The sequence below is a fragment of the Trachypithecus francoisi genome, unplaced genomic scaffold (genome assembly GCF_009764315.1).
Source record: "Trachypithecus francoisi isolate TF-2019V2 unplaced genomic scaffold, Tfra_2.0 Lachesis_group4, whole genome shotgun sequence".
Taxonomy (NCBI): domain Eukaryota; kingdom Metazoa; phylum Chordata; class Mammalia; order Primates; family Cercopithecidae; genus Trachypithecus; species Trachypithecus francoisi.
The window spans coordinates 105,354,972-105,427,060 of record NW_022681469.1 but is presented as its reverse complement, the minus strand read 5'-3'; the positions used below and the strand labels follow the sequence as shown (position 1 = coordinate 105,427,060).

The 72,089-nt window shown below is 40.9% G+C and overlaps 1 protein-coding gene and 1 pseudogene across 1 annotated transcript; one reads left to right on the top strand and one right to left on the bottom strand.

Annotated features, from left to right (window-relative positions):
- Positions 1–6,936: 6,936 nt before the first annotated feature.
- LOC117072051 (beta-defensin 108B-like) lies at positions 6,937–11,177 on the bottom strand. Its single transcript, XM_033191915.1, has 2 exons — positions 11,120–11,177; positions 6,937–7,100 (listed from the first exon to the last, which is right to left on the bottom strand). The coding sequence occupies exons 1-2, from the start codon at positions 11,175–11,177 to the stop codon at positions 6,937–6,939; spliced, it is 222 nt and encodes a 73-aa protein (XP_033047806.1).
- An 11,667-nt stretch (positions 11,178–22,844) lies between these two features.
- LOC117072620 lies at positions 22,845–27,801 on the top strand (annotated as a pseudogene).
- Positions 27,802–72,089: the final 44,288 nt, after the last annotated feature.

Here is a 72,089-nt window from a genome sequence, read left to right as displayed (position 1 = left end):
TGAATCAAGAAGAAATGAAAAATACAGATAGACATATAACAAGTGATGGTAGTGAGACTGTGATTAAAAGCTTCCAAAAAAATTATCCGGGACCAGATGGCTGTACTAGTGAATTTTATCACGTTGAAAGAATAAGGAAGGCTAATCTTTCTTACAATCTTCAAAAACTTATAAGACATTTCCAAACTAATTTTACATGACCAGTATTATCCTGATAGGAAAGCAAGACAAAGACATTACCAGAAATGAAAACTAGTCCAGTATTCTTTGTAAATAAAGATACAAAAATTCTTAACAAAATACTTTAAAATGGAATCTAGCAATATATTAAGAGGATTATACACCACAACCAAGTGCAATTTATTTTAAGAATCGACTGTTGGCGATAGCTCATGCCTGTAATCCCAGCACTTTGGGAGGCTAAGGCAGGCAGCTCCCTTGAGGCCAGGAGCTCAAGACCAGACTGGCCAACATGGCAAGTCTCCATCTCCACGAAAATATGCTTTGTTCACTTTTTCTTATTCTTTTCTCTTTGTCTTTGTGGGATTGGGTTAATGTGAAGACCTTGTCTGCAAGCTCTGAGTTTCTTTCTTCTACTTGTCCAATTATATTGCTGAGACTTTCCAGAGCATTTCACATTTCTAAAAGTGTGTCCAAAGTTTCCTGAATTTTTGATGTTTTCTTTAAGCTAGCTACTTTGTTGAATATTTGTCCCTTCTCTTCTTGTATTATTTTTTAGATTTCCTGGCGTTTGAGTTTGCCTTTCTCTGGTCCCTCCCTGATTAGCTTAATAACTAACCTCCTGAATTCTTTTTCAGATAAATCAGGGATTTCTTTTTGGTTTGGATCCATTCCTGGTGAACTAGTGTGAGTTTTGGGGGGTGCTGATGAACTTGTTTTGTCATATTACCTGGGTTGGTTTTCTGGTTCCTTCTTATTTGGGTAGGCTCTGTCAGAGGGAAGGTCTAGGGCTAAAGGTTGTTGTTCAGATTTTTTGTCCCAAGGGGTATTCCCTTGATGTAGTACTCTCCCCCTTTTCCTGTGGGTGTGGCTTTGTATGAACTGAATTGAAGTGATTGTTGTCTCTCTTCTGGGGTCTAGTCACTCAATTAGTCTACCTGGCTCCAGGCTGGTACTGGGGGTTGCCTGCACAGAGTCCTGTGATGTGAACCATCTATGGGTCTCTCAGCCGTGGATATCAGCACCACCTGTTCCAGTGGAGGTGCAATGGACTCCATGGGAGTCCTTAGCTTTGGTGGTTTAATGCTCTATTTTTTGTGCTGGTGGGCCTCCCGCTGGGAGGTGGTGCTTTCTAGAAAGCATCAGCTGTAGTAGTGTGGGGAGGGACCAGTGGTAGGCAGGGCTCCAGAACTCCCAAGACTACATATTCTTTGTCTTCCGCTACCAGGGTGGATATGGAAGGACCATCAGGTGGGGGCGGGGCTAGGCGTGTCTGAGCTCAGACTCTCCTTGGGTGGGTCTTGCTTTGGCTGCTGTGGGGGATGGAGGTGTGATTCCCAGGTCACTGGAGTTGTGTACCTAGGAGGATGATGGCTGCCGCTGCTGAGTCATTCAGGTTGTCAGGGAAGTGGGGGAAAGCCGGCAGTCTCAGGTCTCGTCCAGCTTCCACACACACTGAAAGGCTTGTCTCACTCCCACCGTGCCCCCTGCAATTGCCCGGAGTCTGTTTCCAGGCCGAGGGTGAATCTGGCTTGACAACTTACCTGGGGCTTTCTGCCTCCCAACTGACAAAGAAATGGGCTTTAGTTCTTACTCCGACTGTGAAGTCTGCAAGCCAGATTCACGATCTCCCCTGAGCTCTGGCCAGGAGGCTTCTCACCCCGTTCAATTTTTTACAAAGTTCAGCTAGAGAAGTCCTTCTCCCTGTGAAGTTTTATCCCCTGCTCCTCTGGCCACTCTCCTGATGGATGACTGTGGTGCCAGGCAGGAATGGGCTGCCTGGGGATCCAGCAACCTCCCAGTGCCTTTCTGCTACTTCCTCTACTCCTGTATGTCACTCAGCTCGGCTCTCTAACTTGACTCAGCTCCAGGTAAGGTCAGGAACTTCTCCCACAAACAGACCTTCAGCTTCTCCAGTTGGGGTGTGTGTTCAGGAGATGAGGGTCTCCCTTTCCCATTTCCGCGGTTGGGGGACTTATAGTATTTGGGGTGTCTCCCAGGTCCTGCAAGAGCAATCTGCTTCCTTCAGAGGGTCTGTAGGCCCTGCCAGGATGGTGGTCTGTTCTTGCAGTCCACCTGGGGCTAAAATTCACAATGCAAGCCTCCGCATGCTGCTCTGTCCGGAGCTGCAATCTATTTCTGCCTCCTGTTTGTCATAGTCCCTCATGACCCTTGAGCTTTTTTTTTCATGATTGTTGACAGCATGTACGTCTTCTTTTGAGAAGTGTCTGTTCATGTCCTTTGTCTACTTTTTAAAGATTTTTTTTTTTTTGGTAGATTTGTTTAAGTTCCTTGTCGATGCTGTATATTGGATCTTTGTCAATTGCATAGTTTGCAAAAATTGTCTCCCCTTCTGCAGGTTGTCCTTTTACTCTGTTAATAGTTTCTTTGTTGCACAGAAGCTCTTTCATTTAATTACATCCCATTTGTCAATTTTTGCTTTTGTCACAATTGCTTTTGGTGTCATTGCTATAAAATCCTTGCCCTTGCTTATGTCCCGAATGTTATTGCCTAGGCTGTCTTCCAGGGTTTTTATAGTTTTAAGTTTCACATTTAAGTCTTTAATCCATTTTGAGTTAATTTTTGTATATGAAGACCAATCTTTATGTTTAGAAATTCTTTCATCTTCTTGATCTAGTCTGTTGTTGAGGTTCTCAAATTGTATTATTTATTTTATTTATTGAATTCTTCAATTTCAGCTGTTAAATTCCTTTTCATTCATTTTATGGAATCTGTTGCTGGAGAATTATTGTTTTCCTTCAGAGATGCTATGCTTCCTTGCTCTTCAATGTTTCTTATGTCCTTACATTGATATTTGAATATCTGGTAAAACAGTTACTTCTTCTAATTTTATAGATTGGCTTTGGTAGTGAAAGACTGACTCCTGTAGCTGTATCTATACTGTTGAATTAGTAAGACACTTTGCCTTTAGTTCTGGGTTGGTTCAGTAGTTTAGATTCCTATGATTTCTTCAGCTATAATCAGCATCACCGATGTCTGTGAGCTCCTCGATGTCTTAGCCTTTGTTGCTAATGGAGGCTGTGGTGAGATTTTGCTGGGAAAAGACATGCCAGGCAGTCTGGTCTTTGGGCAGCAGTTGCATTGGTCTTTGAACTTTTGGGTGATGTATGTGGGCACTAGTGGTTGAAGTTTCAGGCAGGCCATCCTTGGGCCTTCGGGTGGCTTTCTTTTTTTTATTTTTCAGATGGAGTTTTGCTCTTGTTGCCCAGGCTGGAGTGCAATGGCGTGATCTTGGCTCACTGCAACCTCCGCCTCCCGGGTTCAGGCAATGCTCCTGCCTCAGCCTTGAGAGTAGCTGGGATTACAGGCATGCACCTCCATGCCTGGCTAATTTTCTATTTTGTATTTTTTTTTTTATTAGAGATGGGGTTTCTTCATGTTGGTCAGGCTGGTCTCGAATTCCTGACTTCAGGTGATCTGCCCACCTCAGCTTCCCAAAGTGCTAGGATTATAGGCGTGAGTCAGGTGGCTTTCTCAGGTGCCAGCAGTGACAGTGGTGGTCTAGGTAGACAGGCATGCCCTCAAGACCCTGGGTGGCATGTGTAGCCTCAGCAATTGCAGTAGTCATAGCAGGTCAACTCTTGTGACCCCAGATGGCATGTGCAGACACCAACAGTTGTGACAACATGATGGACAGAGTAATCCCCAGGCTTTCACCTGGTGCAACTATGTGGGTGCTGGTGGCAGCGGTGATGGCAAGCTGGGAAGTCCTATCCTTAGGCTCTCAGGAGACACACAGGTACTTGATGGTGATAGGCATGGTGGATTAATCCCCAGGTCTCAGACAATGTGCACAGGCACCACCAGGCTGGGTGGGCTCATACTTAGGTCACAAGAAGGCATGCACAGGTGCCAATGACAGAGAGCAGTGTGGGTTGCTCCCCAGGCCCCTGGACAACAAGCTTGGGTAGTGGTAGTGACAGAAATGGGTGGGATGGGCCTGTGCTCTGGCCGTGGAATAGTGTCCAGGCAGGCAAGTCCCCAGGTCCCCTGAGGATGCCTGCAGGTATGCAGTGGCCCTGCTCCTGGGGGTCAGGATTGCTGTCAGTGTCAGTGGCCCTGGGAAGGTGACTCTGCACTTGTGAAGAGTGCCTGCTTCAGCTCCCTTTGTTCTGGTGGCAGCCTCCCTAGTGAATGGCACCACCAGTTCCCTGGAGTATAGGACACTATGTAGGCTAGAGTGATGGGGACCAGGCTACACTGGTGAGTTCAGCTGGTGTTGTGACTCTACAGGCCTCTGGATGGACATGAGGGAATGTTACTGGGGGTCCAGAGATGTGGAGATGCAGGGGCTGTTGGGCCCCAGGCCATGATATAGTCTGTTGGGGGCTGGGCTCTCAAAATGGCTCTGTGCCACAGCTGCCTGTGTCTGGGGGCGGGTGCAAACGATCCAGTGCCAACTCCTTCTCTGGGACAATGTCCATCATGTGCACTCCAGGCAGCTCCCTAGAGTAGTCTCAGGGCCTGCGAGGGCCGAGAGACTCTCCCACGGCTAGGATTGCAGGTGTCCATGGTGGGAATATGAATCACTGGGGCTCTCTTTCTTACCTTTTCACCAACCACACTCGAGAGTTTGTCCTGGCCTTAAGCTGATTCTGGCTGGGCTGCTGCTTCTCTTTCCTTTCCTTCCATACCTCAGAGATTCCTTGTCACTGTGCTGGTGAATTCTAGTGCCCTCTTTCATGCCCCATTCAAGGTATGATTATCTACTTGCTGTTTTGGTCCTTCTTTGTGGAGGACATAGTGCTTGGTGCCTCTAGTCAGCCATCTTGAAGGCCACCTCCTAGCAATGAGAGGTTAATATTCTCTGTGATGGCTTTAATATATGTGTCCAAACTGCTGCTTTTCTAGGGAAGCACTTACTCCGAGAAATAAATGTTATATTGTGCAAAAATATATTAAAGGGTCAGTTGGTGATGTAATTTCAAGAGTGGCACTGAGGTAAACTTGGTAGTTCCACAGGGTTGAGTTGGTTGGGATATATATCAGTCTCTGAGATTTTGAGCCCAATGTTTTGAACTTTTTGAGGTTTCAAGTAGCCCATGTGTCATAACTTAACATTCTTTCTTGGTCAAATCGGGCATAGTGAAAAATAAAATCCAGCTTATACACTTTTAAGTATCTTGATTCTATACTCCTTCAGTGACCAAGGGGAGGCCCTCCACTACTTTACACAAAAAAGAAAACTCTATGAATGAGAATCTCTCCACACAAAGCAACTAAAATTGTGTCTAGATGGAGCGAAATGGTGACAGGTTGGAAAAGCACTCAGTGGCTGTGGTAGCTGGAATAATGTCCCATCTGTCTCCTGCCAAAGCTATCCACATTCTAACTCCTGGGTCCTGTGAATGTGTCACCTTGTAAGGCAAAGGGGAATTGAGGTTTCATGTGAAATTAAGGCTGTTAATCAGCTGACTTTAAAATAGGGAGATTATCTTAGATGATCCAGGTGGGCCCAATGTAATCATGAGTCCTAAAAAATGGAAGAGTGAGGAGAAGATGAATTCAGAATGATGGAATGTGAGGACTCAACTCTCCGTTGCTGGCTTTGAAAATGGATGAAGGAAGCTATGGTGCACAGGAGTAACCTGCCATTGTTGGGATAAAGGTGCAGGATGAAAACTGCAGAGTTTCCAGAAGAAAGCTCAGCCCTGCTGACACCTTAATGTTGGCCCATTGAGATCCAACTGAAACCTGCAACCTATAGAACTGTCAGATAATACATCTGTGTTGCTTTAAGCCACTAAGCTTGTTGTAATTTGTGATAGCAGCCATAGGAAGCCAATGCAGTGTTTTAAAAGATGGAAGAAAATGCTGACTGATTATGCCCAGTGAAAGTTGGGAACTAAAGGAAATCCCTGAATCTCAGCCAGGCATACATGTACAAACCCAGGGAATTGGCTTTTGAAAAGGGTGTGGAAGAAATTGCCTTTAATCTGAGTGTAACTTTTTGTAATTTAGATTTCTGATAAAGTCTGGTTGATGTGGGAATACGTGATTGTGCAAGTTTCCCATGTACTGCACCTTTATCTGGGAGAGACAAACCCCTGCAAGGTTGCATGGAATAGGATAGTGCATTTTCCCAGTAAAAAAGGGAAGTAGTCTTCCCATACGCAGGATGAAGGGTTGCAGTGCTAGACAAAAGCAATGGGTATGGTGAAAATTCCCTGACCCTGCTCTAGGTCATTTTCAACTAAAAGCTCATCCAGATTGGATAGAAGGATACTGGAAACCAAACAGGAATCAAGTCATAACATGTAATATAAACTTATTTCTTTTTTTTTTTTTTTTTTTTTGAGACAGAGTCTTGCTCTGTTGCCCAGGCTGGAGCGCAGTGTTGTGATCTCGGCTCACTGCAGCCTCCACCTCATGGGTTCAAGCGATTCTCCTGCTTCAGCCTCCTGAATAGTGGGGATTACAGGAACCTGCCATGACGCCTGGCTACATTTTTGTATTTTTAGAAGAGAGGGTTTCACCATGTTGGCCAGAATGGTCTTGATCTCCTGACCTCATGATCCACCCACCTTGGCCTCCCAAAGTTTTGGGATTACAGCTGTGAGTCACCGTGCCCAGCTGGTAATATAAACTTTTAAAAGGGGTTTTGTGCTTGTTGGGTTTGCTTTATTCTTTATTGAGGATTCAATAAAAATCCTTGTGAGAGAAAGGGAGAGAGGAAAGGGAGACAGGGAGAGGGAGAGGGAAAAAGAACACAAAACATCCAGAAAACAACAGGCTTCAGTCCTTTTTGGGTGTAGTGCTTTCAACTCTTGGTTGATGCTCCAGAGGCAGGCAGCAGGGTCGGCTATTTAAACATCTCCCAACATGGGTTTCTGTTTTAAGGCAAAAGTCCCGACAGGAGCCATTTGGATGTTCACAGATCTCCTTGAATTTGACCCTGGCTGCATGCAGGAGAGCGTTATTGTAACCATTCATCAGTCTTTCTTACTTTCTATTGAATTACATGGACGTAGAGGGCAGTGCCTGAGGAAAATCTTGTGTGGATTTTCTGTATGTGTGTGTTGTTATTTGATTTCTTAAACACTTAAAAATCTGCTGTCATACAAAAATTTGGATTTTTTGGTGTTCTTGAAAAATCTGAGAATATTGGGTGCACCTACATGACAAAAGACTGGAGGTGAATAGCCCGCTCCCCTTTACAAGTTCTAGAGCATGCACGTTTCAGTTTATTTATTCCTTATTATCTCCTAACACTGATGGGAGATATCAGCCTTTTAAAAAATATAATGTCTTATACTATGGATTTTCCCAGAGTGAAAGAGAAGAAAATGTCTTTTGGTTGCTCTCTTTTTATTTCTACACACACACACACACACACACACACACACTATATGATAGGTTACAACAGGTGTATCTTTCAAAAGTAGAACTGAAATATAGACCTAAAAGATCATATACTTTAAGGAAATTGTTAGAGAGGATATTTTTTTCTGTGAAAGGGAACAATATTCCTATGTGTTTAACACACAAATATATATGTGCCAGTACTTGTTACACCCTGTGACTTCACTCACTTCTTATGTCTCTGGCATTGGTCTTTGAGGTTGTAATTTTTCTCTAGAAACCATTGCATATATTAGGGGTGAAACATTCAAGGTCTTCTTAAAGGCTCAAAAACTATACTTGTTGAAAACATGTAACAGTATTTCATTTATGTCCTAAGATATCACTGCCCTGGGGATAGGCCACCCACATTGAGATGTTTAGTTTGAAAAGTGTTTTAATTCTGAGCAGTCTTTGTATGTAACACAGAGCACCATTTCCATGACAACTTCTTGACAATAAGAGAGGTATAAAAACCAGCACTTTTTTTTCTATTCTGGAACACAAAATCCAATTCTAGAATAGCTTTCAATCAGAACAGTGATTTTAATTTACATTCAGTAAATGCCTATTGAGTTGAACTGAAATCCAAATGCATTAGACTCAATTTAACTTTTCAGTGGTCACAAAGCAATTAGTGGATTGATGTGAAGACCAAATACATGCAACATCGTATTTCTATCTATAAGGTGAATTGCAAAATAATTAAAGGTTATGCTTTTTTAAAGACAATGATAATTCTAAGTGTTGAGCACTTGGTAGAAACAAGCTGAAATCTGAGTTTTTTCATCCCTGAACTTTCTATCTTTTCCTTTTATCTGTAACTAGTCAACTACTATGTATGTAGAGCCCATTGGCCTTGGGCTAAAATTGGCCCTTTGCAGCTGGAAGAGTCATAAGAGATTAGTATAGTGAAGAGGATGAACCAGTGACCTGTCTTGTGATATGTGATAAATCAATCTTGAACATCCCTCTGTTGCAGTACTTCCAGAATCTGATTCAAGTCTTGGCTTATAATAGGTATTCAGTAAATGATTGTGGAATAATTGGTTAAAATACAGCTATGTTCTATCTTGTAACATGTTTGTGTGGAAATTTGTTGCTACTCTTAGTTCACAGGTCTTTGAATCATGTGTACTATTTTACTATACTGGACTCTATTGAGCGTTTTATTTTCAAACCATTTTTCAAAAAACTTAATACAGAACTACCATTTGACCCAGTAATCTCATTACTGGGTATATACCCAAAGGAAAATAAATTAGTCTTGTAAAAAGACGTAAGTTTGTATGTTCATCACAGCGGTATTGACAATAGCAAATGTATGGAATCAAACTAGGTGTTCATCAACAGTGGATTGAATAAAGAAAATGTAGTATATATATATCATGGAATATTATGCAGCCATAAAAAGAACAAAATTATGTCCTTTGCAGCAACATGGATGCAGCTGGAGGACTTTATTCTAAGCAAATTAGCTCAGGAACAGAAAGCCAAATACCACATATTCTCAGTTATAAGTGGGAGCTCAGCAATGAGTGCACATGGACGTAAAAATGGGAACAACAGAGATTGGGTCCTATCAGGAGGGGAGGGTGAGGGAGTAAGGTCTGAAAAGCTACCCTTTGGGTACACCCTACCTGGGTGACAGAGTTATTCATACCCCAAACCTCAATATCACACAATATACCCATGTAACAAATCTGCACATGCACTCCCTGAATCTAAAATAAAGGTTGAAATTATTTTAAAATGTTCAAATTACAAAGGATTTTGTAAAATTATGATGTACCATTGTTCATTTGCAAGAATTCAGGTAACATTAGAGATTTAAAAAATATTTTGTTTTTATTTGTTCTTTGCTTGTAAACCTTGTGTCTTGCACGTTGTGAACACAATGTCTTTTCCAGCTATTTGCTTTAGGAACAAAAGTTAGAGTTACAATGAACATCAAAGCCTGTCTTGTCTAGTCCCTTACCTTAAAGATGAGGAAATGAGCTGAGGGAAAGGAAGAAACTTGCCCAAGATCACCCAATGATCGAGTGACGAAGGTGATAGGGACCTCACTAAGGCTTGGTATTCTGAGCCTCATTCTGTTTTCCATCCTTGCCCCCTCTTCGTGTCCTCCTTTCCTCTCTAGCCTTCTCTAAAAAGTTTGCAGTTCTGCTGCAAGTCTACCTAAGGACATCCAGAGGAGACACCACCTTTCATTAGACTGCGTTCTTTAGTACCGTCCTGTGTTTTCTTCCCCAGTCTTGTTGTATCCCATTTTTGACTGTAAGTAGTGCTTCTGCCTGTGCTGTTCTATCAATTAGTTTCTTCTATTTTGATTGAATGACAGTGAAAACAAAAAAAAATTTGTTTATCCAAATTTGGAACTTTTAAACCTTGATTAAAAGCATTGATTTTCTGGGGCTATAGAAGTAAGACACATATTTTAAAATATTTTTAACTGATTAAAAAAAATCAAACCCATGTATTTAACCAGGGAGACTATTTAACAAGTACTAGTCAGACAGGTCTTCAGTAATGCCACAAGGATAATAATCTCAAGTCAGTCCCCGATTCGTGTGCTACTGAGCTCATATAATTGGATACGGTATCACCTTTTATCAGGCTTTAGAAAGTCACACAAAGAAACAGCACAACAGAACCCTAGGGTGGGATGTACAGGGAAAGCCGGGATATTAAAACAAAGCGTTGACTCTGACATTTACCCCACAGTTGGGAAAAGCCTTCAGTTTCCAGGGCCTTAATTTTTTCCTCTATAAAACAGCAAAAATAGAAGCAATAGGTTGCTTATTCATCCTTGAATACACATGTTCAGGACTTTCCAAAAAATTTTCGGATCTATTTTGGGTGTCTGGTAACCTCCTTGGGCAAATCCAAGAAGCCCTATACACACTTCTCCAAAGCATGTCTGTGCATGGGGCCTTATACCTGTGATTAATGTTTGCTTGCTGAATGCAGTAGGCTATGCTCTGGTGGGTCATCCCTGGTCCCTGTGTTAAATTCTACATTACAAGACTAGATGCTGAGAAGAAAGAGGGAAAGCTAGGGATTGAGATGGAGCCTTAAGAGGAAAAGTCAAGCCCCAGGGACCAACAGTACTGGGGAACAATAAGTTAAAGATTTCTTAGACTATAGTAATATTTTCAAAGAGCAATATTTCCACCAATCCCTTCTGTCTGAGCCTACCACAGCTTTGGAATAGCTCTTATGCCAGTGTCTTAGGATAAATAACTTTTACTGAATGAAACTGGAGGAGTTTTGGAGACCAAGATTTAGTAGAATAATGCCTGATGTTTAATTTTTGAGGTCTAGTAACTGCTAGTAAACTTGCCTAATTTAGAGATGGAATAAGAGGGTTTCAAAGACTTGAAACACCATTGACTTCATTTAAGTGAGTTGCTACGGAGAATTAACGAATTAGGTGGCTGCAGGCTCCTCAGCCAATGTGTCTTCCAGATTTCCTATGAGATCCCCTATCTGGTCGTAGATGACGGTGATTTCTTTTTGAGTACTGAATCCCTGTAAGGTGTTAGGCACTCCATTCTTACCAAGTTTATTTTGTTACCTGGTAGAACTTGGCTCATAAAGAAGAAAATGATGAAGAGAAGGACAGGAATCCTCATGGCTGAAGAAAGAAGAAAGTTTGGCTTCATTTCCAGAAGGCAGAGAAAACTTCCGTCTGTGGCTCTCTGGCACCAGTGGAATGTCTCTGTTTGAATAATAAGAGCCTTTCTGTACCTCATTAGGGATATTCATAGATAGAGGTGTTCTATGCATGCAAAATTGCTTTTATGGGAGGACTGATGTGGGTGCAGTTTTGGCCAGAGAACCTTGTTAAATGGGAACATAAGCTACAAACATTTTGGCAAAAGATGAATGTTTATGAACAAACAACCATTTATGTTGTTACAATAAATTAGACTGTGTTGAGAAACCAGTTGCTTTCGTTAATGACCAGACATTTTGTTAGTGAACACTTCCCAGACTTTACTAGCTCTGCTAAGAATTAATCACCCTACTTGCTCCTGGTCTGAAACCCCAAAGTGCTTTGTTTATGTTACAGTGCTTACTGCCTTGTATGTTAGATTAGTGAATGTATATTTGCCTCTTCCACTACTGTATGAGCTTCTTGCTTGCTAGGACGAGGCTATATGCCTCAGAGCAGAGGAGGGAGTTGAATCATGCGGCCATTTATTCTCAAATCCTCTTCACCAAGTGGAACAAAACAGAACAGCGAAAGACCACTGCACATGGAAGCAGGAGGTCTGGATTCGGGTTCTAGATCTCTAGATCTATTACGAACTGGAGGTATGGATATAGTCAGGAAAATCGTCTTCCTTAGGTGCTTCCTTGATAGCACCTATAAAGGTTGAGATCTGTTGGATCTAGATCAGGGGATTCTCAATCATTACTATGCATAAAATCAACTGGGAGAGTTGATTTGCAATACAGATGCTTAGTTTCATCTCATGATATTTTTACTGTTTTTTAAAATTGATCTAGTATTTTTCATTAAATAATGTAAACTTTCTTTTTTTTTTTTATGCATTTTATTTATTTATTTATTTATTTTTTTTTATTATACTTTAAGTTCTAGGGTACATGTGCATGACGTTTATATCATGTATAACTCCCCAATGCAATCCCTCCCTCCTCCCCCCTCCCCATGATAGGCCCCAGTGTGTGATGTTCCCCTTCCCGAGTCCAAGTGATCTCATTGTTCAGTTCCCACCTATGAGTGAGAACATGCGGTGTTTGGTTTTCTCTTCTTGTGATAGTTTGCTAAGAATGATGGTTTCCAGCTGCATCCATGTCCCTACAAAGGATGCAAACTCATCCTTTTTGATGGCTGTATAGTATTCCATGGTGTATATGTGCCACATTTTCTTAATCCTAGAAAGCTGAAACTGGATCCTTTCCTTACCCCTTATACGAAAATTAATTCAAGATGGATTAGAGACTTAAATGTTAGACCTAATACCATAAAAACCCTAGAAGAAAATCTAGGTAGTACCATTCAGGACATAGGCATGGGCAAGGACTTCATGTCTAAAACACCAAAAGCAACGGCAGCAAAAGCAAAAATTGACACATGGGATCTAATTAAACTAAAGAGCTTTTGCACAGCTAAAGAAACTACCATCAGAGTGAACAGGCAACCTACAGAATGGGAAAAAATTTTTGCAACCTACTCATCTGACAAAGGGCTAATATCCAGAATCTACAAAGAACTCAAACAAATATACAAGAAAAAAACAAACAACCCCATCAAAAAGTGGGCAAAGGATATGAACAGACATTTCTCAAAAGAAGACATCCATACAGCCAACAGACACATGAAAAAATGCTCATCATCACTTGCCATCAGAGAAATGCAAATCAAAACCACAATGAGATACCATCTCACACCAGTTAGAATGGCAATCATTAAGAAGTCAGGAAACAACAGGTGTTGGAGAGGATGTGGAGAAATAGGAACACTTTTACACTGTTGGTGGGATTGTAAACTAGTTCAACCATTATGGAAAACAGTATGGCGATTCCTCAAGGATCTAGAACTAGATGTACCATATGACCCAGCCATCCCACTACTGGGTATATACCCAAAGGATTATAAATTACTCTACTACAATGTAAACTTTCTTAATCTACATCTAATAAAACTCCCACCGGCATACAAATACATTGAATGATATTAGCAGCAGAATCTTTAAATAAAGTAACCATACACAACTATTAAACCACTTTTTTTCATTACTTATTATTTCACGCTGTTTGTCACCATTGTCATCATAATAAGCATCATCCTACATTGCTGAACACCCATTATGAACCATATGGCATAAACATTTTTCCTACTCGTAAGGAGCATACATTCTCTATATGCATATGAAATTAATGTCAGAACAAAGTGGCTTAAACAAGGCAGAAGTTTATTTCTTTCTCACTTAAATCTATAGTTACACCTATCATGGCTGGTACAGATGCTTGCCAAATTCATTAGGGACACAGGCCCCTTCCAGCTGTCTGCTCTGCTATGCTTTAGAAGAGGCTCCAGTTTGGCTGCTAAATGCCCACCTATCATTTTTTAATTCCAGGCAGCAGGAAAAAAATAGCTAAGAGAGAAAAACAAGGGAACATCTACCCCTCCTTTTAAATTTTTAGCCAACCCCGTATTTTTTTTAACCCAATTTGTTGAGCTATGATTACATTTAAAAAGCTGTACATGTTTAAGGTATGCATCTCAGTGAGTCTGGGGATAAGCATACATCATGAACACATCACTACCCTTAAGATTATAAACATATCCTTCACCTCCCAAAGTCCCCCCCATTATTATTATTATTATTATTATTGGTAAGAAATTTTGGTAAGAACACAAAATCCACCCTTTTAGCAAATTTTAAGTATGCAATACAGTATTCTTAGCTATAAGCACTATGCTGTAAATGAGACCTCCAGAACTTACTTATATGGTATATCTGAAACTCTGTGCTCTAACCACATCTACCCATTTCCCCTGCACCACGGCCCCTGGCAACCACCATTCTACTCTCTGCTTTTGTGAGTTTGTCTGTTTTAGATTTCAAATACAAGTGAAATCATATAGTAATTGTCATTCTGTGGCTGGCCTATTTCATATAACGTAATGCCCTCAAAGTCCACCCATGTTGTCCCAAATGACAGGGTTTCATTATCATGTAACACTGAATAATATTCCAATGCATATATGTCTTACCAATTTATCATGATACTCTCCCTCCACCTGCCTCCCAGCAGGCCCCAGTGTGTGCTGTTCCCCTCTCAGTATCCATGTGTTCTCATTGTTCTGCTTCCACTTGTAAGTGAGAACATGCAGTGTTTGGTTTTCTGTTCCTGGGTTAGTTTGCAGAGGATAATGGCATCTAGCTCCATCTATGTCCCTGCAAAGGACATGATCTCATTCCCCTTTATGGCTGCATAGTATTTCATGGTGTATATGTACCACATTTTCTTTATCCAGTCTCTCATTGATGAACATTTGGGTTGATTCCATGTCTTTACTGTTGTGACTAGTGCTGCAATGAATATGTGTGTGCATGTATCTTTATAACATAATGATTTATATTCCTTTGGATATATACACAGTAATGAGATTGCTGGGTCAAGTGATATTTCTGGTTCTAGGTCTTTGAGGAATCACCATACTGTCTTCCACAATAGTTGAACTAATTTACATTCCATCAACAGTGTAAAAGTGTTCCTATATCTCAACAGCCTCATCAGCAGGTAGTTTCATTTAAAAATTTTTTGAGAAACCTTCATACTATTATCCAAAATGGTCATAGTAGTTTGTATTTCCACCACGAGTATACAAGGGTTACCTTTTATCCACATCCACACTAATACTTGCTATTCATCTTTTCGATAACAGCTATTCTAAGAAGTGTCAGGTGACATTTCCTGGTGTATTTTATTTGCATCCCCCTGACAATTAGAGATAGTAAGAATTTTGTCATATATTTGTTGGCCATTTGTATCTCTTCTTCTGGGAAATGTCTATTCAGATCTTCACCTACTGAAAAAAAAAATTCAACTTTTATTTTAGATTCAGTGAATGCATGTGCAGGGTTTTACATTGGCACATTGTGTAATGCTGAGGCTTGGAGTATGAATGATCTTGCAACCCAGGTAGAAAACATAGTACTTCGTGGTGTATATGTTTTTCAGGTCTTGGTCCCCACCTTCCCTTCCCCTTCTAGTAGTCCCCCGTGTCTGCTGTTCCCATCTTTATATCCACGTGTAATCAGTGCTTTGTTCTTACTTATAACTAAGAACATATGGTATTTGGTTTTTTCTTTGTACATTATTTTAGAATAATGGCCTCTAACTGCATCCATGTTGGTGCAAAGGATATAATTTTTTAATGGTTGCATAGTATTCCATGGTGTACATATACTACATTTTCCCTATCCAATGATAGAGAAAATAACTGTATTTTCTCTATCCAATGATAGAGAAAATATTCATGTCTTTGCTATTGCAAATAATGCTATAATAAATATATGAGTGCACATGTCTTTATGGTAGAACAATTTATTTTCTTTTGGATACAAGGGTCAGTCCCCATGGCTGCTGTCAAGGGATAGTGTTGAGTGCCTGCAGCTTTTCCAGGCTCAGGGTGCAAGCTGTCAGTGGATCTATCATTCTGGGGTCTGGAGGATGGTGGCCATCTTCTCAGAGCTCCACTAGGCAGTGCCCCAGTGGGGACTCTGTGGGGGCTCCTACCCCGTATTCTCCCTCTGCACTGCTGTAGTAGACATTTGCCATGAGGTCTCCACACCAGCAGGCTTCTACTGGACATACAGGCTTTTCCATACAGCTTTTGAAATCCAGGTGAAGGCTTCTGATACGGTTTGGCTCTGTGCCCCCGCCCAAATCTCATCTCAAATTGTACTCCCACAATTCCCACATGTTGTGGGGGGACCCCGTGGGAAATAACTGAATCATGGGGGCAGTTTCTCCTATATCGTTCTCGTGGTAGTGAGTAAGTCTTACGAGTTCTGATGGTTTGATAAGGTGAAACCAGTTTTGCTTGGCTCTCATTCTCTCACTTGCCTGCTGTGATGTAAGACATGCCTTTCGCCTTCTGCCTCCCCCCAGCCATGTGGAACTGTAAGTCCAGTTAAACTTCTTTCTTTTGTAAATTGCCCAGTCTCAGGTATGTCTTTATCAACAGTGCACTCCTGTACGTTGTGCAACTGCAGGTTTAATATCCCTTGGAAATTGCCAAGGCTTATGGCTTGCACCCTCAAAGTAGTGACCCAAACTGTGTCTGGGGCCTTTTTAGCCATGGCTGGAGCTGGAGTGGTTGGGAGGTAGAATGCTCTGAGCACTGTCCTGTGCTTGCCGGGGTGGTGCAGCCCTAGGCCCAGCCCACAAAACCAGTCTTCCCTTCTAGGCCTCCAGACCTTTGAAGGGAGGAGCTGCCGCCAGCCAAGGTCTCTGAAATGCCTTTCAGGTCCTTTCTTCATTGTCTTCTATTAGCATCTGCTTTGCTTTTAGTTATGCAAATGTCTTCAGCCTGCTTGAATTTCAGAGGATACCAATGGCCTTACAAGTACCGTATGACCCCTAACACTTCCTGACTTCATTTCTGCAATATATTTTATTTTTTTACGTCATCATGAACATTGAAAGTTTTTGTATCTATTCATTTTCCATTTGTTTTCAAATCCAGTTTACTTCCAAATAAGTTTAGAATATAGAGTCTCCATAATACTCTAGTTTGTCTGGTTTCTTGCTGTACCCCATGACTGCGAATGCTTTTAGTACATATAATACACTCAAAAGTACTTATGAGGCCGGATGCGGTGGCCCACGCCTGTAATCCCAGCACTCTGGGAGGCCGAGGTGGGCGGATCACGAGGTCAGGAGATCGAGACCACCCTGGCTAACATGGGTGAAACCGTGTCTCTACTAAAACAAATACAAAAAACTAGCTGGGCGAGGTGGCTGGCGCCTGTAGTCCCAGCTACTCGGGAGGCTGAGGCAGGAGAATGGCGTGAACTCGGGAGGCGGAGCTTGCCGAGAGCCGAGATCGCACCACTGAGCTCTAGCCTGGGCAACAGAGCAAGACTCCATCTCAAAAACAAAAAAAGTACTTATGAATGAAAAAAGGAATGAATCTTCCTATTTTTCCTTCAAAATAGCCTTAACTCTTTGGTTTCCAACTTTATGTGGGGTTTTTAGTATTTGTCTCAAAAATCCAATCAAATTGAACCGGGTGTGTCTCCAGAATGAAGTTTTGATTAGGTTCAGTATCTGTGCAATCGGGGCATGTCTCTTGGAATGCAGTGCTGATTAGGTTTATTCATTGTTTTTTCCTCTATAAGGGGAAGCCAATCAGAGGATGCATTTTCCCAGAGAAGGAGCATCAGAAGAGTTTAAGACCTTGGGGGAAGAGAGTCTTGCTGCTTGCTTGTGGAACTTGCCTTAGAAGGTAGATAAGTTCACAGCATCCTCTAACTTTTTATTTTTGGTGAGTTCTCCGAGCACTGAGATGTGAACTGGCCTCATTCCCTTACAATGATACTATCACCGGTAGAAGAGATTCGAGTTACTGGCAGCATATCTGCATGGGTCCATAAGCAACTTCAGTCCTTGCCTCCTCAGAAGAAAGAATTCGACTGAGGAGCATACAGCGGGAAAAGAGACTAAGTTTCAGAGCAGGAGTGGAAGTTTATTTAAAAAGGCTTTAGAACAGAAAGGAAAGGAAAATTCTCTTGGAAGAGACCCAAGTGGATGCCTGAAGGTCCAAGAGAGAACAGAGAAGGGTCTTTAACCTTGAACCTGGGGTGGGTTTGCCTCTTTCCCATGATTCTTCCTTTAGGGAGAGTTTGCAGCATGCACAGTACTTTCCTTACCCTTTGGAATTGAGCATGCACGGTGTGTTTAGGGAGTTATATGCATGTCCATCTGAGGCTTTCTTTCCTTTTCCAGTGGAGTGTGTCCCCGGAAGATTATACTTTGCCATTTTTGTCTCTTAACATACATGCCCAAGAAGTTGCTTCTTCCTGGGGTCTGCATTTAATTAACATTTTTTATGTTAACAGGTGTAGACCATCAGGAAATGGCCTCTCTGTGGTGCTGCCTAATTATTATTTTTAGAGAGGCAAAATGATAATTAACAGGCCATCACCTGACATTTCTAGTGGGTAGGGGAAGAGCCCTCTCCTGCCCTGCTCCTGCTCTTCTACCTGTAACAAGACAAGCCTTGAATATCATTAGACATTTGTCCCATCAAGGCAGCATCTCATTATTAAATTTTACTGTGTGAATTGTTACTTCACATTCTCATATTCTGTGTTCACTATTTGTGTGCGTTTTCCATTTTTGTTTTGACCATATCTCATTATTTTAACTGCCTTCTCCAAGATTCTAGATCTGCATTGACCAATAGAGTAACTACTAGTCATATGTGGCTATAAACTGTAAATTAATTATAATTAAATAACTAAATGGCATATCCTTAGTAGTAATAGCCAAATTCATGGCCAAACTAGAAATTCTGTAACTACATATGTGTGGTAGTTACTGCATTGGACAATGTAGATATAGAGGATTTCTTTCATCACAGAAAATCATGTTGGGCATGTTGGCTGCCACTTATTTTTATTTTATTTTATTTTTATTCTTTGAGACAGAGTTTTGCTCCTGTTGCCCAGGCGGGAGTGCAATGGCTTGATCTCAGCTCACCACAACCTCTGCCTCCCAGGTTCAAGCGATTCTCCTGTCTAAGCCTCCCTAGTAGCTGGGATTACAGGCGTGTGCCAACACGTCCGGTTATTTTTTTTTTTTTTTTTTTCTGTTTTTAGTAGAGACAGGATTTCTTCATGTTGGTCAGGCTGGTCTCAAACTCCTGACCTCAGGTGATCTGCCTGCCTCTGCCTCCCAAAGTGCTGGGATTACAGGTATGAGCCACTGCGCCTGGCCTTATTTTTAAATTCTATTTGTGTGGTTTATAGTTAAATTATATTCTGCTTCTCTATATTCATTCCTTTCTCAGATTTTCTCAGGCATTTTTTAATTTCATTCATTTACCTTCTTGAGGAAAGTACTTAGATCATTTTTTAAAAATAATGTACAGCAAATAATTTTTCCACGGATATTATTTTAGCTTTATTGTGTTGGTACTTTTACATACTATATTCAGGTAGTATTATTTTTCATATTCACTTTAAAAATTGTGCCGTTTATTTAAAGGAGATTTTTCCTTTGATTTTCAGAGGTCAGATTGTGTCTTCCATTGCTGTTATTTTAGTATTATTTTATTTTATTTATGTAAATATGTTGCATATTTCTTTTTTAAAATGTGAGATTTTTTCTCTCTCTTGTTACACAAACTTTGTATGCAGTGTTCATTATGCACTTTAAAATAAATATTTTGTTTCAGGGCATGGTGCTTTCACATATGCAACCTTAGAATAATTTTAAATTCCATTCCACTTTCACCATTCCTGAACTGCTTTGAATATATTGAATGTCGGAAGCCATGAGAGGTTTTGACTTGCAATCCACTCAAGATAATAGGATTTTCCATTTATAGTGTAATCTGATATATATTCATTTTGGTTTCATACTTTTAAAAAATCTATCCTCTTTTTCTCTGTGGTGATCTTTGCTTTTCTATTTGTGCATTGCTAGAATGTCAGCTGCTGTTTCCCTAGCACCTGAGATGTTACTCAACACTGTATAGTGCTGGTGTTGAGAATTGAGAGAATCTACTAAATAATAGCTCTTTTTGAGACCACAGTTCTGAATTAAAAGGAAGAGAAAGGACAGGAAAAGAATATAGACATCAGCTATTTTTACTGAAGATCTGTTGGAGAACATGGTTTTGGTGTCCAGGAACTTGAGAACTAATACTGCATTCCTAATACTTCACTAAGGTGTGCCTAAGTAGCCCTGAAAGTGCTAGGAAGTCACAAGTCAGCCTCTTAATTGTTATGGGTGTCCTTCAAATATTAAGGTAATATTGAGGATGCAGAATGGCTTCTTCCTCATGACTTTTAAGAGATCTGGGCCAGGCGCTGTGGCTCACGCCTGTAATCCCAGCACTTTGAAAGGCTGAGGCGGGTGGATCACCTGAGGTCAGGAGTTCCAGACCAGCCTGACCAAATGGAGAAACCCCGTCTCGACTGAAAATACCAAATTAGCCAAGTGTGGTGGTGCATGCCTGTCATCCCAGCTACTTGGAAGGCTGAGGCAGGAGAATAGCTTGAACCTGGGAGGTGGAGGTTGCAGGGAGCTGAGATTTCACCATTGCACTCCAGCCGGGGCAACAAGAGCGAAACTCTGTCAAAAAACAAAAAAAGACAGAGAGAGAGACAGATCTGGAGGAGATACTAAGCTGCGCAGGCTCTCATCTTGAAGTCATCAAATACGTAAGTTGTTATTTACGTTATTTACTGGTGAGAAGTTTGTCAATACATTTTTTCCATGAATTAATGAAAATTTTAGACCCATAACATAAGTTTTTAAAAATTTATCCTAAAGATGCTTGTGTATGTATTGTTTTTGAAATATAGTTAATCTCTATATCTTGAAATAGTTTTTATAGATTCCACACAAGAGTCCTTTATGAAATAAGTGTGCTTTAATTTTCTTACAGTATTTGTCCTTTTTTGTCCCTGGCACAGTCTATGTATGACCATTTAAATTACTTTTAGTTCATGTTTGGGTTATATTCACACACAAATACTCTCTAAGTCCAAATCTTATTTTGATATTCGAGGAAGAGTTTACATGGTAATAATATTAAGGTTACAGCTGGTTTCACTGAAGCTTTGTAGACATTCTCTAATACCTTATGTTTTTGAAGGAATATCTGTTCTGCTTGAATTATAGACTACATAATACATGTACTGTCAGGTACATTCATGGAAGGGACAGGCAGATGGAGTCATATGTTACTGGAGTCTTGATGAACAGATGTAGGAAATAGTCCAAGGAATAAGAAAAAGCTGATATTGAAAAGTGCTTGTTGAAGTCTGTAAATGTGCATTAAAATGTGGCAGTAAAATAGACACAGTGAAGTTTGGGAACTGGGGTCTAAATCCTGGAGTCCCCAGAATCATAGAGAACCTTGGTTAGGGGAGTAATTTTGTAAAAAAGCAAGAAGAGGCAGTGACAAGGCAGAATATAATTAAAAGTATTGCTGTTTCAATTTCTAGTTTTGTAATTTTGCCGTATTTTTCAAACTCTGTTGATCATTTATTAAACCGATAAATAAACTATAATCAGCAGGGTTATTATAAGGGTTAAATAAGGAAATTTATGTATATCTGTAAGCACAATGTCACAGTTAATACAAGTTACCCTTTTTATTTTTCCTGGACTTCATGTACAAATGGGTCAGTTAATTTTTGTTTATGACATATAATTATCATTTGTACATAAAATATTTAATTATTTTTATATTTTTAGCAGGGAAATAATACATGCATGTTTTCCCCCGTCTCAAACACATGCATTCGTATAAACATGTGCATCTATATACCTACATATCCATGTATAAATATACACATGGACATCGGTATTTCTCAGCAAATATGTATCATGATAATCAGAGATATTGCAACTAACAAAGACTAGTATAAACCATGATTGCAAGAATTTTAGATACCACCTTAGTAAAATATCAGATTGGGCTGCTAAATTTCTCTCAGTCCTAAGTCATTGTGTATTTTCTGAGCATCCTAGAGGACTGCGACTCTATTATCAGGACAGAAATACCATGACCCAGGGTACTCTTGAATTTCTGGTGCAGGGGATTTTAAGGGCTAGATCAGCAGGATGGGAGTGTTGACCCTCCAAGTGAAATAAATTCCTGAATTGATTATCCCCATCCGAAAACAGATTTTTTTTTTTTTTTTGATACAGAGTCTTGCTCTGTCGCCCTGGCTGGAGTGCAGTGTTAGGATCTTGGCTCACTGTAATAGCCTCCTGGGTTCAAGCAATTCTCCTGCTTCAGCCTCCTGAGTAGCTGGGATTACAGGTAAGCACCACTATGCCCAGCTAATTTGTGTATTTTTAGTAGAAATGGGGTTTCACCATTTTGGCCAGGCTGGTCCCAAACTCCTGACCTCAGGTGATCCACCTGCCTTGGCCTCCCAAAGTGCTGGGATTACAGGTGAAAGCAACTGCACTTGACCCTAAAACAGATTCTTACTTGATTGATTTCTGAGTTCCAAGGGGAACTACAAAAGTCGAAATTGAGAGAAAGTAAAAGTGGAGTAAGGCTTCAGAAGGCTGTGATTGGGGTTGGAGAAACATTGCTAGGGCATAAAGCTGGGATAATGAAATCTGAGAAATCCCACAGCGTTTATCTACAGGTGGAAATCATATTCCACGTGTGGGCGGAGTCAGGGATCCCTGTGGTTTAAAATCAGTGAGGGAATTGAATATCTGGACTTGTGTCAATTAACATACAAACTCAGTGCTTTTGATGTTCTCCTTCACAAGATATCTGTGTTCCTTCTTTGTCAGCAGCTGTAGTCACAGGCTTCCTAATTTTGACCATGGGAAAAGAGGAGACGCCTCTGCGTGTGTGTGTCTGTTGGTTAGGCTGTGGGGCAGGTGGTGTCACACTTCAGTGAAGGTCTGGCTTTTCATCACAGGCTGATCTGAAAATTGTGTACAAGGCTGGTGTCTCACGTGTTCTTTCTCCAACCTCAGCTTTTCTTAGTGCCTGAAGTGTCTGCCAGTGGAAATCCAGAAGAAGACAGAGAGAAACTGAGTTCTTGACAATGCATTCACTAGTGAGTAGGGGATGCCTCTTTCTCCTGAAATTATACCCATATTGCTGGCAAATGGGCAGTTTTCTCCAGTTGCATGGGTGTTTCATTTTTATTCTTTTTTTTGTTTGTTTTTATGATGCAAAATTCACCCAACCTGGGTGTTCCAAATGCAATCAGGAGACTTTCAGGTATCTGGCCTCCAATGAAGTTTTCTGAGGACTCTAGGTTGGGTATCATGTATCAAAGATTCCTAAATTATCAATATAATTTCTAATATTACACTGCTTTATTCCCGCCCCTATTCAGGCTATTTACAAAAAAAGACATGAGAGGTCTCATTTATGTATTTCTTTTTCTTCTATCCATCCTATAAGCTCACAGGGAAATAATTGAGCCATTAACTGTACTGTTGGCTGAAATAGACTTAGGATTGTGATGAATGCAGGCAATAGAGATGCGTGAAGAGCAGAAGATCACAGCCCAATAATGAGGCTGATGTTCTAGCAGCTGAGTTCAATAAATCCCATGTGACAGGCCTTGGGCAAGAGCTGCACAGTGTTGAGGAAAAAGGAGAGTTTGATAAAATATATTTGTGCTTTTAAAAACTTTGCAAAAGGACAACTAAAGAAGTCATATTATTCTTATCCCCATTTGTTTTACCTTTTGATAATTAACCTTTTACCTTCTGGTAACTGAAAGTAACATATAAGAAATACAATTACTTAGTTATGGTTGCACACTCAGGAGAAGGAATGTAGTAGATAGAGTACAATTTAGGGTTCTGTGGAAATGCTTTATAAGGGCTGGTTAGAAAAAAACAAAACAGTAAAGAGGCCTTTTTAGCCTTGAACAAGCAAGTGACAAAGTAAAGTTAAAAGAGAGGCAGTGATAACTGATGTTTGCATTGCCCAAAGAAAGTTGAGAACAGGAGGCTTCATATCACAGGAATCATCAAACTAAGACTTCCTCAGTATAGCAGCCTCAGCCATCTTGTCTTGTGCTGCTGGACTGTCCTTAAGCCTTGTCATGAACACCTGAATTACATAACATTAGAGTGACTCTATGTATGAATTGAATCCTATATTCTGCGTAAAACTTCTTCAGTTCTGAAGAATGCTGGAGTCTGGTTCATTACTTTCTAACTTTTTCATGAATAAGGGACCAATGACCTGTATTTAATAAATATTTGCTAGATAGGAAACATGTTTTCTATTACTTCTTTAGATTATTCAAAGCACATAATAGGTCTTTTAACCATTTGATTGGTGAGAAACCTGTGGTTCATCTAGAGAAATAATTTATTTAATCACGGTCATGTTTAAAAAGTAGTAAATCATGGTTATTTTTCTTGTGACAAATCTGTAATTTACTTGAATTTCATGGTAAATTTGTTTTATTTATGAAGGTTCAAGTGAAAATTTTATAATCAGTTATGTACAAGTGATTAAAGCATTACTGAAAGATATCTGGGCTATATTATGTCACACCTCATGCGATATTTCTTTATAGTAAAGTTTAATGGATTAAGAGTGGGTATGTCTCTGTGAGTGAATCTGAAAGGCAGATACCACCTTAGTATTGAGAATGAACTGGCTGGAACCTAAAACACTGGGTGTTCTGCATATGCAACTCCTACCTATGTCATCTCAGGCTTCCTCCTCTGGACATTAAAAGGGATTCTCTGTCTAAACTAAAATGTCTGTGATGTTTTAGAAGAAAGTGACTTTTGAAAATGTAGCTATTGACTTCACCCAGGAAGAGTGGGCCATGATGAACACATCCAAGAGAAAGCTGTACAGAGATGTAATGCTGGAAAATGTCAGTCACCTGGTGTCCCTCGGTGAGTCCCTCAACATTCACATATGTATGTAGACACACATTGACTCATTCATTTAGTAAGTGTTGGAACAGCTTCCCCATATCTCACTCTACTCTCTTCTCTGATTCTCTCATAGATCTTATCTGAAAAAAGTTTGAGCTCTCTAAATCTGCCTGAAAGAAATATCTTTATTTATTTTATTTTATTTTGTTTTATTTAGTTTTCACTCAATTAGAATGTAATCTTGACAAGGATTTCATTATTTCCTTGGTACTCTGTCTCTAATGCTCAGAACAGACCTGGAACTTAATGAATATTTCCAATATATTAAATTAAATATTTTCTAAATAACTCTTCTGCTTTAGTTGCTATGCTTAGGCTGAGACCAATTAATGAAAACAATAGCAATATCTTTTCTGTATAGAACACCAATTATTTTTGTAAATCAAATTTTTTTTGTTCTGCATGAGAATAATAACAAACATATTGTGCAGAGATTTAATTAATCTCTTTCTTTCTGAAAAGACTGTGTATTATGCATTGTGTCTTGGAACTTAGGCATGGACTCAGCATTCATAGGTCCTGACTGTTTTGAATTTTCTTTTCCTGATGGACCTTTCATTTGGATTTATTTTCTAGTCTCACGTTGGGTCAGAAAAATCCTGGGGAGTTTTCTGTGTTCTAGGTCTTGTGGCCTGAGCTGACCTTCACTGTTTTCATTCTTCCTTGATAGCCTGCCTTACAGTTGGTGATAATGCACATTTATTGACAGTGAACTCAAAACATATGTACTGTTTCCACTAACAGGGTACCAGACAAGCAAATCCTGTATAATTTTGCAGCTGGAGCAAGGAAAAGAGCTCTGGCGGGAAGGAAGAGAATTTCTCCAAGGCCAGAATCTGGGTAAGCAACCGGGTCCTGTGCTCTAATGGAAGGAGGTGCTTTGTCAATGAATAATATCAGTCAAATATTAATTAGTGGTTTTATTAAATGAGTGGTAATTTCTAAAATGTAGGTTAAACTACTGTAGCAGAATTCCTTAGATGTTATTATCATTTTGTTCATATGTCAGATGCTACTCTTGTGTCCTCTTGCCTTTTCTTTTACTTTCGGGAAAAGGATAATTCATGTACTTGTTGGGGTTAAACTGTCACATGCTGACTCTTTGCCCAATACCCCTGTGAAGACCATCCCTCTATTTACCTGCCTGATATCTCATCTCCATTTTAACTCTTTTCACATTTTAATTTTAAAACTCTTTTCTAATTGCTGACACTGTACAATCTGTTTCATCTATTGAAGCATTTTCTTCATTTGACACATTTGCCACATCTAAGTGTCAATTTTTGAAAAAAGTAAATGGGCCTTGGAATTTTTCAAACAATTTATTACCATAACTCCAAGGTAACAATTTATTTTTCAATTATTTCATACAAGAAAGTGTCCTTAAGAAAAAACACACGATATCCATGTATCCTATCAGAAAAGATGCATCCACCGGTATGACAGTAGTGAGTTTTATAGTTGTGTACACTAGCCATCTAAGTTAAAGACCTGGTAATGGGTTAAGTTAGTAATGACACACAGTCACCTGAGTGTAATTAGGCTGGCATTAAGTGCTTTCTAAGAAAAAAATTTGATACTTTGAATTCAGTGAATAAAGTGACCTGTGTTCTAAACCATAACATGAGATCTTTAAAATAGAACAAGTGCATATACATTTTCATGCTCAGACTTTGAAAGATATTGATATCATCACAATTAATGGAATAACTCTGCAACTGGGATCTTACAAAAGAGAAGATATCTGTGTCTGCAGGAGATAATGTGTATGCAAGTGTCAATCGAGAAAAATAATGAGAGAAATCTCAATCATTTTAGGAGATTTATTTGCCAGAGTTAAGGACATGCACCTGGGGGACAAGTGTATACCTTTCTCCAAAGATGATTTTCTCTAAATTTAAAGGGGGAAAGGGTGGGATATTGAGAAGTACACAATTTTCATGTAAAAGGTGGGTAGAAAAAAATAGTCATTCATGCATCTTTCTGGCTCAGTGAATCTGGATTTTTCTTACACGAGATGACATAAACAAATGAGATAGAGGAATAATGCAGGAAAGCTGCATTTTATATAAGACAACATAGGCAAAATGGGGCAGGGAAACAATTGGATATGCATTTGTGTCTGGTGAACTGGGAATGACTGCACTCGTAAAGACAAGCTATCAGTTTGCATTGCCATGGTGTAATTTTAACAGCTCATGAGGAATTTCCTTGTGGGCAAAATATGGGGGAGGCATGTAGCTTTTCATCTTGTAGCCATATTATTTAGGAACCAGAAGGGGGAGGCAGGTTTGTGTGACCCTGTTCCCAGCTTGATTTTTCCCTTTGGCTAAATGAGCTTGGGGTGCCAAAATTTAATTTCCTTTCACACAAGTAACATTGGAAAGATTTCAACTGGACTCTATCACTGAATGGTTGGTCTAGGATTCAAAGGTGGTGAAATGAATGTATAGATGTATGTTGGTAAATCATTAAGAGCTTTTAATCTTTGTCCCTAAAGGAGAACTCTCTCATTCTGGAGCATCCCTTTGAATGTAATAATTTGGGAGAGGATTGCACTCACAGTTCCACAATGACTCAGTGTTTGTTAACTCAGAGTGGAAAGAAACCCTACATCAGCAAACAGTGTGGAAAATCCCTTAGTAATCAGTTATCCCCTAAACCACATAGACAAATTCATATTAAAGGTAAATCATATCAATGTAATATATGTGAAAAGGCCTATACTAATTGCTTTCACCTTAGACGGCACAAGATGACTCACACTGGAGAGAGGCCATATGCATGTCATCTATGTGGAAAATCCTTCACTCAGTGTTCTCACCTTAGAAGACATGAGAAAACTCACATGGGAGAGAGACCGTATAAGTGTCATCAGTGTGGGAAAGGCTTTATTCAATCCTTTAACCTTCGAAGACATGAGAGAACTCACCTTGGATATAAGCATTATGAATGTGATAAAAGTGGGAAGTCTTTAGTCAAAGCTCTGGCTTTAGAGGACACAAAAGAATTCACACTGAAGAGAAACCACATGCTTATCTTCTATGTGGGAAAGCCTTCAGTCTATCTTCTGACCTTAGATGATATGAGAGACATGCACTGGAGAAAAGCCCTATGAATGCCATTTATGTGGAAAGCCTTCAATCAATGTACTAATCTTAAATAACATCAGAAAATTCACCCTGGAGAGAAAATCATAAATGTCTTCAGAACATATTCTGACTTTAGATGACATGGTGTTAGGAATGACGAATGTAAGGAATATGGAAGAGACTTCAGCTGTAGTTGTAACATCTAAACATGCCAAAGGACTCACATTTTGAAGAATTACTGTAATCAACATGGACATTACTTCAGTTACCTTTATTCTTCAGCCCACATCAATAAATTCATATGGAAGGGAAATTGTACGACATGTGTGTACCAAAGACTTGTTAGTGATCTGATCATAAATGACACGAGAGAGCTGAAACTGTCAACATAATAAACTAAAAGTCTTCAGCAACAGTTTTAATAACTTAAAACGTGTGGGACTTTCAGGTAGAGAATCTCTAGCTCTGCGTTCAGTGTGAAAATGTTTTTAAGTGCAATTTGTTGTCAAATAATGTAAGAAAACTTTACTTGGATGAACCCTTTATTTGTATTTTCTGTGAATAAACATTCAGCCAAGCACTAGGCTTGATGTGCACAAGAAAACACAGTGATAAAATGCTGCTAAAATGGAAAATAAGAGAGGAAATCCTTTATAAGCTAAATAAGAAGGGAAAGCCTTTCCAAGGGCAATGAATTCTCTTGGAATACCAAACACTTCTTACTGGAGAAGTTATGCCTTGAAAAATCCTGAGAAATCCTTTGTTCACAGAGTAACACTTGTGGCACATTGAGATTTCACACTGGACAAAACACGGTTAGCATCTTGAAAGGAGAAGATTCTTTAGTGGTAATTCATTTCTTAGTTGACATTAAGTTTCTCACATTGAGGAACTATCAAACTTGAAAATCACTGTGGAGAAACCTGATAGATTTCTCATCAGAAAAGTGAGTCAAGAAGGTGGACCTCTAGAAAAAACTCTTAACACATAGTTTAGCAAAATAATTCAGAAATTTGAGAAAATATCTATTCATAAAAATGCAGCACATAAATGTATAATAGCAAAGTGACCTGGGCATAAATTGAATGCAGAATTATATAAGAAATCTCATTAAACATTTCCAAAAGATCAATACTTACAAATATTGAAAGAATACAGTCGGTTGTTGAAAAAACTTACTGTGTTGGCAAAGTCCTTCTTTCATTTATGCAGCCCTAACAAATCGATTTGCATCTGCACTCCTTGGCTTATGGGTCGAGATTCTACCCCAACTTCTGAGTCTGCCCAGTCTTCAACAGCTCTTTCCTCACAGCTCACCTCCCTTTACTTCAATGTCCACTAAAACCAGTTGTTTCCATCCAACCCTGGAACTGACACATCAGGGATCTTCAGCCCCACTTGCCAGATTTCTCAGTGTGTCATTGCATAGATTTAGCAAGGAAATGGAGGCTGAATCAAAGACACCTAGTATATGCATTTGGGTGTCCCCAGCCCTTGCCTCTATCTCTGAGTAGTTACCTGGGATCAGAGAATAAGGCAGCCCTGCTCTTCTATCCCTCAGAAATCTCTTGAAATTTTGTCCCTGAAGCCTCTCTAAGTGGAGGTAGCAGTTCATCTCATGGCACCCCAGAGTTTATTCAGGTAAGTCCTGAGTTATTACACAGAGACAGACACAGCTGTGCTCCTTTTACTTCTGTCCAGAAGATAAAACACCAGCATGAGAAAACAGCTGAACCTGTCAGACACCATGCAAGCCTTTCCTATATTTGATTCAATGTACTTTTCCAGAAGCAAAATGAAAGTTCTCACAGAGGGGGCCTCCTCTGACTTGTCCTCAGAATTGGAAAATGTATTGTCCATCAAGGAGCCTCAGTACTGAACCTAAATCTCAAGAGAACATGTTTCCTGAATAACAAGTGGAATGATGACTTGAAATTTTGCAAAACAGGCACAATCTTAATACGATAGGCCTTACTAAGGCTAAATGGCCTTATCCATGGTTGAAATTGACACATCATTATATTAAAAACCTCCACAAGTGATTGATTTTACTCTGCAGCCAGGGTTTATGTCAAGTGTGAGGATAACGAGCAAGAAATTCGAGCCCTTGGCAAACTGGTTGGAGAGGCAAGGATTGTGTCCAGGCAGAACTGATAGCATTATTTATTGTTTACTCTATTTAATTAAATATGTAATTTATCCTCAAACTGTGGCTGACATTATATGTAGCCCTGAGCCACATTAAGTTATACTATTTGTGCTGTGAAATTCTACAGGATTTGACCAATGCATGGTGGCAGATCTCCAGCATTAAAGCATAACACAGAATGCTTCTCTTATTCAAGCTCTTCTTCCCTTCACATAGAGGGAATCGATCGACTTTTGTATACTAACTTTTGAATTTGTTTCTTTATTCCCATCTTCTTTAATTCAAGCACAAGATATCGTACTCAATTTCCATTTGATCTTCCAAAAGAAAGGTACTGAATAATCCACACCTGAATTTGAGTGATTCAGACTCAGGGCCACCGCTAAGCAGTAAAGGCCAAACGTCCTGTGCTGCCACCTCATGGCCGGCAGAGGGCAATGAAACCCATCGGGCAGGCCATGCAGGGCGCATGCGCGGTCTGCTTCCCGCGGCGAGCCGGGTCTCCACGGAGGACCTGAGTTTTCTTTACCCAGGTTAGGGAGGCGCCGCCGCCCTGGCTTTGGGGCTGGGGCCTCCGGGGAGGTTCCGGGTGGGGGCATTGAAGAGGCTGCTCTTTTTGCAAGGCCCAAGATGGCGGGCCCTGCGCAGGCCGCGCTATTCCGCGCCCTCAGGGCGTCAGTATCCCGTTGGGGCCGGATGCCCCCGCTGGGCCCGGAGCATCCTTGGCGCTGCCCTCGCAGAGCCGCGCTGAGGCTGAGGTGGCGTGGGGGGCCCGGGCTCCGCGAGGAGCGGCGGCAGCGAGGGCTGGAGGACCCGGGCTCCGAGGCTCCGGGGCGTCTGGCCTGGGTGGGACTGAGCCCATCCAGGGACTGGGACTCCCGGGTGCTGGTGCGGGTGGATCCTGGGCAGGCTCAGGACCAAGTCCCTCTCCTTCCACCAAGGAGCGCCCAGAGGCCGGCGGGAGCTCCAGGTTCACCTCCTCCTCTTTCAGGTGTTTACTTTTCCTTTATTTCTGTAAGGCCAGAAATTGGCGCCATCCTTCACATCGGTGAATCGGGACCCTAACACCCATTACCTCAGGTTTATTGTTATTGCCATTAACAGTGTTGGTGGCATTATCACTAAGATCATCATTGTTGTTATTGTCATTCATGATTATTAGCAGATGTGTTCATCATTTTGTCTCACTATGCATTTTTGTGTGTGTGTGTGATTGGTTTTGTGTGACTTTGAATTGAACTTCTTTAATCTTGACTAGCGTTGTCAGATTCCTGAAGAGCATTCCGGTGGACAACTCCTGCATTTCAGTGCAGCCACAGAATTTTGTGGGCACAGGAGAGCACCTAGAATATTCCCCTTTCATTGCACAGCAGCTTTGGGAAATGGTGGCTGCCTGGCTCTGAGATGAGGTGGAAAAGACCGGATACTGGGGCAAGTGATAGCACCTCCACTGGTGTTTTTATGAAGCCAAGTGCACTGTCTCCCACGTAGACTTAGAATAAAATCTGATGGCTCTAAAAGGCCATGTTTGCCCTTCCTGGACTTCCTGGGAGCCCTAAACCTTCTGTGGTTCCTAGAGTGGCTAGGTTGCCATATCTGTGCCTCGTATGGCAGCACCAGTCTTTTCTGGACCAACAAGGACACTTAGAATGTTTCCAGAAGCTCAGGCATGCTGTCTCTGTTCCTCCCTTCTGTGCAATGGCAATTCACTGGGTCCCTGGCTGACATAGAACATCTTGCAGAGGGATGGGCTTGGGTGACTTCCTGGCCAGCCTTTCCAGGCAGTTATCTTTGAAAAACTTGAAGAGACTGACAGAGGCCATTCACTGGTATTTCATGACTGCAAGTGGGGTTTCTGGTTCCTTGAGTTTACTTAGAATATTTGTATGGCTCTGAATGGCCAAGAAACCCTGCCTGGTCTTGGAAGCTGCCAAAAGCTATTACTGGGCCTCTGAAGAGTCTTTAAAATTTTTCCAGGTACTTTTCCATGTCTAGCCCAACCAGCTTAGGTCGAGTCCTGAAAATCTGGTGGGTATTGGGGGAGCTCATCTTATGAAAGAGCAATTGGTGGCAAAGCTGGGTCTCTAGGACAGCTGTGTGTGTATATGTCTGCAGAGCATGCCTTGTAGTCATCTTTAGTAACTGAACACCATTTGTGAATGGATAAACTATATTCCTTGCTGTACAATAATGAAAAATCCATGTTAACAATGGTAGTAAAAAAAATTGATGAATATTAACAGGAATGATGATCATCATGATACTGGTACTGGTGGTTATAATACTGATAATAATACTAACCCTATGGACTTGGGACATACAAGTTTTCCCTAAGTGGATAATAGGCATAAATATTTGGCGGTGTAGGGTTATTTCAAGTCCCAGAAAGCAAGGATGAATATCTAGAATGAGAAGAAAAACAATCTGGAGGTTGGCATGTGCACACCTGGGGACTCCTGTGTTAACTTCTGGTGTTTCAGCCTAAGAGTGAATGTTAATATAACCCTGGTCCTGCAACACCATGCTGACCAACACCTACCAGCTTTCAGGAGATGAGATAGCTGGCTGATGGGGCAGGGATCCAGAGAAGGCACAGGTCCAGACCCGTACATGTTGCCCAGTGGCAGAGTTCATGACAAGTAATAAACCCCAGGACAGTGTCATTCCCAGCCACCTGGCTGTCATCTGCTCTTTCATGGCCCCTCTCTACTGTATCTCTAGGCACTGGCATGTCCTCCAGAGGCTGTAGGAGAGCATCATACTCAGTACTCTCCCACCTGCAGGAGGCAAGAAAGATGGAAAGAGCTAAATACCATGGCTTCTGGATTTTTTTTTTTTTTGGTGGGCATGGCATATTTTGCGTTTGCTTTGATAGTGGTGGAACCCAGTCAGTGGTTTGCAATACAGCTCTGGATGACTCTGGACACCTGTAGAGATTTAGACAATTTCCAGAAGGTCACAAGTTCTTGGAGGACTTTTTCGTTAGTTCTTTGACTGAAAAGGTGGTTCAAAGAACTACTGTACTGACTTAGAAAATGTTGCAGAGGCTGGGCGCGGTGGCTCATGCCTGTAATACCAGCACTTTGGGAGGCCGAGGCGGGCAGATCTTGAGGTCAGGAGTTTGAGACCAGCCTGAAACCCCGTCTCTACTAAAAATACAAAAATTAGGCGGGTGTGGTGGCATGCACCTGTAACCAAGCTACTCAGGAGGCTGAGGCGGGAGAATGGCTTGAACCTGGGAGTCAGAGGTTGCAGTGAGTCAAGATTGTGCCACTGGACTCCAGCCTGGGCGACAGTGCAAGACTCTATCACAAAAAAAAAAAAAAAAAAAAAAAAAAAAAAGAAAAGAAGAAAAAGAAAATGTTGCATGAGTCTTCTCAGAAAGACTCATCTCAGAAAATGAGTCTTCTGGTGAACAGGTAGTCCCTCTCCTGCCACTCCAGGTAAAAGTTTCTTGGCCACAAACCTGGTTTAGCAGTATCCCTTCATCTTAGGTGGGTTACAGAAAGCCATTCATGACCTATCCAAGCATGGAGGGGGAATTTGACTTAGAAAACTTTTAGGTGGACTAGTTGGTGAAAGAAAGTGCATTCTAGGGCTCACAGGCCTACACACAGAGTTGCTAGCACATAAAGCATATGTATGAATTCTTTCTGAGCCCATGGCAAGATCAGGGTGCACTTCATCAGTCTCCTATGCTGGTATGAATAGGTACTTGCCCAAAAAATAAAAGAATAACTCGGGAAGCCCATTCTTCTACAGGACACCAGGTAGTACAGTAGGAGTCTTGGGGATGCTGTGGTATGTATGTTTTAAGGTTGTCTTTTAATCATCTTCAGCAAATTCAACAGTCTTCAGAACATAAAAAAATTATTCAACATTGCATAATAACTACCACAAATATATCCATGATAAAGAACTGTACCATATAATAATAACATTAATAACAATCATAATGGTGATAATATAAATGTCATTTTAATGAAGAGAATAATAAAAAAGCAGATATTTAAGAACATATTCCTGTAAGCCTGTGACATTGTTCCTATATGAGCCCTCATGTTATTGATTACAGGGAGAGGCTTGGGGCTGCATCTTGAAATATCTTCTGTGATGGCAAAGAAGAGTGGCAGTAGGGAGAATAAATTCTGAGCCACATGAGGGCTTGGGCAAAAGTGGAGATGCCTGTGCCATGTGGAAATACATTACAAATGGACTATGGAAAAGGGTCTGGCCAGAGTTCTGCCTGACACAGGTCATACAAAAGCTTTCAGTAGTTCACCCCAAGAAATGGCTGGTCCAGGCTGTAGATGAGAAGCACTAGGCAGACAGATCCACACCCGCTTCCTAAGTCTTAGAAGTCTGGTGTGCATCGAACATTAAGCCCCCAAGCCTACTGAGACTTCAACTCCTGGCTGGTCTTCTACCATCTGATTCTTGAGCCCCATCACATAAGTGCGATCTCCATACTGGCATTGCTGACAATGTCTGATGGAGGGTTTCACCCTGGGTACTCAGTACCAGCAATGGATGAAATACCAGAAGGGAGGCTCCAGGGCTTCCATAGAAGATACATTCTAAAGTTGCTCAGGTGATCAAATAGTCATCTCATAGATTTTCAGTAGAACTGCAGCATTTTGTGAATACCTGAGTGAATGCAGAAAGTATCCAGATGCATGGGCATTCTAGGAAGCTCGCTGTGTAAATCACATACAAGGAATATCTACTTCTGGGCTCAAAAGCTAACTTAGAAAATAAAAAAAGTGAGATACTGGCAGAAGGCAAATAACTCCACTTCAGTTCCCGAGAAAAAAATGGTTCTGTAACCTCTGAGTTTATTTAGAAAAAGTTTGGAACCTCAGGAAGACCAAGTATATCATTCCTGATGTTTCCAGGGCAGATTGGACTGCTTAGGCCTCTGGGAATATTCTAAGTCCTCTCAGGTTTCCATGGGAGACTGTCACTCTACTCCTAGAGCTCACACCACCCCCGAGCAAGCTCATTGTTTTCTAAATATTCCAAGGAAGTCCATCCAGGGTATGCCTGTATTGGTGAGTTTCACCTTGGACTGGCAGGAGAACACTGAGAATGATACATCCTGACTTCACTTGGTAAAGGTAGGGGAGCCAAGAAGTCCAGATCTGGAGAGCACCTGAAACACCAGATGGCAGAAGGACAGTAAGGAGGTGAAGTCAGCTATGGAGTTGGAGCTTCATGTTTACTGCATGTAGGATTCTGAGTTCCAGGACTGATAGGCTGGTGGGGATTAGATACATGTCTTCTTTGCAGGGAGCCAGGCCAAACCAGCCATCTGGTTGCACTACTGAAAGCTTTTTACCAGTGGTAGGTAAGACACAAGCCAAACTCCCTTCACCTCTGGCTGGCAGTCCTTGACTAAAGAGGTTTGCACACAAGTGGTCTTATTAGCCCACGCTCTCGTGTGACTTGCTTTCCTTTCACCTCCTGTTTCTCATGTTTGCCATCATGGAACACATTTCATAGTGAAATTCTTTGACTCTGACTCCAAATTACACGAGGACCCAATTTGTGAACTTTTCATATATTTAGGAGAATCTCCACATTGATTTTTGTATCTTTATGTTCATATTTTCACCAGTATTAAATTTCTTACTATTTAGGTCATTGCATTCATTATTATAATTATTAATTATTTTTCATTTATCATTTATTTTTGTTGGTTAATTTTTGTGGCAGCTGTTACATGACAATCACTAGAGTTTCTCTATTCATGAAAGATGTCCAAGTTAATGGAGGTAACTAGGAGTGTTACTTTACAGGTATGTAAACACAGGTAATCTTGGCTGAACTGTGGCTATATTGTCTGGTGTCCCTTTGAAGGTGAAGCCTCTTGTGTTATTCTAAGTGACCTATGGAGACAGAAACTGTCTCATAATTGCAGGGACGACTTGAGAAGGCATCCTGAGCCTATGCGGAAATGCAGAAGCACTTCTATGATCTAAGCAACCTATGTGAAGGCCTGAAAGCCAAAGCAAAGCTGTCCAACAGAAAGTTTTCCTAGTCACACTGGAGGTCCATCAGTCACTCCTCCCGGTCTGGAAATGCCAGAAATGTCCTCCATGGTCCTTGTGAGAGTCAAGATCTTTTCAAAATCACCTCAGGAGCCACAGAACCACTCCATCCTACCTGAAATTGCAGAATGACTCTTCTTTTGACCAGAGTCTCAAAAGTATATTCATTGATAGTTTTGATTCCTGGGAGCCACCATTGCTTGCAAAAGATGTGCCAGAGACTAGACATTTTCCGTCTCTTCACTCGTCCGGGGAAGACTGAAGTTTTTCTGAAACACAGAAATGGGAATCTGATCCTCTGAGCAGCCTCAGGATTTTCTAAGTCTTCCAAGAAGAGTGGAAGTTCTGGTGAGGACCCATTGCACCCCTTGATGGTCTGGAATCACATAGGATGATGCGTTTAAACAACTCTAGGTGGAAATATATTTTCTGACATATTCCAAGGAGGAGGGATACAACTGGACCAGCTGTTAAAAGGGCAGCTGAGCATTAAGTGCCTATGTAGTGTTTGCAGCTTAATGTCCCATCAGAAAGGGGAATCTGGGCTCTTGTGTTAGAATTCAGTGTAATTCTGGGGTCCTGCTTTCCTTCCAGGAAATCCCACTTCCAACTGGATGTCTGGATGAACTACTGAAAGCCACTGAGTGCCCTGCAGCAGGTGAACTGTGGTCAGAGCCCAAGGATGAAGGGGGCTGCCTCTGTATGTGACTGTGAAGAGGAAGTCTGAGGTGTAGCAGACCCAGGCCCCAGAAGGATGGAAAAAATGAGGTAGGGAGTGAGGGGACCTCAGGAGAAGACTGAGGTCTGCAGAATCCCAGGGTCAAGGAGACAGTGTGGTGTCCTGGTGGTGTCCTTGATGTTCCAAGAGGGGCGATAATCCATCTCCTGAGTAAAAGCTTCATATGGGGTGAGGAGGGGAGAAGTGAACAGAGAGGAAGCAGGGAAGGCCAAGACAGCGACCAGCCTTAGAGCAATTTTAACCAGAAATGGACGCAGACCCCGGACCCCATCACGGGGTTGCAGGCCAAGGACCGTCTCCAGGCAATGCATAGCTCCCTTGTCAGGTTAGTGGGAGTAGGGATTGTGACGTCTGCAGGGTTGTGGAAGGCTGGGCGATGGGAGCAGCTTACTGGGCTGGACCAGAAATACTGAACTTCTTTTCCATCAGTGAAATCCACTTCCGGGTCAGAAAAAACTTCAAGTTCTGGAGGCGCAGGGACTAGGAGGAGGTCAGGGCCTGAGCCTTCCTGGTTTGAACCCCCTCCCCCCTGTGTTTCTGGGTCTGTCCTCACTTCCACTCAGTGGACCTTGAGTATTCTCCTTTGAGTCCCCACGAGTGTGTTGTGTGCAGTGGGGCCAGGCTGCTTCATCCACTGCACGTTAAGTGTTTCCAATACTTTCTGGCCAAAGCTTAGAGTTGTCAAACCACCACCTTTGAATGTTGACCTGGTTCCTTTTGAACAGAGTAAAATCTACTGAAGTTTAAGGTCACCTCTTTTCATGGATGGTGAAGAGGCAGGCTGTTCAGGCACAACTCCCCTCAGGTCTGGAGGGCGGCGGAGGTCACTGTGGGTGGTGGGTGAATCTGGAACCTCTGTGGCTCTAGACTTTCAAATATTCATTTTTTCTTTTGTAGTTTTTGTTTGTTGCTTGCTTTTTTTTTTTTACAATGGGAACTGGAATGTAAGATGTCAAACTAGCCTGTGGGGAACATAGATTTTCACAACAGTAACCACAGCGTGTAGTTTCCATTTCTATTCCCTGTTCATGTGGGAGGCAGAAAAGGAAATCAGGTGCTCAGTTCCAGGGACATCACAGGACTAGGACAAGTACAGTGAGGGTGGAAGGCAGAGGCATTGCTTTAGGAGAATAAAATTACTTCATGCACACACATATGAATGTATATGGATGTATGTACACAAACATGCATATTTATAGATTCTGTTCTCCCTCTATATAATTTTCTTTATTTCACACTTGATATGATTTTCTTTATTATACTTTATGTTCTAGGGTACATGTGCACAACGTGTAGGTTTGTTACATATGTATACATGTGCCATGTTGGTGTGCTGCACCCATTAACTCATCATTTATATTAGGTATATCTCATAATGCTATCCCTCCCCCCTCCCCCCACCCCATCAGGCCCCAGTGTGTGATGTTCCCCTTACTGTGTCCAAGTGATCTCATTGTTCAGTTACCACCTATGAGTGAGAACATGCGGTGTTTGGTTTTCTGTTCTTGTGATAGTTTGCTGAGAATGATGGTTTCCAGCTGTATCCATGTCCCTACAAAGGACATGGACTCATCCTTTTTTATGGCTGCATAGTATTCCATGGTGTATATATGCCACATTTTCTTAATCCAGTCTGTCATGGATGGACATTTGGGTTGGTTCCAAGTCTTTGCTATTGTGAATAGTGCTGCAGTAAACATACGTGTGCATGTGTCTTTATAGCAGCATGATTTATAATCCTTTGGGGATATACCCAGTAATAGGATGGCTGGGTCAAATGGTGTTTCTAGTTCTACATCCTTGAGGAATCACCACACTGTCTTCCACAGTGGTTGAACTAGTTTACAATCCCACCAACAGTGTAAAAGTGTTCCTATTTCTCCACATCCTCTCCAACACCTGTTGTTTCCTGACTTTTTAATGATTGCCATTCTAACTGGTGTGAGATGGTATCTTATTGTGGTTTTGATTTGCATTTCTCTGATGGCTAGTGATGATGAGCCTTTTTTCATGTGTCTGTTGGCTGCATAAATGTCTTCTTTTGAGAAGTATCTGTTCTTATCCTTTGCCCATTTTTTGATGGTTGTTTGTTTTTTTTCTTGTAAATCTGTTTGAGTTCTTTGTAGGTTCTGGATATTAGCCCTTTGTCAGATGAGTAGATTGCCAAAATTTTCTCCCATTCTGTAGGTTGCCTGTTCACTCTGATGGTAGTTTCTTTTGCTGTGCAGAAGCTGTTTAGTTTAATTAGATCCCATTTGTCTATTTTGGCTTTTGTTGCCATTGCTTTTGGTGTTTTAGACATGAAGTCCTTGCCTATGCCTATGTCCTGAATGGTATCGCCTAGGTTTTCTTCTAGGGTTTTTATGGTTTTAGGTCTAACTTTTAAGTCTCTAATCCATCTTGAATTAATTTTTGTGTAAGGAGTAAGGAAGGGATCCAGTTTCAGCTTTTTATTTATGGCTAGCCAGTTTTCCCAGTAGCATTTATTAAATAGGGAATCCTTTCCTCATTTCTTGTTTTTGTCAGGTTTGTCAAAGATCAGATGGTTGTAGATGTGTGGTATTATTTCTGAGGGCTCTGTTCTGTTCCATTGTTCTATAGCTCTCTTTTCGTACCAGTACTATGCTGTTTTGGTTACTGTAGCTTTGCAGTATAGTTTGAAGTTAGGTAGCGTGATGCCTCCAGCTTTGTTCTTTTGACTCAGGATTTTCTTGGCAATGCGGGCTCTTTTTTGGTTCCATATGAACTTTAAAGTAGTTTTTTCCAATTCTGTGAAGAAAGTCATTGGTAGCTTAGTGGGGATGGCATTGAATCTATAAATTACCTTGGGCAGTATGGCCATTTTCATGATATTGATTCTTCCTGTTCATGAGCATGGAATGGTCTTCCATTTGTTTGTGTCCTCCTTTATTTCATTTAGCAGCAGTTTGTAGTTCTCTTTGAAGAGGTCCTTCACATCCCTTGTAAGTTGGAGTCCTAGGTATTTTATTCTCTTTGAAGCAATTGTGAATGAGAGTTCATTCATGATTTGGCTCTCTGTTTGTCTGTTATTGGTGTATAGGAATGCTTGTGATTTTTGCACATTAATTTTGTATCCTGAGAGTTTGCTAAAGTTGCTTATCAGTTTGAGGAGACTTTGGGCTGAGACGATGGGGTTTTCTAAATATACAATCATGTCATCTGCAAACAGGGACAATTTGACTTCTTCTTTTCCTAATCGAATACGCTTTATTTCTTTCTCTTGCCTGATTGCCATGGCCAGAACTTCCAACACTATGTTGAATAGGAGTGGTGAGAGAGGGCATCCCTGTCTTGTGCCAGTTTTTAAGGGGAATGCTTCCAGTTTTTGCTCATTCAGTATGATACTGGCTGTGGGTTTGTCATAAATAGCTCTTATTATTTTGAGATATGTTCCATCAGTACTGAATTTATTGAGAGTTTTTAGCATGAAGTGTTGTTAAATTGTGTCAAAGGCCTTTTCTGCATCTATTGAGATAATCATGTGGTTTTTGTCTTTGGTTCTGTTTATATGCTGGATTACATTTATTGATTTGCATATGTTGAACCAGCCTTGCATCCCAGGGATGAAGCCCACCTGATCATGGTGGATAAGGTTTTCAATGTGCTGCTGGATTCGATTTGCCAGTATTTTATTGAGGATTTTTGCATGGATGTTCATCAGGGATATTGGTCTAAAATTCTCTTGTTTTGGTGTGTCTCTGCCAGGCTTTGGTATCAGGATGATGTTGGCCTCATAAAATGAGTTAGGGAGGATTCTCTCTTTTTCTATTGATTGGAATAGTTTCAGAAGGAATGGTACCAGCGCCTCTTTGTACCTCTGGTAGAATTCAGATGTGAATCTGTCTGGTCCTGGACTTTTTTTGGTTAGTAGGCTATTAATTATTGCCTTAATTTCAGAGCCTGCTACTGGTCTCTTCAGGGATTCAACCTCTTCCTGGTTTAGTCTTGGGAGAGTGTATGTGTCCAGGAATTTATTCATTTCTTCTAAGTTCTCTAGTTTATTTGCATAGAGGTGTTTATAGTATTCTCTGATGGTAGTTTGTATTTCTGTGGGGTCAGTGGTGATATCCCCTTTATCATTTTTTATTGCATCTATTTGATTCTTCTCTCTTTTCTTCTTTATTAGTCTTGCTAGCGGTCTATCAATTTTGTTGATCTTTTTGAAAAACCAGATTCTGGATTCATTGATTTTTTGAAGGGTTTTTTGTGTCTCTCCTTCAGTTCTGCTCTGATCTTAGTTATTTCTTGCCTTCTGCTGGCTTTTGAATGTGTTTGCTCTTGCTTCTCTAGTTCTTTTCATTGCGATATTAGGGTGTCAATTTTAGATCTTTCCTGCTTTCTCTTGTGAGAATTTAGTGCTATAAATTTCCCTCTACACACTGCTTTAAATGTGTCCCAGAGATTCTGGTATGTTGTATCTTTGTTCTCATTGGTTTCAAAGAACATCTTTATTTCTGCCTTCATTTCATTATGTACCCAGTAGTCATTCAAGAGCAAGTTGTTCAGTTTCCATGTAGTCGAGTGGTTTTGATTGAGTTTCTTAATCCTGAGTTCTTGTTTGATTGCACTGTGGTCTGAGAGACAGTTTGTTATAATTTCTGTTCTTTTACACTTGCTGAGGGGTGCTTTACTTCCAACTATGTGGTCAATTTTGGAATAAGTGCAATGTGGTGCTGAGAAGAATGTATATTCTGTTGATTTGGGGTTAAGAGTTCTGTAGATGTCTGTTAGGTCTGCTTGGTGCAGAGTTGAGTTGAATTCCTGGATATCCTTATTAACTTTCTGTCTCATTGATCTGTCCAATGTTGACAGTGGGGTGTTAAATTCTCCCATTATTATTGTGTGGGAGTCTAAGTCTCTTTGTAAGTCTCTAGGGCCTTGTTTTATGAATCTGGATGCTCCTGTATTGGGTGCATATGTATTTAGGATAGTTAACTCTTCCTGTTGAATTGATCCCTTTATCATTATGTAATGACCTTCTTTGTCTCTTTTGATCTTTGTGGTTTAATGTCTGTTTTATCAGAGACTAGGATTGCAACCCCTGCTGTTTTTCATTTTCCATTTGCTTGGTAGATCTTCCTCCATCCCTTTATTTTGAGCCTATGTGTGTCTCTGCACGTGAGATGGGTCTCCTGAATACAGCAAAATGATGGGTCTTGACTCTTTATCCAATTTGCCAGTCTGTGTCTTTTAATTGGAGCATTTAACCTATTTACATTTAAGGTTATTATTGTTATGTGTGAACTTGATCCTGTCATTATGATATTAGCTGGTTATTTTGCTCATTAGTTCATGTATTTTTTTCCTAGCATCGATGGTCTTTACATTTTGGCATGTTTTTTCAATGGCTAGTATTGGTTGTTCCTTTCCATATTTAGTACTTCCTTCAGGAACTCTTGTAGGGCAGGCCTGGTGGTGACAGAATCTCTCAGCATTTGCTTGTCTGTAAAGGATTTTATTTCTCCTTCACTTATGAAACTTAATTGGCTGGATATGAAATTCTGGTTTGAAAATTCTTTAAGAATGTTGAATATTGGCCCCCACTCTCTTCTGGCTTGTAGAATTTCTGCCAAGAGATCTGCTGTTAGTCTGATGGGTTTCCCTTTGTGGGTAACGTGACCTTTCTCTCTGGCTGCCCTTAACCTTTTTTCCTTCCTTGCAACTTTGGTGAATCTGACAATTATGTGTTTTGGAGTTGCTCTTCTTGAGAAGTATCTTTGTGGCATCCTCTGTATTTCCTGAATTTGAATGTTGGCCTGCCTTGCTAGGTTGGGGAAGTTCTCCTGGATGATATCCTGCAGAGTGTTTTCCAACTTGGTTCCATTCTCCCCGTCACTTTCAGGTACACCAATCAGATGTAGATTTGGTCTTTTCATATAATCCCATATTTCTTGGAGGCTTTGTTCATTTCTTTTTACTCTTTCTTCTCTAAACTTCTCTTCTCACTTCATTTCACTCATTTGATCTTCAATCTCTGATACTCTTTCTTCCAGTTGATCGAGTTGGTTACTGAAGCTTGTACATTTGTCATGTAGTTCTCGTGTCATAGTTTTTAATCAGGTTGTTTATGGACTTCTCTGCATTGGTTATTCTAGTTATCCATTCGTCAAATCTTTTTTCAAGGTTTTTAGTTTCTTTGTGCTGGGTTCGTAGTTTCTCCTTTAGCTCTGAGAAGTTTGATCAACTGAGGCCTTCTCTCAACTTGTCAAAGTCATTCTCCGTCCAGCTTTGTTCTATTGCTGGTGAGGAGCTGCATTCCTTTGGAGGGGGAGAGGTGCTCTGATTTTTTGAATTCTGAGATTTTCTGCACTGCTTTTTCCCCATCTTTGTGATTTTATCTACCTTTGGTCTTTGATGATGGTGATGTATGGATGAGGTTTTGGTGTGGATGTCCTTTCTGTTTGTTAGTTTTCCTTCTAACAGTCAGGACCCTCAGCTACAGGTCTGTTGGAGTTTGCTTGAGGTCCTCTCCAGTTAGGCTACTCCCAGTTAGGTTTTCCAGTTAGGCTACTCGGGGGTCAGGGACCCACTTGAGCAGGCAGTCTGTCAGTTCTCAGATCCCAACCTCCATGCTGGGAGAATCACTACTCTCTTCAAAGCTGTCAGACAGGGACATTTACATCTGCAGAGATTTCTGCTGCTTTTTGTTTACCTATGCCCTGTCCCCAGAGGTGAAGTCTACAGAGGCAGGCAGGCCTCCTTGAGCTGCAGTGGGATCCACCCAGTTCGAGCTTCCTGGCTGCTTTGTTTACCTACTTAAGCCTCAGCAATGGTGGGCACCCCTCCCCCAGCCTCGCTGCCACCTTGCAGTTAGATCGCAGACTGCTGTGCTATAAATGAGAGAGGCTCTGTGGGCTTGGGACCCTCTGAGTCGGGTGTGGGATGTAATCTCCTGGTGTGTCATTTGCTAAGACCCTTGATAAAGCACAGTATTGGGTGGGAGTGACCCAATTTTCCAGGTGTTGTGTGTCACGGTTTCCCTTGGCTAGGAAAAGGAATTCCCTTCCCCCTTGTGCTTCCTCTGTGAGGTGATACCTTGCCCTGCTTCAGCTCTCACTCGTTGGGCTGCACCCACTGTCCTGCACCAACTGTCCAACATGCCCCAGTGAGATGGACCCGGTACTTCAGTTGGATATACAGAAATCACCCATCTTCTGTGTTGCTCACGTTGGCAGCTGGAGGCTGGAGCTGTTCCTGTTTGGCCATCGTGACACCAACCTTACTTGATATGATTTATAAATTTAAATACCTTTGAGACAAATGTGAATTGTGAAGGGATTTAAAAATGTCAGTGAAAAATGGAATTAAAAATAAAAATATAAATATCAACTTTATTTCTCAATATAATCTCTACTGAGGTCAAGACACTGCATTAGGGGATGATCCCAACCATTCAGTCCATTGCTAAAGAACTGAGGGTCATGGGAATTTAACCATGTCAATGCAGTCTTCTACTATTAACTAAAGGAAAATGGGTGCCCTTTACAGTTATTTTAAGATTAGGAAAAATAAGGTCAGAAGAAACCAAATCAGGACTGTAATGTTGATGCCTAATAATTTCCCATGAAAACTCTTGCAAAATTACCAGTGTTTGACGAGAGGAAGGAACAGAAGTGTTGTTGTGGTGCAGAGGGACTCTAGTGAAGCTTTACAGGGCACTTTTCTGCAAAAGTATTTGCTAATTTTCTCTAAGAACTCTCCTACTAAGCAGATATTATGGTGCTTTGATCCTACAGAATGTTAACAAGCAAAATGTCTTGAGCATCCCTAAAACCTCCATGGCTTTTTCTTTTGAGAAGTTTGCTTTTGCTTTGACTGGACCACTTCTACCTCTTGGTAGCCATTGCTTTAATTGTGCTTTGCCTTCAGGATCCTATTGATAAAGCCAGTTTCACTCCCTGTATAATTTTTCAAAATAATGCTTCAGGATCTTGATTCTGCTTGTTCAAAATAGTCACTAATAGCTCTGCTTTTGTCCACAGCTGATCTAGGCACAAGGGTATTCAGGACTCATCAAATGTAAAGTTTCTCAACTTTCACGTTATAGTCAGTATTGTGTAAGCTGAACCAATTGGGATGTCTGTGGTGTTGGCTATAATATCTCTTGTTAATTGTCAGTCCTTCTTAATTAGGACATAGAAACAATTTTTTTCTCTCAAAAATTGGAATGGGTGCCCCTCCTTTGTGGGCTTCATCTTCAACATTGTCTTATCTCTTCTTAGAATAAGGTATCCATTTGTAAACGACTGATTCTTCAGGTCATTTTTCCCATAGACTTTTCATAAAGAATAATTTATTTCACCATTTTTTGTACTCCAGCTTCACCATAAATTTGATGTTTGTTCTTGTTTCAGGTTTGGCAGAATTCATGTGGCTCTTTTCAGACTGATGTTTTAAATCCTGTTCAGATATGTTAAAACAGGGCCAGGCATGATGGCTTACGCCTGCAATCCCTGTACTTTGAGAGGTTGGGCAACATGGCAAAACCCTGCCTTGACAGAAAATACAAAAATTAGCCTCTACAAAAATCACAAAAATTAGCTGGGCAAGGTCCCAGCTACGTGGAAGACTGAGGCAGGAGAATCGCTTCAGCCTGGGAAGCAGAGGTTACTTTGAGCCAAGATTGCTCCACTGCACTGCAACCTCGGTGAGGGGAGTGAAACCCTGTCTCAAAAAAAAAAAGTTAAAATAAACTAGTATATGTGTGTTTTGATGCAAAAGCTAAAAGTCCATTCATAGTTTTTTCATAATTGTTATTTTGCATGAACTTATTGAAACCCCCTATTATTTGCCATAATTTTCTCATCTTATTAATTTCTATATACATACAGAATTTCCAATTTGTGTAAACCTTTCTTCCTAGTTACTGAGCAATTATTTTAAATTTGAAAAATATGAGCTATTTTAATCTACATTTTTGTTTTCTACTTCTGAATATTTTAGAGAAAATATGGATAATGAGACTTGTAAAATAGAGATGTTTGGAAGTTTCTGTTACCAATGACAAATTAATTTTTAAATAATTTCAGGAAAATTTAGGTGATGTCTGTACTTTCATGTGAACATTGATAGTAAAACAGATTTTTGAATTTCTACCCTTGATAAATTTTAATGTAAAATATGTGAGTAAATGTGTACTTTTCTATTCCTCATGAACATTCTCAAGTTTATGCTGTCTGGATTTTCTCAGGACCAATTACAAGCTGTATATGCTGCTGAAGCATCTCAAAGATTACATCCCAAAGAGAGTTCCCTACTGTTTTTCCAATATTAATTTCTAAGTTTTACCAAGTTACAAGTTTTTTTTTCATAAAATATAAAACAGTTTGTCTCCAGCAGAAATACATTTTGGAAGATAACTTTCCTGTGGGTAAGGGGTATAAAGGAAGCTTGGATTTGTTCTGAGAAAGGGAGAGGGTACTTCTGCCCATTGCCATGCACATCTGATTTTAGGGCTGAATGCCTTTCTGAGCTTGGCTCACTCCTCTCAAACTTACTGGTAAATGGACACAAATTAAAGGGAAATAATTGTACACCATTTGGGATCAAGGAATCTGGATATCTGAACCATTGTTTATTATTTGCCCCCCCACCCTCTCACCCTTCCCAATCTCTAGTGTCTATCATTCCACTTCTATGTCCAGGGGTACAATTATTTAACTCACACTTACAAATGAGAACTTCATGTGTTCATTTGCACAGATTCTCTTCCACCTAGCTACCTCTGAGACTGCAAGAACAACCACTCCTCCCCCTCCTCCTTCTCAGCCTACTCAAACAGAAGTCCAAGAGCATTATATATATATATATATATATGCACACACACATACATGTACACATATATATACACACACACAAATGTATATACACACATATGTGTACATATACACACACTCATAAAGAATATGCATTTTAAAGAATGACAGAACCATAGTTGTTCAAAAATCAACTATATAATTCTATATATGATGTCTACTAGAAAGTTCACGTTGAAAATTGCGAAGAGGACTTAGAAAAAATAAAGTTTTTAAAATTTTATTTTATTTCATTTTAACTTCCAGGATACATGTGCAGGACGTGCAGGTTTGTTACAGAAGTAAGTGTGTGCCATGGTGGCTTGCTGTACCTATCAACCCGTAACCTAGGTATTCAGCCCCACATGCATTAGCTATTTATTCTGATGCACTCCCTCCCTACTCACCCTCAGGCTCCAGTGTGTGTTGTTCCCCTCCCTGTGTCTATGTTTTCTCATTATTCATCTGTATTTGGTTTTCAGTGAGAACATGTGTATTTGGTTTTCTGTTCCTGCATTAGTTTGCTGAGAATAATGGCTTCCAGCTTCATCCATGTCCCTGCAAAGGACATGATCTCATTCCTTTTTATGGCTGCATAGTATTCCATGGTGTATATGTATCACATTTTCTGTATCCAGTCTGTCACTGATGGGCATTTGGGTTGATTCCATGTCTTTGCTATTGTGAATAGTGTGGCAATGAACATATGCATGCAAGTATCTTTATAATACAATAATTTATATTCCTTTGGGTATATACCCAGTAACGGCATTGCTGGATCAAATGGTATTTCTGATACTAGGTCTTTGAAAAATCACCACACTGTCTTCCACAGTGGTTGAATTTAGATTCGCTCCAACAGTGTAAAAGCGTTCCTGTTTCCCCACAGTCTCACCAGCATCTGTTGTTTCTTGACTTTTTAATAATCACCATTCTGACTGGTATGAGATGACATCTCACTGTGGTTTTGATTTGTATTTCTCTAATGATCAGTAACGTTGGGCTTTTTTTTTTCATATGTTTGTTGGCTGCATAAATGTCTTCTTTTGAGAAGTGTCTGTTCATATCCTTTGCCCACTTTAAAAAATATTTTTATTTTCACTTTTTAAGACAGAGTCTTGCTGTGTCACCCAGGGTAGAGTTCAGTGGCACAATCTCGGGTCACTGCAACCTCTGTCTCCCAGATTCAGGCGATTCTTCTGTCTCAGCCTCCTGAGTAGTTGGGATTACAGACACCTGCCACCACATCCGGCTAATTTATTGTATTTTTAGTAGAGACTGAGTTTCACCAGGTTGGCCAGGCTGATCTTGAACTCCTGGCCTCAAGTTATCTGCCCACCTCACCTTCCCAAACTTCTGGGATTCCAGGCATGAGCTACTGCACCCAGTTTTTGCCCACTTTTATATGGGGTTGGATTTTTATAGTTTTGGGTTTTACATTTAAATCTTTAATCCATTTTCAGCTTATTTTTGTATAAGGTATAAAGAAGGGGTCCAGTTTCAGTTTTCTGCACATGTCTAGCCAGTTTTTCCAGCAGCATTTATTATTAAATAGGGAATCCTTTCCCCGTTGCTTGTTTTCATCCAAAATAAAATGGTTGTAGATGTGCAGTGTTATTTCTGATATCTCTATTCCATTCCATTGGTGTATGTGTCTGTTTTGTACCACTACCATGCTGTTTGGGTTACTGTAGCCTTGTAATATGGTTTGAAGTCAGGTAGCATGATGCCTCCAGCTTGGTCATTTTTGCTTAGGATTGTCCTGGGTATATGGGCTCTTTTTTCATTCCATATGAACTTTGAAGTAGTTTTTTCTAATTTTGTAAAGAATGTCCATGGTAGTTTATGGGAGTAGCATTGAATCTCTGAATTACTTTGGGAACTATAGCCATTTTCATGATATTGATTCTTCTTACCCATGAGCATGGAATGTTTTTCCATTTGCTTGTGTCCTCTCTTATTTCCTTGAGTAGTGGTTTATAGTTCACCTTGAAGAGGTCCTTCACTTGCCTTGTTAGCTGTATTCCTAGGTATTTTATACTCTTTGCAGCAGTCGTAAATGGGAATTCATTTGTTATTTGGCTCTCTTCTTGTCTATTGTTGGTGTATAAGAATGCTTGAGATTTTTGCACACTGATTTAATATCTTGAGACTTTGCTGAAGTTGCTTGTAGTTTAAGAATCTTTTGAGCTGAGGTGATGGGATTTTATAGATATAGGATAATGTCATCTGCAAAAAAAGACAGTTCGACTTCCTCTTTTCCTGTTTGAATATGCTTTCTTTCTTTCTCTTGCCTGATTGCCTTGGCCAGAACTTCCAACACTATATTGAATAGGAGTGGTGAGAGAGGGCATCCTTGCCTTGTGCCAAATTTCAGATGGAATGGTTCCAGCTTTTGCCTATTCAATATGATCTTGACTGTGGGTTTGTCATAAATGGCTCTTATTATTTTGAGGCGTGTTCCATCAATACCTAGTTTCATAAGAGTTTTTAACATAAAGGAATGTTGAATTTTATCCAAGACCTTTTCTGAGTCAACTGAAATAATCATGGGGTTTTTGTCTTTAGTTCTGTTTATGTGGTGAATTATTTATTGATTTGCATATGTTGAACCAGCCTTGCACCCAAGGGATGAGGCCAACTTGATCTTGGTGGATAAGCTTTTTGATGTATGCTGGATTTGGTTTGCCACTATTACATTGAGAATTTTGCATCAAAGTTTACCAGAAATATTAAGCTAAAGTGTAGTAAATACATTGAAAATAATAACAGACTGATTAAAAGACTAAATAATATGAATTCTAAGTGTTTTCGCAACTGATTTATAGAGTAAAAGCATTGCCAAACTAAATGAGCTTGGCCAAAAACTGTACAGGGTCTGAGATGTTGTCTCAACTTCCATTACTCATTGTGAGGTGGACCTATAGTAACTATATTTGATGCAAAATTTCATGTTGATGGAAGCTGAGATGCCCTGCAGTCTCAGAGGGACAGAATTCTGGTGTATCTCCCTTTGGCCTGTCAGGAATGAAGATCTAGGCTCTACAGGTTTTGTCAAAATTTACAAGATGTAGGAAATAGGACAGTATTTAGGCTGTGAGGCAAAGCCTAGAGGTATAAAGAAACAGCTTCTGACCCAGGGCTCATGAAGTCAGGATAGTTTCAGAGGGGATGGTTGAGTGAGCATAGTACAATCTTTGGAACCATTCCTTCCCTTTATTTGTTCATAGGCCAGATGTGCTCAACCAGGGGGCATCTCCGGTCTGATGAACAGAGTCCTGGAGAGACAAAGGGGCAATCCTGAGGAAGAGGCTCAATAGGGAGGAAGGAGCCACCATTTTCTCTCCTGAGAAAAATCCTGCTCCCTAGGAAACCATAGGATTTTCCTTGGTCCCAGTGAGAGTTTTCCTGAGTGAAGAGAACAGAGAGAGCAAGGGACTGATGTGTTATCTGTTTCCACCACCTGCAGTGATTCTGAAACCATGGGGGACAGGAGAATTATCTTCAGAATCATGAACAATCCAGATGCCATGGTTTCACACAAGACACTGGAAGTTCTTATCTCTGGGGTTAGGCACTGGTCATTGATATTCTTTAAAGCTCATTCGCTGATTACAAAGTGAGCCAAATTAATAATCTACTGCAAGTTTTACTAATCTCACTTTACTTCACACACAATTCACACAGACACATTGTTAATATACACATTTTGATGCTTGGACAGGGTTGGACCCAAGATTCTGTACTTCTATGGAGCCCTGTGTTCTGTCCAGGTGTCATTTACTCTCAGGTGAGTAAACTGATCACCATAACTAACAAGAGATTGATCTGTGATGATTAGAAATGAAAAGACTTATTGGTTATGTTTTATTGGGATGGATTCTATTAACATTTAAATACAGTTTAAAAACACAGATTTACGCCGGGCGCGGTGGCTCAAGCCTGTAATCCCAGCACTTTGGGAGGCCGAGACGGGCGGATCACGAGGTCAGGAGATCGAGACCATCCTGGCTAACACGGTGAAACCCCGCCTCTACTAAAAATACAAAAACTAGCCGGGCGAGGTGGCGGCGCCTGTAGTCCCAGCTACTCGGGAGGCTGAGGCAGGAGAATGGCGTAAACCTGGGAGATGGAGCTTGCAGTGAGCTGAGATCCGGCCACTGCACTCCAGTCCAGGCGACAGAGCGAGACTCCGCCTCAAAAAAAAAAAAAAACACAGATTTACAATGAAAAGTAACAAGCAAATATAAAAAGTGAAGGGGCTATTCCCCAAACTAGTTTCCACTGAAATACCACCAGAGAAAAACAACTCTCAGGACAGGGATACTGCTTCAAAGACACAGATTTCACAGCTGGATGGTTGGTCTCGAATTTCCCAAAATTCCATCCTTTACTCATGAAATGCAGTTTATTTAAGAACTTTCTAATTTGACTGTAGTTTCATACTCACACACTTCAGTGTATTATGTATTATTCCATTTATGATAAGTATAACTTATTTGAAAATGAATTATGTACTGGTGAGAAAATTTTCCCTTTAAATTAAACTGACACCATAAAATTAGCAGCATCTGTTTGTCTGTTCCAAGAATTACCTAGGTTCTACCCGGGGCACCTGAGGTTGCTTGAAAACAAATGCAAAAAAAGTTGGGGTAAAAAATAAGAACACTCTTCCAATGTTACAAATGCATCCCAGTTTTAATTATTCACATTCACGAGAATGATTCACATATATCCCACATTAGCCAAACTTCACCTACTCTCATCTACCAATTGACTAATCAAAACAAACCAAGACAGAAAAATAAATTTAAATCCATCCAGTAACCTGAGGGGGAAACCTACACCTCAAAATGTAGTACACAGATATTCACACAGGATGTCATCTACTGTGAAAACGCATGCACAGAGACAGTCCCTTCACATGATCAGAATACTCAAAACTCCACAACAACATATTAGATATGGGATCATCTTGAAATGCAGCCATCACTAGCCAGTTGTCCCTCTTGCACAGACAAAAACCTGAGGACCACATTATGTTATGTAGGAATGACTGTACACCTGTGTGTGTGTGTGTGTGTGTGTGTGTAGGGATCCGTGGAATCCAATAGACATTCCAGCGATAACCTTTCTATGTTCAGCCTCTTGATTCTATATCCGAGTGAGATGACTTGCCAGTGGGGAACAAGATAAATCTTTCCAGGAAATGCTCTTGTGGAAGCTAGAAAGCCAAATCATAAAGCATCGAGTGCTGGAAACATGCACTGAAGTTAGATGAAACACTCAATGCACCAATTAGACTGTGAAAGACCTTCAGGAAATCATGCAATCACCAAGAGGCTGATTGATGACATTTCCCAAATTTATGATTGCAAGAACAGAGAAATACTCATGACATTCTATTTCCAGTGGTTGCGGACATATGACGGCAATTTAAGAAATCATGAAATCAAGAAACTTGAGTAATCGGAAGTTATGCCAACTAAAACCTTCGGTTCATTTAACAAAGGATGAAAATAAAAACCACATATCACACAGCATGGGAGATGACATTTTCATATGTATGTAATAATGGATCAACATTTGAGAGAGATACAATAAAAAGTTCTAAATTTGACAAAAGCAAACAACCAGAATTAAACACTGGAAAAGCGTGGGTGACGGGAGTGGGGCGCCCTGTCTCAAGAAGAAAGAAACAGAGAGACTTCAAAGCAGGGAATGAAACAGAGGTTTGTACACCATTGTTATTACTGGCCCTTGTTTCAGTAGGAAAAGGCAAAAAGAAGGCATTTATCTCATGGATTCTTGCATGGATTGTTCAGGATCTGCGATGTTGCCTCCGTTTCCAGTTAGGCATTGTGTGGTGGACTGGCAGTTCCCACATTTGGTGCAAAATTTAAAGCTGATGAATGTAGACATGCCCCCCAAACTAGGAGGGGCAGAATTTGGGTGTGTCTTCAGGTCCTTTGGCTTACCAGGAATGAAGATCCTGGCTCCAGGGATTTTGTCAAAATGTCTTAGAGAGTGAGAAACGGGGCAGAATTTAGGCCCGGCGCCAAGGCCTCGAGGTGTAAAGAAACACCCTGGCCTCAGGGCCCATGAATCAGGATGATTTTAGGGAGGATGGTGGAATGAGAGGACTGTGATCTTTGGCCCCATTTCTTTCCATTGTCTTTTCATGGGGCAGGTGTGTTCAATCAGAAGGCTTCCCATGCCCGATGAAAAGAGTCCTGGGGGAGGAAAGAAGCCCTGCTTAGAGAGTTGCTCCACAGGGAGAAAGGAGCCACCATTTTCAGGAGAATGATCCCCAGAAGCATGAGCAGTCCAGATGCCGTGGCTTCACACAAGACGCTGGAGGGTGTTATGTCTGAAGCCGGGACCTGGGTATCGGTGTTCTTTCATGCTCATAACTGATTTTGAGGTGAGCCCAATGGATCACCTGTCTGCCAGTCATGTTCATCACACTGTAGTTTGCACACACGTCACACAGAGACACTGTTAGTACGCACATTTGTGTGCTTGAGCAGGGTTGCACCCAAGATTCTGTGATTGTACGGAGCCCTGAGTTATGCCCTGGACATCTTTACTCTTGGGTCGGTCAACTTGGATCACTGCACCGAACGAGAAATGGAGCCTGAAATCCAATCAGCGAATACACAAAAGGAAGGGGCCATTTCCCACAATCAGTTCCACTGCAACACCACCTCGCATGAACAAGTCTCATTGCAGGTCAGGGACTGTGCTTCAGAGATGCACCTTTCGCAGCTGGACGATTGACCTGGAATCTCCCAAATGCCATTTTTATACACACCAAATGAGATTTATTTCAGTGCTTGCTGATTTTATTTTAGTTGAATACACACACGCTCCTGTGTTTGATTTCCTTTATTATCAATGCGACTTACTTCCAAATGACTCACATACCAGTGGGATGATTTTCCGCTTCAATTCGTTGGAAATGGACACCATTCAATAGGCAAGTGTGTCTGTCTGTCTGTTTCCAGCATTCTGTGGGTTCCACCAAGGGCACAAGTCCTAGGGCGCCTGAGGTCCATTCAACAAGCAATGTAAAAATGGCGAGGCAGGTTCAAAAGAAGAAAACCCTTCCTCTCTTCAAATGCGTTCCAGTTTCCACTACTCAAGGTGACGAGAAGGATCCACAGAAGTCCCACGTTCCCAAAATTTCAACTTCTGGTGCTCACCAACAACTGACGAATGAAACACACCCCAAGAGCAAATAGTCAACCCCGTCCCCTGCAATAACCTCACGCACAACCCTACACTGCAATATGTCGTATTCAGAAATTCACACTGAATGTCATCTACCATGAGCAAAAACACACAGACAATCCCTCCACAGGTTCAGAAGACTCAGGACTGCAAAACTCGATGTTTCCCATGTCTGGGCTCATTCTGAAACGCAGCCATCACTATCCAGTTGTCCCTCCTGTGTAGACAGAAACCTGGGTTCCTCATTACTTTATGTAGGATTAACTGTGTATGTGATGGTGTGTGTGTGTGTGGGTGTGCGAACCCCCTCGTGGGTGTGTGTGTGTGTACGTGTATGTGTGTGTGTACGTGTGTGTGTGAACTCCTGCGTGTGGGTGGATACTTTCCCTGAGATCACTGGTACACAAACAGAGCCCTCTTGCTGTGTTTGTTCTTCCCTTTGAATCTCCTGGTCCTCCCTTGCAGAGAAGTGAGTATGCCAGTCTTCATGGTCTCCTGATGTGTCACATTTGCGTTAGTTTACTTAAAATATTGCTAGGGAGTAATTCTGTACTTATGAAACAGTGTGTCTGTTTGCTTGCATGAGCTTGTGGTCATGCGCAATCATGCCCGTGTGAGTGTGTCTTTGTGTTTGTTTTTATGTCTGGATGTGTGTGTATTTGAGCTGGGATGTGCTTCCAACTATTTGCTTTTGGCATTTACGATCATCCTTTCAGGCATTGAAGGACAGGAAGTCGGACCTGTACTTTCTGACTTGAGAATCATCAATGAAGTACAGTTAATAACACAGCGTATTTGATTCCTTAATATCAAAGAAGAGATCCGTGGAGTCAAATAGGTATTCCAGCGATAACCTTTCCATGTTCAGCCTATTGATTCTGTATCCGAATGAAATAACTTGCCAGTTGGGAACAAGACATGCCTTTGCAGAAAATGCTCTTGTGGAAGCTATCTACCCAAATCATAAAGCATCAAGTGTTGGAAACATGCACTGAAGTTAGACGAAATACTCAGTGCACTAAATAGACTGTGAAAGACTTTCAGGAAATCATGCAATCACTTACATACCAACTGATGACATTCCCTGAATTTATGATTGCAAGAAAAGAGAAATACTCATGATATTCTATTTTGAGTGATTGTGAATGTATGACGGCAAATTAAGAAATCATGAAATCAGAAAGCTTGACTAATCAGAATCTATGCCAACTAAAACCTTTGGTTTGTTTAAGAAAGGATGAAAATAAAAACAACATATTACACAACATGGGAGATAATATTTTAATACATATGTGATAATGGATCAACATTTGAGAGAGATGAAATGAAAAGTTCTAAATTTAAGAATAGCATATAACCAGAATTAAACACTGGGTGATGGGTGTGAGTCCCTGTCTCAAGAAGACACATAGAGATTTAAAACATGGCGTCTAAAAGAAATTTGCATACCATTGTTAATACTGGCAGTTGTTTTAGTAAGAAAGGGAAAAATCAACCATTTGTCTTAGGGATTCTTGCATCTATTTTTCATCATCTGAGATGTTGCTTCCAATTCCAGTTAAGCACTGTGTGGTGGACTTGCAGTTAACACATTTCGTGCAAAATTTCATGCTGATGAAGGTAGACTTGTTTCCCAAACTAAGAAGAACAGAATTTGGTGTTTCTTCAGGACTTTTGGCTTACTAGGAATAGAGATCGTGGCTCTAGGGATTTTCTTATAATTTTTCAGCTAATGAGAAAGAGAATAGAATTTAGGCCAGACACCAAGGCCTCGAGGTGTACAGAAGCATCCCCGGTCTTGGGGCCCATGAAATCGGGATGATTTTAGGGAGGATGGTGGAACGATGGGAGTGTGACCTTTGGCCTCCTTTCTTTCCCTTTTCTTTTCATGGGTCAGGTATGCTTTATCAGAAGACTTCCCCTTTCTGTTGGACAGAGTCCTGGAAGAAGAAATGAGTGCTGCTGAGATAGATGCTCCACAAGGAGGAAGGAGTCACCGTTTTCAGGAACATGATCCCCAGAAGCATGAGCAATCCAGATGCTGTGGCTTTACACAGGATGCTGGAGTTTCTTTCCTCTGGATCCAGGACCTTGGCATCAGTGTCCTGTAATACCCATAAGTGATTTTGAGGTGAGTGCACTTGGTAACCTGTCTGCGTGTCATGCTCATTACACTCCAATTCACACACATGTCACACCGAAACACTCTGAATGAGCATATTTATGTGCTTGGACAGTGTTGCACCCAGGATTCTCTGATTCTACAGAGTCCTGAGTTCTGTCCTGGACATCTCTACTCTTGGGTAGGCCAACTTTGATCACTGTACATAATGATAAATGTACCATTAAATCTAATCAGCAAATACACTAAAGGAAGGGACCATTCTCCACAATCGTTTCACTCTGGTAGGTCAACCTTAATAACTGCACCTAAGAAGAAATGGATCTGTGATGATTCCACATCAAACAACCTGTTGATTTTTTGCCATTTGAATGAATTATGTTAACATTTAAATAGAGTTTAAAACCCCAGATTTCCCATGAAATCTAATCAGCAGATACACAAAAGGAAGGGGCCATTCTCCAAAATCATTTCCATTGAAACACCACCACCAATAAACAAGTCTCATTGCAGGAAAGGGATCCTGCTTCCAAGATCCAGTTTACACAATTGGACGATTGACCCAGAATCTCCCATAATGCCATTTTTTTACACCCCAAGTGAGATTTATTTCATGGTTTTCTAATTTAATTTCAGCTGAATACACAAACTCCTGTGTTTCAATTTCTTTCAAACACCTTTTAATAATGAAGTATCTTGCTGCTTCACCCCTTATATAATTAATGCCCACCCACTGGTTCCACTACATTTACCCATCAATTACCCAATTTACCAGTGAAATATCAGCAGTCAATTAAGTTTTGTGTCTTAGGTTGTATCCTTTTGCATTCCTCGGGGAATTTAATGGACACAGCTTAAATTGTGATTATAGAACAGTTGAATCAGATTTACTAATCAGTGTTATGGGCAAATATGATAGGAGTGGAACTGGGTTAGGACAGTGGCTACACATTTGCCTTATTTCATGTAAAACAATGCCAGTTAACAATTGTGTACATATTAAACAGTTTGTGTCTGTATGTGTATTTGTATCTTTGTGTCTAGATGTGTGTGTGTGTGTGTGTGTGTGTGTGTGTGTGTTGAGAAGTACTTCCAAGCATGTGCATCTGGGAGATAAGATCATTCTTTCAGCGATTGAATGACAAGAAGTTGGAACTACACTTTCTGATTTGAGAATGTGCAGTGATGTTATGTAATTAACACAGCATATTCTGTCTTAATTAAGATGGAGAGATCAATGGAGTCAAATAGACATTCCAGAGATAACCTTCCCATTTTTGACCAATTGATTCTATATCATGTTGCAATGATCTGGCTGTGGGGACAAGACAAGTCTTTGCATGAAATGGTCTTGTGGAAGTAATATATGCAAATAATAAAGTATCAAATGGGACTATGCCTTCAATTTGTAGAAATATTCACTTAAGTTTGATGAAATTCTCAATGCCCAAAATAGACTGTGGAACACTTTCAAGAAAACATGCTATAACCCAGAGATTAATTGATGACATCCACTGAAGGTATGACTGCAAGAAAAGAGAAATATTCATGGCATTTTATATCCAAGGGTTTCTTGTATATGACAGCATATTTTGAAAAGTCAAAATCAGAAAAACTTGACAAACAGGAAGATATCTAAGCTAAAACCTTTTGTTCATTAAAGGAGCGATGAGAGGCAGTTCCAAGATGGCCGAATAGGAACAGCTACTGCCTCCAGCTCCCAGCATGAGCGACACAGGACACGGGTGATTTCTGCATTTCCAACTGAGGTACCAGGTTCATCTCACTGGGGCTTGTTGGACAGTGGGGGCAGGACAGTGAATGCAGCCCACAGAGCAACAACTGAAGCAGGGCGAGGCATCACCTCACCCAGGAAGTGCAAGGGGGAAGGAATTCCCTTTCCTAGCCAAGGGAAACGGTGATACACAGCACCTGGAAAATTGGGTTACTCCCACCCTAACACTGTCCTTTACCAAGGGTCTCAGCAAATATCACACCAGGAGATTGTATCCCGCATCTGGCTTGGACAGTCCCACGCCCACAGAGCCTCCCTCATTGCTAGCACAGTAGTCCGAGATCTAACTGCAAGGAGGCTGCAAGGCTGGGGGAGGGGCGCTCGCCATTGCTGAGGCTTGAGTAGGTAAACAAAGTGGCGGGGAAGCTCGAACTGGGTGGAGGCCACCACAGCTCAAAGAGGACTGCCTGCCTCTGTAGACTCCACCTCTGGGGACAGGGCATAGCCAAACAAAAGGCAGCAGAAACCTCTGCAGATTTAGATGTCCCTGTCTGACAGCTTTGAAGAGAGTAGTGGTTCTCCCAGCACGGAGTTTGAGATCTGAGAACAGACAGACTGCCTGCTCAAGTGGGTCCCTGGCCTTGGAGTAGCCTAACTGGGAGACACCCCCACTAGGGGCAGATTGGCACCTCACACCTCACACAACGAGGTACCCCTCTGAGACGAAGCTTCCAGAGGAACGATCAGGCAGAAACATTTGCTGTTCAGCAATATTCACTCTTCTGCAGCCTCCGCTGCTGCCACCCAGGCAAAGAGGGTCTGGAGTGGACCTTGAGCAAACTCCAACAGACCTGCAGCTGAGGGTCATGACTATTAGAAAGAAAACTAACAAACAAACAGAAAGGACATCCACACCAAAACCCCATCTGTACATCAACATCATCAAAGACCAAAGGTAGATAAAACCACAAAGATAGGGAAAAAGAAGTGCAGAAAAACTGAAAATTCTAAAAATCTGAGCACCACTCCCCCTCCAAAGGAATGCAGCTCCTCTCCAGCAATGAAACAAAGCTGAACAGAGAATGACTTTGACGAGTTGAGAGAAGAAGGCTTCAGATGATCAAACTTCTCCGAGCTAAGGAGGAAGTTCGAACCCATAGCAAAGAAACTAAAAACCTTGAAAAAAGATTTCCTGAATGGCTAACAAGAATAACCAATGTAGAGATTCACCAAAGTTGAAATGAAGGAAAAAATGTTAAGGGCAGCCAGAGAGAAAGGTCGGGTTACCCACAAAGGGAAGCCCATCAGACTAACAGTGGATCTCTCGGCAGAAACTCCACAAGCCAGAAGGGTGGGGGGAGTGGGGCAATATTCAACATTCTTAAAGAAAAGAATTTTCAGCCCAGAATTTCATATCCAGCCAAATTAAGTTTCATAAGTGAGGGAGAAATAAAATCCTTACAGACAAACGCTGAGAGATTTTGTCACCACCAGGCCTGCCCTACAAGAGCTCCTGAAGGAAGCACTAAACATGGAAATGAACAACCGGTACCAGCCACTGTAAAAACATGCCAAAATTTAAAGAGCATCATTGCTAGGAAGAAACTGCATCAACTAATGAGCAAAATAACCAGCTAACATCATAATGACAGGATCAAGTTCACATGTAACAATATTAACCTAAATGTAAATGGGCTAAATGTTCCAATTAAAAGACACAGACTGGCAAGTTGGATAAAGAGTCAGGAGCTCTTGTAGGGCAGGCCTGGTGGTGACAAGACCCATCAGTTTGCTGTATTCAGGAGACCCATCTCACATTCAGAATCACACACAGGCTCAAAATAAAGGGATGGAGGAAGATCTACCAAGCAAATGGAAAACAAAAAATGGCAGGGGTTACAATCCTAGTCACTGATAAAACAGAGTTTAAACCAACAAAGATCAAAAGAGACAAAGAAGGCCATTACATAATCATAAAGGTATCAATTCAACAAGAACAGCTAACTATCAAAAATATATATGCACCCAATTCAGGAGCACCCAGATTCATAAAGCAAGTCCTTAGAGACTTACAGAGAGACTTAGACTCCCACACAATAATAATGGGAGACTTTAATACCCCACTGTCAACATTAGACAGATCAATGAGACAGAAAGTTAAGGATATACAGGAATTGAACCCAACTCTGCACCAAGCAGACCTAATAGACATCTACAGAACTCTCCACCCCAAATCAACAGAATATACATTCTTCTCAGCACCACATCGCACTTATTCCAAAATTGACTACATAGTTGGAAGTAAAGCACTCCTCAGGAAATATAAAAGAACAGAAATTATAACAAACTGTCTCTCAGACCACAGTGCAATCAAACAAGAACTCAGGTTTAAGAAACTCAATCAAAACTGCTCAACTAAATGGAAACTAAACAACCTGCTCCTGAATGACTACTGGTTACATAACGAAATGAAGGCAGAAATAAAGATGTTCTTTGAAACCAATGAGAACAAAGAACATCATACCAGAATCTCTGGACACATTTAAAGCAGTGTGTAGAGCAAAATTTATAGCAATAAATGCCCACAAGAGAAAGCAGGAAAGATCTAAAATTGACATCCTAATATCACAATTAAAAGAACTAGAGAAGCAAGAGCAAACACATCCAAAAGCTAGCAGAAGGCAAGAAATAACTAAGATCAGAGCAGAACTGAAGGAGACAGAGACACAAAAAACCCGTCAAAAAATCAATGACTCCAGAAGCTGATTTTTTGAAAAGATCAACAAAATTGATAGACCGCTAGCAAGACTAATAAAGAAGAAAAGAGAGAAGAATCAAATAGATGCAATAAATGATAAAGGGGATATCACCACCGACCCCAGAGAAATACAAACTACCATCAGAGAATACTATAAACACCTCAACATAAATAAGCTAGAAAACCTAGAATAAATGGATAAATTCCTGGACACATACGTTCTCCCAAGACTAAACCAGGAAGAAGTTGAATCCCTGAATAGACCAATAACAGGCTCTGAAATTGAGGCAATAATTAATAGCCTACCAACCAAAAAAGTCCAGGACCAGAAAGATTCATAGCCGAATTCTACCGGAGGTACAAGGAGGAGCTGGTACCATTCCTTCTGAAACTATTCCAATCAATAGAAAAAGAGGGAATCCTCCCTAACTCATTTTATAAGGCCAACATCATCCTGATACTAAAGCCTGGCAGAGACACAAAGAAAAGAAAGAGAATTTTAGACCAATATCCCTGATGAACATCCATGCAAAAATCCTCAATAAAATACTGGCAAACCAAATCCACAGCACTTCAAAAAGCTTATCCACCATGATCAGGTGGGCTTCATCCCTGGGATGCAAGACTGGTTCAACATACACAAATCAATAAACATAATCCAGCATATAAACAGAACCAAAGACAAAAACCACATGATTATCTCAATAGATGCAGAAAAGGCCTTTGACACAATTTAACAACCCTTCATACTAAAAACTCTCAATAAATTCAGTATTGATGGAACATATCTCAAAATAATAAGAGCTATTTATGACAAACCCACAGCCAGTATCATACTGAATGGGCAAAAACTGGAAGCATTCCCCTTAAAAACTGGCACAAGACAGGGATGCCCTCTCTCACCACTCCTATTCAACATAGTGTTAGAAGTTCTGGCCATGGCAATCAGGCAAGAGAAAGAAATAAAGGGTATTCGATTAGGAAAAGAAGAAGTCAAATTGTCCCTGTTTGCAGATGACATGATTGTATATTTAGAAAACCTCATCATCTCAGCTCAAAATCTCCTTAAGCTGATAAGCAACTTCAGCAAACTCTCAGGATACAAAATCAATTTGCAAAAATCACAAGCATTCTTATACACCAATGACAGACAAACAGAGAACCAAATCATAAGTGAACTCCCATTCACAATTGCTTCAAAGAGAATAAAATATCTAAGAATCCAACTTACAAGGGATGTGAAGGACCTCTTCAAGGAGAACTACAAACCACTGCTCAATGAAATAGGACAGAAACAAATGGGAGAACATTCCATACATTCCATGCTCGTAGATAGGAGGAATCAATATCGTGAAAATGGCCATACTGCACAAGGTAATTTATAGATTCAATGCCATCCCCACTAAGCTACCAGTAACTTTCTTCACAGAATTGGAAAAAACTACTTTAAAGTTCATATAGAACCAAAAAAGAGCCCGCATTGCCAAGACAATCCTGAGTCAAAAGAACAAAGCTGGGGGCATCATGCTACCTGACTTCAAACTATACTACAGGGATACAGTAACCAAAACAGTGTGGTACTGGTACCAAAACAGAGCTGTAGACCAATGGAACAGAACAGAGCCCTCAGAAATAATACCACACTTCTACAACTATCTGATCTTTGACAAACCTGACAAAAACAAGAAATGGAGAAAGAGTTCCCTATTTAATAAATGCTGCTGGGAAAAGTGGCTAGCCATAAGTAGAAAGCTGAAACTGTATCCTTTACTTACACCTTATACAAAAATTAATTCAAGATAGATTAGAGACTTAAATGTTAGACCTAAAACCATAAAAACCCTAGAAGAAAACCTAGGTGATACCATTCAGGACATAAACATGGGCAAGGACTTCATGTCTAAAACAACAAAAGCAGTGGTAACAAAAGCCAAAATTGACAAATGGGATGTAATTAAACTAAAGAGCTTCTGCACAGCAGAAGAAACTACCATCAGAATAAACAGGCAACCTACAGAATGGGAGAAAAATTTTTGCAATTTACTCATCTGACAAAGGGCTAATATCCAGAACCTACAAAGAACTCAAAGAAATTTACAAGAAAAAAAAAACCCCATCAAAAAGTGGCAAAGGATATGAACAGTCACTTCTCAAAAGAAGACATTTATGCAGTCAACAGACACATGAAAAAATGCTCATCATCACTAGCCATCAAAGAAATGCAAATGGAAACCACAATGAGATACCATCTCACACCAGAAAAAAAAAACCCCATCAAAAAGTGGCAAAGGATATGAACAGTCACTTCTCAAAAGAAGACATTTATGCAGTCAACAGACACATGAAAAAATGCTCATCATCACTAGCCATCAAAGAAATGCAAATGGAAACCACAATGAGATACCATCTCACACCAGTTAGAATGGCAATCATTAAAAAGTCAGGAAACAACAGGTGCTGGAGAGGATGTGGAGAAATAGGAACACTTTTACACTGTTGGTGGAACTGTCAACTAGTTCAACCATTGTGGAAAAAAGCGTGGCGATTCCTTAAGGATCTAGAACTAGAAATACCATTTGACCCAGACATCCCATTACTGACTGTATCCCCAAAGGATTATAAATCATGCTGCTATAAAGACACATGCACACACATATTTATTGTGTCACTATTCACAACAGTAAAGACTTGGAACCAACCCAAATGTTCATCAATGATAGACTGGATTCTGAAAATGTGGCACATATACACCATGTAATACTATGCAGCCATAAAAGAGGATGAGTTCATGTCCTTTGTAGGAACACTGATGCAGCTGGAAACCATCATTCTCAGCAAACTACTGCAAGAACAGAAAACCAAACACCACATGTTCTCACTCATGGATGGGAACTGAACAATGAGAACACCTGGACACAGGAAGGGGAATATCACACACCAGGGCCTGTTGTGGGGTGGGGGGAGGAGGGAAGGATAGCATTAGGAGATATACCTAATGTATATGACGAGTTAATGGGTGCAGCACACCAACATGCCATATGTATACATATGTAACAAACCTGCACGTTGTGCATATATACCCTAGAATATAAACTATAATAAAATAAAATAATAAAATAAAAAAGGGACGATGAAAATAAATGAAATGTAACACAGCATGTGAGATAATGTTTTAATACATATCTAAAAATGCCTTAAAATTCAATAGAAGTAAAATAAAATGTTCTAAAACTTGACAAAAGGAAACAACAAAAATTACAGACTGGAAAAGCCTGACTGACTGGGGTGATGTCCTGTCTCAAGAAGGAACAAACAAACACACAAACAAGCAAAGGATTCTGAAAGCAGAGAATCAAACAGATATTTGTACACCGTTCTTCCTTCTTCCTACTAGCACTCTTCATAGTAGGAAAAGGCAAAAACAACCCAAATGTGTCACGAATTACTTCATCCGTTTTTTAGAATCTGAAATACTGCCTCAATTTTCAGTTACTCATTGTGGGGTGGACCTGCAGTTACCACATTTGGTCCAAAATTTTATGCTGATGAAGGTAGACCTGTCCTCCATTTTCAGAGGGACAGAATTCTGGTGTTTCTCCAGGTTCCTTGGCTTACCAGGAATGAAGATCCAGGAAGAATGTATGTGTGTATGTATGTATGTATGTACATAAGTATTTCCTGTTTTTAAATTTAAAAAATACAGGATACATGTGCAGAACGTACAGGTTTGTTATATAGGTATCCTCTGCCATGGTGGTTTGTTGCACCTATTGACTCATCCTCTAAGTTCTCTTCCCTCACCCCCAGTCCCCAGCGGGCCGTGTTGTGTGTTGTTCCCCTCACTGTGTCCTTGTTTTCTCAATGTTCAACTTTCACTTATTAGTGAGAACATGCGGTGTTTGATTTTTTTTTACTGTGTTAGTTTGCTCAGTATGATGGCTTCATCCATGTGCCTGCAAAAGACATAATCTCATTCCTTTTTATGACTGCATAGTATTTTATGGTGTATATGTACTACATTTTCTTTATCCAGTCTAGCACTGAAGGGCATTTGGGTTGGTTTCATGTCTTTACTATTGTATATAGTGCTGCAATAAACTTACATGTGCATGTGTCTTTATAGTGGAATGATTTATATTCCTTTGGGATATAGCCAGTAATGGGATTACTGGGTCAAAAGGTTTTTCTGGTTCTAGATCCTTGAGGAATCACCATACTGTCTTCCACAATGGTTGAACTAATTTACAGTTTCCCCAACAGTGTAAAAGCGTTCCTCTTTCTTCTCAGCCTCACCAGCATCTATTGTTTCTTAACTTTTTAATAATCAGCATTCTGATGGGTGTGAGATGGTATCTCATTGTAGTTTTGATTTTCACTTCTCTGATGATCAGTATTGTTGAGCTTTTAAAAAATAGATTTGTTGGTTAGATAAATGTCTTCTTTTGATAAGTTTTTGTCCATATCCTTTGCTCACTTTTGATGGGGTTGTTTGTTTTTTTGCTTGTAAATATGTTTAAGTTCCTTGTCAATTTTTGTTATTAGACCTTTGTCAGATGGGTAGGTTGCAATAATTTTCTCCCATCCTGTAGGTTGATTGCTCATGCTGATGACAATTTCTTTGCTGTGCAGAAGGTCTTTAGTTTAATTGGATCTGATTTGTCAATTTTGGCTTTTGTTGCAATTGCTTTTGACATTTTTGTCATGAAGTCTTTGTCCTTGCCTGTGTCCTGAATGGTATTGCCTAGGTTTTCTTCTAGGGTTTTTATGGTTTTGGATTTTACATTTAAGTCTTTAACCCATCTTGAGTTAATTATTGTATAATGTGTAAGGAAGGGGTCAAGTTTTTGTTTTCTGTATATGGCAAGCCAGTTTTTCCAGCATCACTTACTGAATAGGAGATCCTTTCTCCCTTGCTTGTTTTTGTCAGGTGGCCATAGATGTGTGGTGTTATTTCTGAGGTCTTTGTTCTGCTCCATTGCTCTATATGTCTGTTTTGGCAGCAGTAGCCTGCTGTTTTGGTACCGTAGCCTTCTAGTACAGTTTGAAGTTAGCATAATGCCTCCAGCTTTGTTATTTTTGTTTATGACTGTCTTGGCTATATGGGGTATTCTTTGATTCCATATGACATTTAAAATAGTTCTTTCTAATTCTGTGAAAAATGTCAACGGTATTTTGATGGGTATAGCATTGAATCTATAATGTTTGGGCAGTATGGTCATTTTCACAATATTGATTCTTCCTATTCATGAGGATGGAATGTTTTTCCATTCATCTGTGTCCTCTCTTATTACCTTGAGCAGTGGTTTGCAGTTGTCCTTGAAGAGGTCCTTCACCTCCCTTGTACTCCTAGTTGTATTCCTAGGTATTTTACTCTCTTTGTAGCAATTGTGAATGGGAGTTCATTCGTGATTTGGCTCTCTGCTTGACTATTGTTGGTGTAATGGAATGCTTGTGATTTTTGCACAATGATTTTGTATCTTGAGACATTGGTGAAGTTGCTTATCAGTTCAAGAAGTTTTTCAGTTGAGATGATGGGGTTTTCTAAATATGAAGTCATGTCATTTGCAAACAGAGACAAGTTGACTTTCTCTCTTCGTATTTGAATACCCTTTATTTCTTTCTATTGCCTGATTGCCCTGGCAAGAACTTCCAATACTATGTTGATAGAAGTGGTTACAGAGGGCTTCCTTGTCTTGTACCAGTTTTCAAATGGAATGCTTCCAGCTTTTGCCTATTCTTTATGATATTGACTGTATGAAATAGCTCTTATTATTTTAAGATATGTTCTATCAATACCTAGTTTATTGAGAGTTTTTAACAGGAAGGGATGTTGAATTTTATCAGAAGCATTTTTGCATCTATCAAAATAATTGTCTGGTGTTTGCCTTTGGTTCTGTTTATGTGATCAATTACATTTATTGATTTGTGTATGTTGAACCAGCCTTTCATCCCAAAGATGAAGCCCACTTGATCGTGGTGGATAAGCTTTTTGATATGCTGCTGGATTCGGTTTGCCAGTATTTTATTGAGAATTTTTGCATCGATGTTCATCAGGGATAATGGCCTGAATTTGAATTGAGCAGGGGTGTGTGTGTGTGTGTGTGTGTGTGTGTGTGTGTTTACCTTGGTTTGCCAGTAGGTTGATGTGTGAGTGTGTGTGTGTGTGTGTGTGTGTGTGTGTGTGTGAATGTGTGATAGAGAGCCAAATTAGGGCAGAGGAGGCTCCCCGGCCTGCCATGACATTGAATGTTCTGAATTCAAGATGTTCTCATGAACTGTGTCAGTTGGCCTTCAGCCAGGAGGTGGTGCTTGCAAAAGACTGCCAGCTGTGGTGGTAGTGGTGAGATTTGGACTTGCCTTATGTTACCCGTGGGAGGTACTCTGGTGTCTCAGGGAATGGGTAGAGCCAAAGGGCTTCTAAAAGTTTCTTCTGGGCCGGGCGCGGTGGCTCAAGCCTGTAATCCCAGCACTTTGGGAGGCCGAGACCAGCGGATCACGAGGTCAGGAGATCGAGACCATCCTGGCTAACATGGTGAAACCCCGTCTCTACTAAAAAATACAAAAAAACTAGCCGGGCGACATGGCAGGCGCCTGTAGTCCCAGCTGCTTGGGAGGCTGAGGCAGGAGAATGGCGTAAACCCAGGAGGCGGAGCTTGCAGTGAGCTGAGACCCGGCCGCTGCACTCCAGCCTGGGCGGCAGAGCAAGACTCCGTCTCAAAAAAAAAAAAAAAAAAAAAAAAAAAAAGTTTCTTCTGTTATTTGTGTTAATCTACCAGGGTAGGTGGTTGAGCAAAACCAGGTGGGAACTAGGTCAGGTAAAGTGATGCTCTGGCTCTCTACGTGTAGGACAAGCAGTGGCTCCAGTGGGAATTGGAAGGCAGTTCTTGGGCCACTGGGGTAATTTTCCAGAGAGAAGTGAAGCTGCCTCTGCCTCTGTACAAGGAGAATCCATATGAAGAATGAGGAGTAGCAGCTTGGCAGTAAGCCCCATCCAGCTCCCACACCCTTGGCAAGGCAGGTCTCACACCCACAGTGTTCCACTGGGAGTAGCTAGCTAAGTTTCAAGAAGTCTGAACTCAGAGCTCAAAATTGACCTGTACCATAAGCCTCTCCTATTGAGACAGTAACTGCAGCCTTCAGGCCACACCCCTCCTGATCCACCTGCAGAGCAGGGGCTTCCAGCTCCTGTGCTTGCTGCTGCATCACACGTCCCACTCACCTCTCAGTTCTGGCCTGGGGAGTTTGTCCCCACACAAGATTATATCAAACATTTCAGTTGGGAGGTTCTCTCAACCTGTGACCACCATTTGAGTTAGCTGGCAGACTTCTGGGAGGTCCTCTCTGAGGTAGAATCAGAAATGGCTTCACTCCATCCTGCCAGAAACTGGGAACGGGCTGGAGACTCAAAGCACATCCCAATGCCACTCCTCATATACTCGCCACTCTTCACTAAATCAACTCCAGCCCTGAGGAGGATTAAGGCCTTCCCCCATGGCCTAGATTGACAGGTTTCCCAATGGAAGTGTATATCTTAGAGTCAGTCTATCTCCCTCTCACACCCTGGAAACTCAAAATTTTCTGCCTAGCTTATGGTGTAAGCCGCATCCTGCTGCTTCTTTCAAATGGTCTGTGGCTTATTTCAATTTTCCTGTTAAGTTCCTGTGTTGCTTCTTGAAAGAAAGTTCAGTGCGAATCTCTGCACACCATTTTGTCTTTCCAAGAGCAAGAGGCAGGCTAACAATGCCTTCAATCCACCATCTTGGAAAACAAAAATAACAGTTTTCTCATTTTTAAAGGTTTTGTTAAGATCTGTTAATGACTCACAAAGAAATAGTATTGGGTATATTTGAAATTAGTATTTATTCATTTATGTTGATAAGTGAAAATACAAGATAGTTATCAAGAAGGAAGTACTTAATATGTATATTTTAATATTCTTAGATGCAAATAACTTCACTTTTGATGTATTTGTATTTTATGTCAGTTTCATTTCAACTTAGGTTTAAGGGGTTCTTGATAATCTGACATGATAAGTGGTGTTCGAATTGGCACTAAAATCTACCATGCTCTACAGCACTTCATCCTTCTTCGGCAGGCACCAATTTGATCTTCTACTACTTTGCAGACATCTCTTCTGCAAACACCAGATAAATTGAGACAATGACCTTCAGCAGCACCCAAACCACCTCTTACTGCAGGAAAGAAGATCCAGTGAGATAGTCAGTGCACAAATAGAATGTAAATCCATAAACACTCTTAAGTAACAGAATAAATTTTGTATGAGCATTTTTATGTGGGAGCTTTTGAAATGGTTGCTGCTCATATGTCAGAGACACATGCAGATTAAGAAAGGTAGTAGTTCCAATCCTGGTTTGGCACAACAGTCACGGCATTTTTGGTGGGGGAAAAGGGATATGGGAGGGGATGGTACATCTTCATCTTTTCCTCTGGGTTTTCTCTCAGAAATGGCTGTTGCTTACCCCTGCGGCAAAAATGCCAGTGTCTTCTGCCAGAGTGGGTTACTGAGGGCCATGGTGGTTCCACTTTGTGGCTGATACTGATAGTCCCTTTCCGCTTTTTTTGTTCCTAGCCAAAAAAGATGTTTCTGCTGTCTCAGGTATGCTGATTTCAGCAGTTGTTTTTTCTATATGGCTATTCATTTGGTTTTTTTTTTTCTTTCACTCTCCCTCTCTCTTTTTTCCTTTTTTCTTTTTTTTTTTTTGGCTTCACTGTGCTGCCGTCGTTTCTTAAGTGGTTTCTTGAACCCTCCCAGGGCTATTTTGGTTTGTACATAGCTATCTGTATATTTTTTCTTGGGGGAAGTGTAGAGTTAAAGGCTGGTATATCCTGCTCTTCCTCCCCCAAGTGATTTTATTCCCCCAAAGCTAATATTTCAGGCTTCCAATTTATTCCTGCTTTCATCTGTTCAAACATAAGTAGAAATTACTTTTTCTCTCCACATTTAGATTTGCTCTATCTACTTTAATTGCTAATAGTGTCTTAGTCATAGGATAGATTAGTTTAAAAAAGGATTTTTTTGACATTATAAATGATCCTTTCAATTTGTGTCTAAAAGTGGAAAATATTAGAAAGCTTAACATTTATTATTGTGTCCAGACCAGTATTTCCTCCAGATGACCTTTATTACAACAAAGATAATTTAATGAAGATCTCTCTAATGGTAAAGCTAGTGGCTTTGTGCTATTATAATATCCTTAAAATAAAGTGACAGTCTGGTGGAAAGACCAACTAAAGCAAGGGTTAGGAAAAAAACAGCTGCCTTCCCATCAGCGTGGCAGCAAGAAGGATGGCCTGCACTGAGCAGATGCAGAAGTGAGCTTTCCTGCCTGCCCCTTCCTGTACTGGCCTCAGAACCTCCAGCCCACACTGGAGCTAGAGTGAAGGCACTCATTCAGCTGGGGTGAGTGAATCCCTTCCTCTAGAAGAGTTACACTTGAAATGAACCCACCTCTTCCGCATAGCAGGATGCTGCCCCCTCCAAGCAGGGCACAAAGGAGGCTGCCAAGAAGGTGGAAGCCTGGCCTGACAGATCCAGCTCCGCTCAGCCCCCACAGATCTGAGCTTGACAAGGGTTGCAGGAAGAAGGGCAGGACCCTGTGAGTGCTCAGCCTGTGTTGAGCCTTCACTCTGGGGTGAGATGGGGGACTCACATTCAGAACCTAGCTCTGCTGCTTAACTGTGCTGGGATATACTTTCAAAGTCTCTCAGTCTCACTTTCCTCATCTAGGAGAACAACTGGACCAGGCTAGGCCAATCTGGGATTTGGAAGTGGGATTCAGAAAAACTTTCAGAAACTTGAAAACTGGGGGGCTCAAGGTGCTGTTCTGGGGAAACCTCTATAAAATCAATGAACATGAAAAAGCATAGAAAGCTGGTTCACAGGGAGAGGAGGATGCCTGAGGGAGATCAGGGTGCCCTCAGGGAGGCGAGGGAGGTGCAGCCTGGGTTACTGATGGCTCTTCCCAATCCACGGCTGCATGTCCAGCCCGGGGTTATCTGAGATATCCCATGTCCTTATAATGCATTCTCCTTTTTTTCTCAATTTGCTTAGAAAGGATTTCAAGTAAGCTTCCCTGTGGGGTAGGGCCCACATGCTCTTTGCAAAGGGCCCTCGCCACTCCTCTGCTAAAGAGGTGGAAACTATTTCCCCTCCACTGGTCCTGTTGCTGGTTTGCAATGAATGAGGCATCAATGACATTCTGGGAATTCCTGGTCCAGGTATCAAGAAGACCTGGCAGCTTCCACTTCTGTGCTATTGGGGGAGCTAGCTGCCATGTAAAAAGTATCACTTCCCTGAAACCACTATGCTGTAAGGAAGCCTGAGCTAAACCACTTGAAGAGACTACATAGAGAGAGGTGGCCCTAGCTGGTCCAGCCATCCCAGCCCAGGCTCCAGATAGTAAACAAAGAACCCTTCTTGAATGTTTCAACCCCAGCAGATAACTCATGGAACTGTCCATTTGAAATTGGCCCAATTTTCCCATAGAACTGAAGCTTGAGAAACTTACATTTGTCTTATGAGTTCCTTTCTCAGGAAATCAACCATCAGGCCTCCCAGATAGGATCAAGAAACTGATACATTCCAGATCACCTTATCCAGACAACGAGAGACCAGACCTCTCATCTGACCATCTGCTGCCTGTTCACTAGCTCCTCTTCCTTCCCTGCTCTACAAGTTCCTAACTCTGGTCAGCGAGAAAGTCAGATTGAGACTTGTCTCCCATCTTCTGGTGGATGTCACCCATACCAAAGGCTTTCTTTCCTGGCAATACTTGGTGTCTCAGTGATTGGCTTTCTGCACAGCAAGAAACCTAGCTGAACCCCTGACATTTGGTAACACTTTGACGCTGAGCTGCCCCCATTGAGCTCTCCTCAAATTGCAGAAACACGAGCAAATAATTTATTTATTTTTTTTACCACTACATCTTGGGATAGTTTGTTATGCAGCAATAAATAATTAAGGCAAGTTGTAGTAAAAAACAAACAAACAAAAATGCTATAATCCTTACTATGCACGTATATTGGGCTCCTGAGTTCAGACAGTGACAGTTTTGATAGTGAGGGATAACCAGTTACGAGGTGAGGTGAGGGCCCCAGCCTGGCCCCATGAACATCCCTCCTGGACCAGCTCAGTGATCTGGAACCTCACAGACTACCTACCCAGAGCCACACCACTCTTCTCCTCCCTTACCAGTGTCTTTACTAAGCACCTAATTTACTCCATGAGCAGTTCCTCTACCAATGGCCAATAACCATATGAAAATATGCTCTACCTCATGAATAATCAGAGACATGCCAATTAAAGCAAGAATGAGATTCACCTTCCTGCTTATCAGATTGGCAAAATGAAGATTGAGGGTTGTTATACACTGGGGTGGGACATATTGGGGGCCTCAGGTGCTGGGAGGCAAACAATTTGAAGGGTAGTTTAGCAGCATTATTGAAATACAAAGCATGCATAGCCTCCAATTCAGCAATTCCACTTTATATATTGGAGAAATATTTACATATGTTACACAAGGGGGCACATGAAAAATATTCTCTGCAACAGAGTTCATCACTGTGAAACTCTGAAAATGTACAACACCTCCACTAATAAGGGCATGTATCCTTGCTCTGGTTAAAAGGCAGCCATTAACATAAATGGTATTTTGTGCT

Coding starts and splice junctions, on each gene's coding strand:
- LOC117072051 (XM_033191915.1), bottom strand. CDS start 11,177: ATGAGGATTCCTGTCCTTCTCTTCATCATTTTCTTCTTTATGAGCCAA. Junction 7,101..11,119: donor TATGAGCCAAGTTCTACCAG/GTAACAAAATAA, acceptor TCCTGCATGCAG/CCAGGGTCAAATTCAAGGAG.